Raw genomic sequence first — 67,500 nt, 5'->3', positions numbered from 1 at the left:
GAATTTATAGAAATAAAAGCCATTAATAGTAATAGTATAATAATTAATTAATCATATATTGATCATTAATAATATAATAAACCTGCACTAATCTAATTCTGAATACTGCCTAGTTTTTGACTAAATTTAGTCAAGGAGCAAAGATATATGATGTCTACTTTAATAGCGAAGTGATCGCGATTGCATACAGTGATTGCATACACGCGATGATAATGAGAGGACTTGCAGTTCGTTTAAAAAAGCTTATTTAACAGCTCGCATATCTGTTTTTGCGATTAACGTACATGATTGCGCTCTCATGTTAAAATAAAGCACTCATGACATTTGCAGAATTGAGTAAATGCGCAATACCTGAAAAAGCAGATTTTCCACAAAATTCCGCAGATTTTCCACAGAATTCCGCAGATTTTCCACAGAATTCCACAGATTTTCCACAGAATTCTGCAGATTTTCCACAGAATTCTGCAGATTTACAGAATTCCGCAGATTTTCCACAGAATTCCGCAGATTTTCCACAGAATTCCGCAGATTTTCCACAGAATTCCGAAGATTTTCCACAGAATTCCGCAGATTTTCCACAGAATTCTGCAGATTTTCCACAGAATTCCGCAGATTTTCCACAGAATTCTGCAGATTTTCCACAGAATTCCGCAGATTTTCCACAGAATTCTGCAGATTTACAGAATTCCGCAGATTTTCCACAGAATTCCGCAGATTTTCCACAGAATTCCGAAGATTTTCCACAGAATTCCGAAGATTTTCCACAGATTTTCCACAGAATTCCGAAGATTTTCCACAGAATTCCGAAGATTTTCCACAGAATTCCGCAGATTTTCCACAGAATTCCGCAGATTTTCCACAGAATTCTGCAGATTTTCCACAGAATTCCGCAGATTTTCCACAGAATTCTGCAGATTTTCGCAGATTTACAGAATTCCGCAGATTTTCCACAGAATTCCGCAGATTTACAGAATTCCGCAGATTTTCCACAGAATTCCGCAGATTTTCCACAGAATTCCGCAGATTTTCCACAGAATTCTGCAGATTTTCGCAGATTTACAGAATTCCGCAGATTTTCCACAGAATTCCGCAGATTTACAGAATTCCGCAGATTTTCCACAGAATTCCGCAGATTTACAGAATTCTGCAGATTTTCCACAGAATTCCGCAGATTTACAGAATTCCGCAGATTTTCCACAGATTTTCCACAGAATTCCGCAGATTTTCCACAGATTTCCGCAGATTTTCCACAGAATTCCGCAGATTTTCCACAGAATTCTGCAGATTTTCCACAGAATTCCACAGATTTTCCACAGAATTCTGCAGATTTTCCACAGAATTCCGCAGATTTTCCACAGAATTCTGCAGATTTTCCACAGAATTCCGCAGATTTTCCACAGAATTCTGCAGATTTTCCACAGAATTCCGCAGATTTTCCACAGAATTCCGCAGATTTTCCACAGAATTCCGCAGATTTTCCACAGAATTCCGCAGATTTTCCACAGAATTCCGCAGATTTTCCACAGATTTCCGCAGATTTTCCACAGAATTCTGCAGATTTTCGCAGATTTACAGAATTCCGCAGATTTTCCACAGAATTCCGCAGATTTACAGAATTCCGCAGATTTTCCAGAATTCCGCAGATTTTCCACAGAATTCCGCAGATTTTCCACAGAATTCCGCAGATTTTCCACAGAATTCCGCAGATTTTCCACAGAATTCCGCAGATTTACAGAATTCCGCAGATTTTCCACAGATTTTCCACAGAATTCCGCAGATTTTCCACAGAATTCTGCAGATTTTCCACAGAATTCCGCAGATTTTCCACAGAATTACGCTGATTTTCCACAGAACTCCGCAGATTTTCCACAGAATTCCGCAGATTTTCCACAGAATTCCGCAGATTTTCCACAGAGTTCCGCAGATTTTCCACAGAATTCCGCAGATTTTCCACAAAATTCCACAGATTTTCCACAGAATTCCGCAGATTTTCCACAGAATTCCACAGATTTTCCACAGAATTCTGCAGATTTTCCACAGAATTTTGCAGATTTTCCACAGAATTCTGCAGATTCTCCACAGAATTCCAGATTTTCCACAGAATTACGCAGATTTTCCACAGAATTCTGCAGATTTTCCACAGAATTCCACAGATTCTCCACAGAATTCTGCAGATTTTCCACAGAATTCCACAGATTTTCCACAGAATTCTGCAGATTCTCCACAGAATTCTGCAGATTCTCCACAGAATTCCAGATTTTCCACAGAATTCCACAGATTTTCCACAGAATTCCGCAGATTTTCCACAGAATTCCACAGATTTTCCACAGAATTCTGCAGATTTTCCACAGAATTCTGCAGATTTTCCACAGAATTACGCAGATTTTCCACAGAATTCCGCAGATTTTCCACAGAATTCTGCAGATTTTCCACAGAATTCTGCAGATTTTCCACAGAATTACGCAGATTTTCCACAGAATTCCGCAGATTTTCCACAGAATTACGCAGATTTTCCACAGAATTACGCAGATTTTCCACAGAATTACGCAGATTGTCCACAGAATTCCACAGATTTTCCACAGAATTCCGCAGATTTTCCACAGAATTCTGCAGATTCTCCACAGAATTCCAGATTTTCCACAGAATTACGCAGATTTTCCACAGAATTCCGCAGATTTTCCACAGAATTCCACAGATTTTCCACAGAATTCCGCAGATTGTCCACAGAATTCCACAGATTTTCCACAGAATTCCGCAGATTTTCCACAGAATTACGCAGATTTTCCACAGAATTCCACAGATTTTCCACAGAATTCTGCAGATTTTCCACAGAATTACGCAGATTTTCCACAGAATTACGCAGATTTTCCACAGAATTCCGCAGATTTTCCACAGAATTCTGCAGATTCTCCACAGAATTCCAGATTTTCCACAGAATTACGCAGATTTTCCACAGAATTCCACAGATTTTCCACAGAATTCCGCAGATTGTCCACAGAATTCCACAGATTTTCCACAGAATTCCGCAGATGTTTAGCCCATCATTAATTCAGTTTTTTTACTTGAGTAAATGTGTGTAAATCTATATTTATTCAGTTTTTAAATTAATTACAGTAATATTATTGACTAATATGAAAATGTTCATCAGATTTATGTACAATGCAGGTTGTACACTAATATTGTCTGTCTATTAGAAGAGATATTATTTGAGAGACTTGCTTTGTTTACCAAATAAAGTGGATTTAATTGGATTTGCATTTTAAACATTAAAGAAAAGTTTGAATGAGTTATTTTTTATTTCACATATTAAGGTTTTAGTTATGATACTCCCAAAATAATTCTTCAGAAATCCGCAGATTTTTACCAAAATTCTCCACAGAAATAGCAAAAAAAAAATTTATCCGATTACGAAAGATGCGCCTAAATTTTGAAAATACGCATAAAAAGCATTTGTGCATAACTGACTAGGATAAACTTTTTATCCGATAACGAAAGATGCGCCGAACATATTCCAGTATGCGCATTAATAAAAGGTCATGTGATTTTGTTATAAGAGATCATGTGATGATGAAAATGTGTGTGAATGGACAAACCAGCAGACTGAGCACACTGTAGAACATCTGCCATGTTGTTTTGGTCACTCTAAAACGCCGTAACCATTTCAGTATTAATGTTATTATATTATTAATGACCTCCAGAATAGTCAACATCTTCTGCGCTCCGTGTTCATTGTGTCTCATTTGTCTTCTGAGGTGCAAGCCATTTATTAAATAAGGAAAAGATTGACTCAGCAACTCCTACCGCAGTAAATTCAGTTTTTACTGTTGATATTTGGCACCAGTTAATCAGGAAGTGGCGATTTTGTTCTCTTTGACTTGTTGGATGGAAACGCTGCTTTATTTGCACGTCTTTTAAGCCATATTACAGATTTACGCATAAATTTAATTCGCATTTTTGGATGGAAACAGACACGGATGAAGTTTAAATACAGCTTGTTGCGGTGGGCCTCAAAATCACTGGGATTTGGATCCTATTTTAACATCAGCAAATTTAAAAAAAAGAGACTTGTTGGGTTTCCATCACCCCAGTATGACTCTGGACACACTATACCACACACAGTTCTGTCCAAACAGCTTACAACGGTTGATTTTCATCACCTTTAATGAGATCTAATTCTGTTTAAATCAAAGTTGGCACAGTCCCCTAGCTGTAACGTACGTCTATAGTCCTGCTTTTATGTGACAGTGGTTTGAAGGTGTATACCTGTCTGTCCAAGTTTTCTGTGCTGAAGCTTAGGTGTCTTTGTGAATTGAGCTGCAGGCGAGTCTGGTACCATAGCTGTGTTTGCTCCACGACCTCCAGTCCAGCCCACAGGACGTCCTTCTCTCTTTCCAGATCCCTGCGTCTCTTTAACTGACAGAAACATACGGATGGAAACGTGAGAATGCTGAATCCCACACTACAGTAGCGCAGCACATATCATCAATAAGAGGAGGATACGTATCGAGAGTTGTGTGTAACTGCAAGAGTGTGGCACATTAAGGGGATGTTCATCCAAAAATGAACATTTACTCGCCTTCAAGCGGATTTAAAACATCATGAGTTTCTTCAGTTAAACGCAAGAGATGATATTGTGAAGAAAGCTGAAAGCAGCGACGTCCATAGAATAAAAACAATGACTATGGGACAGTGGTTACAGGTTTCCAGCATTTTTCAAAACATCTTCTTTTGTGTTATAAACTCATAAAGGTTTGGTACAAGTAAAGGGTGAGTAACCTTCAGTTTTGGGTGAACTATGAGATGAGCGTTAAAGGGACAGTTCACCCAAAAATGAAAAATCTTATCATTTATAAACAGTACGCAAAACAGTCGATGGTTTTATATATATATATATACACAGTTAAAGTCAGAATTATTAGCCCCCCTTTGAATTTCTTTTTAAAATATTTCTCAAATGATGTTTAACAGATTCAGGACATTTTCACAGTATGTCTGATAATATTTTTTCTTCTGGAGAAAGTCTTATTTGTTTTATTTCGGCTAGAATAGAAGTAGTTTTTAATTTTTTTTAAATCTATTGTAAGGTCAATATTATTAGCCCCTTTAAGCTATATATTTTTCGATAGCATACATACAACATAGCTGGTTTTGGCTGGGCTCCCAGCCTGGTAAAGCTGGTCAAGCTGGTTTTAGCTGGTCATTTTCCAGCCTGACCAGCCTGGAAATGGCCAAAACCCCTCTAAAACCAGGCTGGTCAACCAGCTAAAACCAGCTAACCAGCCTTGGCTGGCTGGTTTAAGCTGTTTTTTTCAGCAGGGTATGGATGCTATGCAAACCGGGGTAGTTCCAAATGCAGTAGTAGGGATGGCTGACATGAAACAGACGTCTCGACACAGTGTCGAGATCCCGAAGCGCAAGTGTTTCGAAACACTGTACCGAAGCATGATCCGAAACACCCAGGTCACGTGACAAAAGTGTTTCGAAACACCTGGTCACGTGACTAAAGCGATTCAAAGCATCGATCAGTTCAGAAGCGGTTCGAGACCTGGAGAATCTGCATTTGACTGATAGGGTCAGTGAAAGATTTCTGTCTCGTATGGCCTAGTGGACCGTCCATGTGGGTGTTGTTACAAGCTTCCAATGACTTTTGGGTTCGATTCCCGACTTGTACAAATACTCCAAAATCATGATTTTATGCATTTTAATCATGTTACTGTTATGGTGTAGTCTAGATATGATACAGCTGCTGATACGCCATCAATTTAGAGCATCATTTGTAACTGTAAAACAATAATATTTTACAGTACTGTGATGGTTGGGTTTAGAGTTGGGGTAGACGTTAATAAAATACAATAAATGGGAAATTTAATGAATAATATAAATAATTCTTGTTAACTTCTGTCCACAACTGTGTCTGATATATCAACAGCCCTGTTTTATGACCAAAACAAGCCATATTTATTCACAAAGTGTTTATTCGGACGTCAGACCAATGTTGAAACAAAACGATGCACGAACAAAGCATCTCAAACTGATATTAAAGCATTTCAAAACAGCTATATCAGCCTGAATTCGAACCAACAATCCCCGTGTGGTACTCAGGAACCCTAACCACTCCACTATATCACATGAGGGGTCATTCTTACAAAGTGGGGTTTAATACCTCAATCTGCTGAAGCTGTTCCAGTGCAATACATAAAAATGACCACTAGGTGTCACCGTAGAGTGAGGTTTCGAAACGTTTCGAAGCTTCGACACATTTGCTTAAACTGTTTCAGTGTTTCATGAAGCCTCGCTTTGCCCACCACAATGTAGTAGAGAATCCAGAAACGTAATCCAAAAACAGGCGAAAGTTTCAGGGCAGGCAGCAAAGGGTCAAAAACACAAAAAACAAAGAGAACCGCTTATGTACAAACAGTCTAGTGATATAAATAGTCCAAATAATCAGTGTGTGAGCAGCTTCAGCTGTGAGTGTAATCAGTCTGGATCTGGAACCGGTTGTGTATGTGTGTGGCGTGACTGGGTGTTGTAGTCCATAACATGGCAGATTTGTAGTTCACGTGAGCGTGAATGTTTTCCAGCGATCTCTGGTGGTTAGATCGCTGGTAATCATGACAGAAATAAACCCTAAACCTTAACTTCATTTTAACCCTAACCTAGTAGGTAATTATAATTAATTAATCTTACCCAGTAGTTAAGTTAATACACAATGACATGTTAAAATAAATTGTTACCAAAACTTTTACATTTTAAAATAAAAGGATATAAAAAATAAGAATGTTTTGGAGGATTAGACTGAAAATAACTAGATTTTTGGCATAAAACCAGTCTTATGTTGCACAAGTACATTGTTTTGGTCAAATTTATAGACTTTTCTTCTATCCCATAATTATATTTTGTACATTTCACTTCATTTAGACAGCTTTAAAGGCAAATTTCTCAATATTTAGGTTTTTATTTTAACCCTCAGATTGCAAATGTTCAAATAGTATTATCTCTGCCAAATATTGTCCTAATAAATTACACATTAATTGAAAACTTATTAATTTAGATTTAATGTGATGCATCATTTCCAAAAAATGTCCACTGATGACCGGTTTTATGGTCCAGGGTCATATATTATTGACGGTCAACAAATCGAGAGGAGTCAGCAACGAATTTGACACTAAAATTGCCGAATTTGTAACGAATTTATTTCAAATTTCATGAATAACTGCAAACATTCAACACGCAGTCTCAGAACGGTTCAAACCTCAAAACATCTAAATTTCTGAGTGTGCCTCACACAGGTGAGTGGGCTTGACAAACCACCTGTCGATAGCAGAAACGCTTTGGACGAAAGTGTATTATTTTAGCAAAGTGAGCGTCAGACTCAGTAACATCATCCTCCGCATCATTGCGATCAACAGAGAACAGACAATAAATCATCCCACTTGTTTTTCCCCTAAAAGTGATGCACAACACGTGATCTCTTACCCAGTAGAAGCTGTGCAGAGCATCAGGGCTGTACAGGCTGTTCTGCAGCGGGAGGATGAGGATGGTGTAAGAGTCTTCACATGCCATGTGTACAAACGCAGGCTCCAAACTCAAGATATACAGGAATAATGAGGAAAAGAGAAAGCAAGAAACAGAAATATGAAACCTCGTGAGGGAGGGAGGGACGGATTGAGCAACGCGAATAGATGGAGAGAATTTCTATGACGACTGGTGATGATAAGCCATCAAAACCAACACAATGTGATCAAAAACACATACATCTGCATCTACAGATGATACAATAGAGCAGATTTGGGGGGGTTTCAGAAATTCTTGCCCTCGGCAATCTGTCAGTGTTCACTTCGGAGCTGTCAGATGAACTGGCGACGCGTTTCAACTTGTTAGGGAATGTGACTGAAACTGGACTGATATAATAACAGGCGTGTTATCTGAACCAATAATATGTGAGATGTGGAGAGCGGGGGTGTGAACCAAACCTGATCCTCTGAGAACATTCAGTGTAACAAAGACTAATTGCAACGTTGCCCACAAAGTTACGACTTACAATTAGGCCTGTCACGATATATAATCAATGTTCTGCAACATATATTGCACACTTTTCGGCAAAACACTATATTATTTTATGCCACTCATTAAGTATGACAATGTACACTACCTGATAAAGTCTATTCCGGTTGTAAGATCAACACATAATAACTTGACTTCTAGTTGATCATTTGGAAAACCAGCATGGACCAAGATTCTCATAGAAATCAGTCAAGTTTGGTGAAGGAGAAATCATGGTTTGGGGTTATATTCAGTATGGGGGCGTGAGAGAGATCTGCAGAGTGGATGATCAACATCAACAGCCTGAGGTATCAAGACATTTGTGCTGCCCGTTACATTACAAACCACAGGAGAGGGTGAATTCTCCAGCAGGATAGCGCTCCTCATACTTCAGCCTCCACATCAAAGCTCCTGAAAGCAGGTCAAGGTGCTCAAGGATTGGCCAGCCCAATCACCAGATATGAATATTATTAAGCACATCTGGGGTAAGATGAAGGAGGAGGCGTTAAAGATGAACACAAAGAGTCTTGATGAACTCTGGGAGTCCTGCAAGAACGCTTTCTTTGGCATTCCAGATGACTTTTGTCAGGTAGTGTAGTATTATCCAGTAAATACTGTAGTATATAATATGTAATATACATATACACGATAGTTATAGATTACTCGGTCATTTGTTTATATTATCATATTGTTTTACCACAGCAATAGAGAACTATAATAGATTTAAGTGCTTTAGTACGGCTCAAAAACACTAATATTTACTAAAAATTACTACAGTATTTTGTAGTAGGCTAGGGGCAGAGTTTGAGAATAGGGCATCAACATGTTTAACCTTCAGGGAAGGATCTGTGTGTGTGTGTAATACATGGTGTAGTCTATATGTTTACGATACTCATTTTTTTTTTGATAAAAATAATATGAAAATTAGTTTAATATAGAAAAAAACACTAAAACCTATCGAGCTCATTCCCATATAGGTTGATAGATAATATATATTGACATTCGCGACAATCTCACAATTTCACACAGTTTCAGATGACCTGAAATATATAAACATAAACCCAATTATTCTTACAATAGGGTATATGCTGAAGCATGCTAATGGGACTCTTACTTTGCCAGTAACCTGGGTTAAGCGCTTCCGGTAAACTGTTTGCAATCGCAAAATCGGGGCGTTTAAGGTCTGTTATCTTTAAAAGTCAGCGGTCTCCACTGGCTGAGTGATATCTGATATAAAGTGGGTCTCAGATTGTGCAAGAAGCACTGCATTAAATAACTTCTCTCCCCGCCATGTCTTTATAATATGAGCATTTATTTTACCTCAGTATATTCAGTGAAGCTTCTACGCTAGCCTGCAGATTTTTGACTCGTTTTACAATTAAGCAACTAAATAAATGCCAAAGTCTGTTTACCTGATAGTATTTGAATGACATTACAACATCGATGCTGTAAAAGGAACCGTATAATAGGGGAAAAACTCACAATAACCGGTCACCGGAAGTTTATCAGTATAGGAACAACACTAGCTCGGCATATACCTATTAGCCTACTTGTTTGTGTGATTCTGTGTTTGACCACTGGGTGGAGTGCTGTCCTCAATAACAACACAGGTAAACGGGAAGAGTGACAGGTGTGTAATTAAGAAGAGCACAGCTGTTTTTGACAGTGATCGTGATGGAAGTTCATTCCGCTGTGGAACCCCTGATGAATAAAGGGCCTAAGCTGAAGGGAAATGTATGAATGAATGATCGTGATGGAAACAGCATTGAAAGGTAGTTGATGTTACTGTTAGCGACCTCTAGATGGCAGAAGTGCCAAGATGAAGGTAGCAGACGCAATAGCAGAAGAGGTCAGAGCAACAAGCACAGAATAAATGTTACAAGCGGCAGATCATTAATATAATCTCCCGAGCGTTTATTTAATGAACACCACAGGAAAGGTTCATGAGTGCACGATACAGTGAAACTGTGAGCAGGATAATCCAACTGAATAAACTGTATGACAAATACATAATGCAGTAGCCTACTACCACCTCAAGTGAAAAAAAATCGGTGTGTATGTCACTATATAGACGATATACTGCTTCATTTTCAGGAATATATTCCCATTCATAAGAGTAATGTTTTTAAAATTGAGTTTTATACCTCACTGAATCAATTATTAAAGCTTTTCATCAAGTAAATTTGTTAGCCCTGCTGAAAAAAACTGCTTAAACCAGCCTAGGCTGGTTAGCTGGTTGACCAGCCTGGTTTTAGAGGGGTTTTGGCTATTTCCAGCCTGATCCTAGCTGGTCAGGGTGGAAGATGACCAGCTAAACCAGCTTGACCAGCTCAAACAGGCTGGGAGCCCAGCTAAATCCAGCTATGTCCAGCTTAAACCAGGCTGGTCAAGCTGGTTTTAGCTGGTCATTTTCCAGCCTGACCAGCTAAGACCAGACTGGAAATGGGCCAAAACCCCTCTAAAACCAGGCTGGTCAACCAGCAAAAACCAGCCAACCAGCCTAGGCTGGTTTAAGCTGGTTTTAAGACAATATTTGGACACAACTATTTGATGATCTGTAACTTGTAACAGTCCTTAAAAATACCATCTTCAGTCCAAACACATGCGCTATAGGGGAATCGAATAAGCTAAATTGGCCGTGGTGTATGAGTGTATGCAGGCCCGTAGTCAGCCTGGTGAAAGGCCTGGTTCTTTTTTTCTCAAAAAGTGGATCTTTTTGCAACTATACGCCTCATTTTCTATTTAATTAATTAATTAAATTTAAATACTGCATTTTATTGACATTTTAAGCACTATTCTAAGTGATTCTGAATGACCGGATGGTCATCATAACCACGGCCAAAACTAATTAGCCAAAATAGTTTTCAAATCAGTTTGAATATGGGTCACTTTTGGTGCTTCACACCTTTTTATTGGTCAAGAATAAGGTCCAAGATTTAGAATCAAAGTTACTTTCCTCAACAATACAGTACTGTAGTTTTCCTGCACTATGTTGGACTCATAAAAAATATTAGTTAGCATTGGCCAGAACTGATTAGCTGAAGTCACGACAGCCAACAGAGGATTCTGCTTGGTCTTAAAACCTTATTCGATGGGTCATTTTCAGCATAGCAGTCAAAACAGGACAAATGAGCTCATGTTTGGGACACATTTTGGACCTTTGTCAGTGATGGGTGGGGTCTTCCGAACCACCCGAACTCCATCTGGCTACGGGCCTGGTGCGTGTGAATGCGAGTGTGTATGGGTGTTTCCCAGTACTGGCTAGCGGCTGGAAGGATGTAAAACATATGCTGGAATAGTTGGCGGTTCATTCCACTGTGGCGACCGCTGGGACTAAGCTGAAAAAAAAATGAATGAACAAATGTACATACATCAAGTGTAGAATTCAACTCGTGTAGGCTAATATGCTCAAAACAAGTCCATATGTCATATGTTATTTCAATATCGCTTAAATGAAAACGGAATCAAAAACTATATCAATATTTCAGATTGTGCGACACTTTCAGCATATCAGTTATAATACTGGTGTAGTTCTGGTTAGGGGGAAACAAACATCAGTATTACAGATGCAGTATTTAGTTTTAATAGGTTTCCAACGTCGGCTCATTTTGAAAACGTAGCCCTATATACATTTCCGGAGAGCGTGAATTATGTAGCCACAACTGCGTATGGCTGCATTTCGTCTTTACAACGAACGCTATGGGGCGGCATGACGGCGTTCGTTTTCGTGCTTACCGGCTGACCGCTTACCTCAGTGTGGACGGCTTTACCGCTGTTACCAGTTTGCAGATGCAGAAAGGACTTGACTGCGATGTCGGGGGTTTGACTCCAGCAAAGTACGGTTCCAGAAAGCAGGTAAAACGAAAGCTAAAACATAAAATAAACAGGTAAACAACAGGGTGAGGATGTGATGAAATCTGAAAATGTGGTAAAAATTAGGCAGCTGCGAGGGCTGTTCTTTTTCTGGATTGCTTTTGAAAACACTGTCGGTTAGGGAAGGGGGTGGGCGGGTCAATCGGCGAGAAGGCTCGACCTCCTTTAGTAGACTTTGCTATTCTAGTTGCTGAAGCCCTGAGTTTTGAGAGGGTTGGATTGTAGCTTGACAGAAGGTTTGTTAGTGAAACAGGAGATTATTTAAAGCTTTATATGTAAGAAGAAATATTTTCAAATCAATATACGAAACTTAACAGGCAGCCAGTGTAAGGGGGATAAAATTGGGGTGATATGATCATATTTTTTAGACCTGGTAACAACTCTGGCAGCTGCATTTTGTACAAGCTGAAGTTTATTAATAGAGGATGCTGAGCAGCCAGCAAACAGAGCATTACAGTAATCCAGCCTAAAGGTCATAAATATTATAAGCACTGCTGCTTGTTTTGGAAAAGACGGTTGCTTTTAAAATGACCATAAATTATATTAAATTAAATATATATATATATATAAAATTTCTTATTTCAATGCAATTGTTAAATACTGTATTATACTATATACATATATACATTCTATTGCACACATAAACCAAACTTTGTATCGAATCAGCACTTAATATTATATAATACATATAATATACATACATAAATTCTGATTTAACATGTATGTTTGGTTGATGTGTCTCTGATAGACGTCCCACAAATGACTTATTTGACCTTTTCAGCTATACAGTGTTTAGTTTGAACTAAATATTTAACAGTGAATTGTTAATGTTCTTTGACTGTGTCGGCGCTAATAGCCTTGTGGTCAGTGCATCACATGGCTCCGAGGTGTTCACGGCATCCCGAGTTCAATTCCCGGCTCGAGGTCCTTTGACGATCTCTGCTCCCCAAACTTTCCTGTCTTTTAATCTCCGCTGTCTTATCAATAAAGGTGAAAACCCCTAAAAAATAATAATTCTTTGACTGTATAGAACGATTCTCTCAAGTCTTGACAATTTGCCCTTATTAAACAGTAAAAAATAACATATTTTTTGGATGAATAGCCTCACTCTAAAAAACGTTGAGTTATTTATTTAACCCAATAGTTGAGGTAAACATATTTGGGTTATTTTTAACCTTTATTAGATTATTAATAAATAACTCAACGAGTTGAGTTATATATTTGGTGCTTTGTTGGGTTATTTTTAACCTATATTTGGTTATTTATTTAATAAATCAACCAGTCGGGTTAAAAATTTGAATTTCAACAGTCAACTGATTTAACTGACACAGAACAGCTGTATTAACATGCGTGCGCCATGTTGTTTTTGCGTTATAAAGTTTATTTAAGCTATAACGCAATACGGTTGTCAAATTACCTCTCCGTGTCGTGTTTTTATATCCGTTTCACCGTCCAAGACCATCTTTTAGAAGCGTTTGGATGTGGTTAAAATGTTTTATACTCACTGTGGCCACTGAGTGGAGCCTGCTGCAGCTGCTGGACAGTCTCTACAGCACACAGAGCTTCATATTCTGCTCCATCAACACAGTTTATAACTGTCTGTACTTTGTTCTGTTTCTTCATTGTGATTCTTGATTTATTTTAACAAAAGTGTCTGGAACTAAAATGTAAAGGAGAAATATTTATTTCAATATTTTTGTATTTATTTACACAGTCATAATTATAAAATGAATAGTACTAATAGCAATAGGAATACCAGAATGAAAAAAATAACATTTAATCAAAATAACCCAATACATTGGGTTAAAATAACCCATAGTTCGGAAGGTGCTATAAAAACCGATAGTTGAATTATATGTTGGGGGTATTTTTAACCCAACTATTTTAACAGAGCTGCAAATCTTTTTGGCATCTAATATAAATGTGTGTAAACGCAGGACATAACATTCAAAACCGTTTCCCCCATTTTCTGTCCCCCTTCTCAAACCAAAGTTACACCCTTGGAAATGTCTACAACTTTTTTTTCCGTAAGTTCCTCACAAAATTGCTCAATTTCTCCTTTCGCTGTACCACAGCAGGGTTGCCAGGTTTTCGCATAACTACTCCAACGCCCAATCGAAATTAGGTCAAGTGAAGAAAAGTAGGTTACCCGGTGTTGGTTTTGCGGCTGCAACGGCATCCGCTGTGTAAAACATAGGCTGGTCAAGTTGGCGGTTCATTCTGCTGTGGTGACCCCATGTGGTGATGAATAATGGGACTAAGCCGAAAACAAAATGAATGAATGGAGAAAAGTAAAGTAGGTTATATTCATTACGTCTACGAGCTTTCTGCGGTTTTACCTTTGAAAATGACTGTATTAATAATAAAATAATTATAAACACTCTGTATATATTTTACAGTTGTTATTTAGCAACAATCATATTCCTGTCTGTTAGCATAGATAGGAATCAACCACACATACACCCTCCATATAAAAATACTATAGTAATTTATTAAAATTTCCCATGTCACTGGTAAATACTAGTGTTGTTTTCATTTAAACGATTCTAACACGACGACTAAAGGAATATAAACAAATTACCCAAAACAGTAGGCATTTACTGTAGTAAAAACTGATGTAGGCCTATATTATTATTATTATTACAGTTTATCTGTTCACTATAGTTAGCACATATGCTGTAGCATTAATTAACAAAGAGTTGTAAATACTATAATACACTTAATTGATCAAAAATACTATAGTAATAGCACCTCACAAAGTTCAATATTTCACGTGTATGTCATTTGTATAACCATTCAAATGTAACTAAGGGAGTGTCAACTTTAACCCACGGACTACAAAAACAATCTGTAGCAAGTAGCAAAAGGCACCTTGAAGTACTTTTGAAATGTTTGACGTAATCTCAACTGAAACATGAAGACAAGGCGGGACATATAGCAACTCCTCCCCTTTTTAAAGAACAGCCAATAGCATTTCATTTTAATCACCGCTCTGCCGGTGAGAGTGGTTGAGGTCGAGCGCATCAAATGAAAAGTAAATGTGAGGCATCTTGAGGAGGCGGGGCATGTTAAACTCTAGGGAGCATTTGATTGGGCAGATTCAACACAATCTCACGGCAATTCGTAACTTTTTGATTTAGTGGCTAATTCGTACGAATTCGTACGATCCAATTCGTACAATTTAGTACGATTTGCTCATCCCCCAATGACGGTTGGGTTTAGGGGCGGGGTTAGGTGCCACGCCTCCTTTTTAAAAATCGTACAATTTCGCACGACTGAACTCGTACGAATTCATACGAATTAGCCACTAAACTGACAAAACGTAAAATACTTACGTTTTCTCGTGACATCAGGCTGGCAGATTTGATGAGAAACTGAAGTATGGGGTGACGTGAAAAAGAAATGTTGATCCATTTAAGCGAAAGTGACGTTGATGTTTATATCTTCTACACATCGCCATTTTGGCAAGAAAACACAGTGTATAACTCCTGCCAAACACTCCTGTTTTTCCCAGGAGTCTCCCGTATTTCACACCCATCTCCTGCCACCCTCTCATATATGTTATTTCTTCCAGAAGACCGCTGGTCCTCAATTGTTTAGTACAATCTCTAACATCTGCCCCAGTTATTAACTTTGGTGTAGTACCAGAATAAAGTAACAGTACAGTTATACTAGCCAGTGTTGGGGAAAGTTACTTTTGAAAGTAATGCATTACAATATTGAGTTACTCCTCAAAAAAGTAACTAGTTACATTACTTAAGTTACTTTTTATGATAAGTAATGCGTTACGTTTACGTCTCCTTTTCCCCTTCTTTGATCCGTTCAGAATAATAAGAAAACTTCCATCGCAGAAATGTAAGGCTCTGCCGTCCTCCTTTCCGTCCGTTCCTGCATTCTCTCATTGCGTGTGGGATTCACTGTGACTTCATTTGAATTCAGCTATTTATTTATATGAGCAAATTAATTAAGCTAAAAAGTTACTCGCATTACATTTTTTTAAAAATAACTCTAAAGTAATGCATTATTTTTAAAAATAAGTAATAATATTTCTCGTTACTTAGACATGTAACATAACTCGCATTACTTGTATGGTATGGTAAAACTACAGGTTAACATTTATAATTTGGAATGTAAAGTACCGTGCATCTTTTTGTAAAGCTCCTTTGGGACAATAATTATCGTGAAAAGCACTATACAAATAAATTCTAGTTATAGATATCCTTAAGACAAACACACTGACACTCTAACATCTGAAAAACTTTGTTTCAATTTCACAGGACCTTAAAAAGTAGCCCAATTCGGTGGATATTGTTAGAAGGGATACAGCTGTGTCCAGAAATTAGAAGATAAATATTAATTTTATTTATTAAATTACCCATTAATTGTATTTTATTAAAGTCTACCCCTACCGCAACCCTAATTGTAATGTGAAAACAGTAATTATATTACATTTCATTAACATGTATCCCTACCCCAACCCTTAGTGTAAAAACAGTAATCATATCGAGTATTATTCATTTTATTTATTAAATTACATATTAAATTGTATTTTATTAAAGTCTACACCTACCACAACCCTACCGTGATGTAAAAACAGTAATTATATCGAGTATTATTCATATTATTTATTAAATTACATATTAAATTGTATTTTAATAAAGTCTACACCTACCACAACCCTTACCGTGATGTAAAAACAGTAATTATATCGAGTATTATTCATATTATTTATTAAATTACATATTAAATTGTATTTTATTAAAGTCTACACCTACCACAACCCTTACCGTGATGTAAAAACAGTAATCATATAGAGTATTATTCATTTTATTTATTAAATTACATATTAAATTGTATTTTACTAAAGTCTACACCTACCACAACCCTTACCGTAATGTAAAAACAGTAATTATATCGAGTATTATTCATATTATTTATTAAATTACATATTAAATTGTATTTTTTTAAAGTCTACACCTACCACAACCGTTACCGTAATGTAAAAACAGTAAATATATTGAGTATTATTCATTTTATTTATTAAATCACATATTAAATTGTATTTTACTAAAGTCTACACCTACCACAACCATTACCGTAATGTAAAAACAGTAAATATATTGAGTATTATTCATTTTATTTATTAAATCACATATTAAATTGTATTTTAATAAAGTCTACACCTACCACAACCCTTACCGTGATGTAAAAACGGTAATTATACTGAGTATTGATTAAATTAACCATTAAATTGTATTTCATTAACATGTATCCCTACCCCAACACTTACAGTAATGTAAAAACAGTAATTATATCGAGTATTATTCATATTATTTATTAAATTACATATTAAATTGTATTTTTTTAAAGTCTACACCTACCACAACCGTTACCGTAATGTAAAAACAGTAATTATATCGAGTATTATTCATATTATTTATTAAATTACATATTAAATTGTATTTTTTTAAAGTCTACACCTACCACAACCCTTACCGTGATGTAAAAACAGTAATTATATCGAGTATTATTCATTTTATTTATTAAATTACATATTAAATTGTATTTTAATAAAGTCTACACCTACCACAACCCTTACCGTGATGTAAAAACAGTAATTATACTGAGTATTGATTAAATTAACCATTAAATTGTATTTCATTAACATGTATTTCTACCCCAACACTTACAGTAATGTAAAAACAGTAATTATATAGAGTATTATTCATATTATTTATTAAATTACATATTAAATTGTATTTTATTAAAGTCTACACCTACCACAACCCTTACCGTGATGTAAAAACAGTAATTATATCGAGTATTATTCATATTATTTATTAAATTACATATTAAATTGTATTTTAATAAAGTCTACACCTACCACAACCCTTACAGTAGTGTAAAAACAGTAATTATATCGAGTATTATTCATATTATTTATTAAATTACATATTAAATTGTATTTTATTTACACCTACCCCTCACAGTAATGTAAAAACCCTAGTATAATTATTATTAATAAAATTACTCGTTAAATTGCACCAGTAAACCCAACCCCCCACAGTAATATTATTGTAATATTAATTATTGTTGTACAGTGTCACAAAAAATACGATATTGTCTTTAGTATCCGCAGCTGTATCCTCTCTAGACTTTATCCAAATATATTTTTCGGCGGGAAACCCGCGGACTTGGCAACCCTCTGTGAAGCGGGAGAAATCAGTGCAGCGTTTGGCTGACTGTTTTGTACAGTCTGTGCTTTGGCTCCTCCTCGTCACGTTGCAGCTCAACGTGACTGATGTTCCCAAACTGAACGTGAAACCAGCAAAACACCGAATGTGTGTCAAGCGCGGGGGCTGCGGGGGATTTGACCTACTTTACACGCGGAGACACCGTCCCCTCACTTCCACACATTACATTACGATTCTGAGGGCTCACCAGAGCAGTAAACAGACGACCTGACATGCTGCTGTGCTGTAAAGATGAGCATTAACGCTGATATTTGACTGTAGTAGTATCGTTTCGCGGGTCACGTGACTGTGGGCTGTCCTGCCATCATAACAAACATCTTCAGCGGATGAGTTTATTATTAGCTGGAGCTCTGCTGAATTTCACATCTATTACTGACCATTAGTCAGCGTGGACTTAATTTCTCTCATCTACAGCTCTGCTTGGACTCGAATGGTGAGTTAATAATTATTTTCACCTGTTATTGTTGACAGTTTCTGAATGACTGAGTGTCTATTAGGGCTGCACGGTACATCTGACAGTGCGATATTTAACGTTAATCGCAATATAATTACTTCAAACGATGACCAGAATAGCTCTATTATGACATAATACCCCATTTTAGATCGATTTTGCGACATTTTGTGCACGAATCGTTAATAAAATATAATAAACAAATCGCAAGTATAGATATAAATACAATAGTTAACTGAAATAATCGTTTTATGGGTTTCTGGGAAGTCTAATAATATTATTCAGCTACAGACATTGAATTAAAAATGTAAAATAACACTATAATTCAATCAAAAAATGTCATTATTAAAGTAGCAAAATTGATAATTTATTGTGTCCAGATGCTTTAAACTCTATTGAAATGCTTACAGCGACTGGGCTTACTATCTATCTATCTATCTGTCTATCTATCTATCTATCTTCAAACTGGTTTAATCTATCTATCTATCTACAAATGGGTTTAATCTATCTATCTATCTATCTATCTATCTATCTATCTATCTATCTATCTATCTATCGACTGGTTTAATCTATCTATCTATCTACAAACGGGTTTAATATATCTATCTATCTATAGACTGGTTTAATCTATCTATCTATCTATCCATCTATCTACAAACGGGTTTAATCTATCTATCTATCTATCTATCTATCTATCTATCTATCTATCTATCTATCTATCTATATCTATCTATCTATAAACGGGTTTAATCTATCTATCTATCTATCTATCTATCTATCTATCTATCTATCTATCTATCTATCTATCTATCTATCTATCTATCGAGAGGGTTTGGGGTGCATGTGTTTTGGTAATACCTGTGAAAAGATATCATGGAGCGAGAGAACGGTATGTTCAGTACATGTCAGTCACTCTCTCTCTCTCGCGCGCGCGCGCGCTGTGTGTCGTGCGCGCGCCGCTTTTACTTTTTCGACGTAAACAAGTCTCCGTTCACATATTTTCCCCCTCGATAATATAATAAATGAATCAATTTAAAAGTGAGCACTTTTATCCAAGGTGAACGTTTATAAAATACACAATTAAATAAACAAGAGTTCATATTTAGCAACTTTTGTCTTGGAAAAATAAATGTAAAAACGTTAAACGCTCTTGCACTCGAATCAAACGAAAATATTATTTTATAGAAGTCATTAAAACTGAACACAAAAATACATTTATTTTATAATCTTGGTGTTGTAAACACAACCTTTTTAAGTTGGATGATAATAGGCTTGGCGCAGTGGCGCAGTAGGTAGTGCTGTCGCCTCACAGCAAGAAGGTCGCTCGTTCGAGCCTCGGTTGGGTCAATTAGCATTTCTGTATGGAGTTAGCATGTTCTCCCTGCGTTCGCATGGGTTTCCTCCGGATGCTCTGGTTTCCCTCACAGTCCAAACACATGCGGTACAGGTGAATTGGGTAGGCTAAATTGTCTGTAGTGTATGAGTGTGAGTGAGTGTGTGTGGATGTTTCCCAGAGATGGGTTGCGGCTAGAAGGGCATTCGCTGCGTATGTGCTGGATAAGTTGGCGGTTCATTCCGCTGTGTCTACCCCGGATTAATAAAGGGACTAAGCCTAAAAGAAAATGAATGAATGAATGAATAATAGGCTTATATACACATAATGACCCCCATAATAATGGGACACTAGTCGAATGACGTATGAATGTGTTTGCATTGCAATGCTTCTGGACTATGTTGATTTGCATAGGTTAGAGTTCTCAGAAATAAAGCTACAAAAGCTGCCAATGGGGAGGAACTTTTCAAAAGGTTTTGTACAGATTTGTGCCTAAAACCTTCAACTTTTGTACTTTTTCGGGACCTTTTTAAGGAAATCAGTATGAATCATTTATGTATGAAAGTGTAGCTTTTAACAAGGCACCACTCCAGAGACAGACTGAGTGTGTGATGAAGTGGTGATGGGAGAAACTGAGCCTTTCAAAGACTCGAACCAATTGCGTTCGCAAAATGATTCACTGGTCAAAGCATTCAAAACACCTCAGGATAGCGACACCTAGTGCCCAAAACCATGGACACTCACCGGCCACTTTATTAGATACACCTGTCCAACTGCTCGTTAATGCAAATGACTAATCAGCCAATCACATGACAGCAACTCAGTGCATTTAGGCATGTAGACATGGTCGAGATGATCTGCTGCAGTTCAAACTGAGCATCAGAGTGGGGAAGAAAGGTGATTTAAGAGACTTTGAATGTGGCATGGTTGTTGGTACCAGACGAACTGAGTATTTCAGAAACTGCTGATCTACTGGGATTTTCACGCACAACCATTCCAGCTGATAGAAAGGCAACAGTACCTCAAATAAGCACTCGTTATAACCGAGGTCTGCAGAAGAGCATCTCTGAACGCACAACACGTCCAACCTTGAGGCGGATGGGCTACAGCAGCAGAAGACCACACCGAGTGCCGCTCCTGTCAGCTAAGAACAGGAAACTGAGGCTACAATTCACACAGGCTCACCAAAACTGGACAATAGAAGATTGGAGAAATGTTGCCTGGTCTGATGAGTCTCCATTTCTGCTGCCACATTCGGATGGTCGGGTCAGAATTTGGCCTCAACAACATGAAAGCATGGATCCATCCTGCCTTGTATCAACAGTTCAGGCTGCTGGTGGTGGTGTAATGGTGTGGGGGAGATTTTCTCGGCACACTTTGGGTCCATTAGTACTAATTGAGCATGGTGTCAACACCACAGCCTACCTGAGTATTGTTGCTGACCATGTCCATCCCTTTATGACCACAGTGTCTCCATCTTCTGATGGCTACTTCCAGCAGGATAACGCACCATGTCATAAAGCGTGAGCCATCCTACTCAAATGGCCTCCACAGTCACCAGAACACCTTTGGGATGTAGTGGAACAGGAGATTCGCATCATGGATATTTCCAGTAGCTTGTTGAATCTATGCCATGAAGGATTAAGGCAGTTCTGAAGGCAAAAGGGGGTCCAACCCGGTACTAGTAAGTGTACCTAATAAAGTGGCCGGTGAGTGTAAATTGAACAAAAACTCCCTTAAAATGAAATTATAACCTACAAAAGCACTTATGCTATCTAATACCATTGACAATTAATACCATATTCTGCTAATTAAGCAAAGTTGCGAGGGTTTAGTGCGTGTTCAACATTACACACTTCTGTTTAACGGTTGAATAAGTGCATTATAGGGGTATTTAAAGTGCACTTTCAGTGTGAGTGCACTACTTATACTGTTTACACTACGAAATGAAGCTTATACTGTGTATAATATTAGGGATGCACCTTATATCATCTATAGCAGTGCTTCTCAACCACGTTCCTGGAGGACCACCAGCTCTGCACATTTCCATGTCTCCAGCAGAGGCTGAAAGACCAGTAATGGGTCTGACAGACAAAGTAGACATCCAAAACATGCAGATCTGGTGGTCCTCCACCAGGAACATGGTTGAGAAACACTGATTTATAGAAATGGCAAATTAATTCAATCCAAAATTCGTTTCTCTTCGTTCCCACAGGAATATGTCTGTGGTGCGGGCTGCATGTGATCACGGGCTGTTGAAGAGGCAGGAGGAGGACATTAAGCCCCAGACGGCGGTGATTCGGCGTAACCTGTTTGGCCCCGTGGACCACCAGCAGCTGCAGCAGGACTTCCAGAGGCTCTTCTGCATGAACGTGGAGACCGCCAAACAGCGCTGGAACTTCGACTTTCAGAGGGACCAGCCTGTCCCGGGCCGCGTCGAGTGGGAAGAGCTGCGCTGCCAGGACGTCCCGGCCTTCTACCGCAGCAGTGTGGTCAGGCCCAGTGTGATGAAGCAGATGCTGGACAGAGGATCCTTTGCTCGCTCTTCTGCAGCCACGGAGAAATTTCTGGAGCTGCGGAGAAGCTGTAGCGGTTTTAGAGGAACCAAGCCTGAGAAGAGAATGGCTGCGGTTTTGGGGGTCAAACGCAGACAAGCAAACATCACAGGTGAGGCGGCAGTCAGGGTAGAACTTCATCATCATACTGTTCAATTATATTCATCAATTTGATTCATGAGTAGTTATTATGTTGTTTTAACGAAATAACATGTTGTTGTTGTTGTGAGATGTTGTTTTAACAAACATCGTTATTAAATCTCGTTATTATAAGAAAATTTGTCGTTTAAAAAAAAAAAATTTCGCTATTAAGAGAAAACGTTTTTTTTCGAAATATTTTGTTATGCGAAAAGTTATGATTGTAATGAAATAACATCTCGTTATTATGAGAAAAGATGTCATTTTAACTAAATAATATTTCGTTATTACAAGATGCCGTTATAAAGAAATATCTTGTTATTATGAGGAAAGATGTCAGTTTAACGAAATAACGTCTCATTATTGTAAGAAAAAGTGTCATTTTAATGAAGTTACATTTCATTATTACGAGAAAAGATGCCGTTAATGAAATAACATCGTTGGTATGATTAAATATATCGTTTTAACGAAATAAAGTCATAAGTATGAGTAAATATGTCATTTTAACGAAATAACATCGTTAGTACAAATGTCATTTTAACGAAATAACATTATTAGTACAAATATGTCATTTTAACGAAATAACATCGTTAGTACAAATATGTAATTTTAACGAAATAACATCGTTAGTACAAATGTCATTTTAACGAAATAACATTGTTAGTACAAATGTCATTTTAACGAAATAACATTGTTAGTACAAATGTCATTTAAAGAAATAACATTGTTAGTACAAATATGTCATTTTAACGAAATAACATGGTTAGTACAAATGTCATTTAAAGAAATAACATTGTTAGTACAAATATGTCATTTTAACGAAATAACATGGTTAGTACAAATATGTAATTTTAACAAAATAACATCGTTAGTACAAATGTCATTTAAAGAAATAACATTGTTAGTACAAATATGTCATTTTAACGAAATAACATGGTTAGTACAAATGTCATTTAAAGAAATAACATTGTTAGTACAAATATGTCATTTTAACGAAATAACATGGTTAGTACAAATATGTAATTTTAACAAAATAACATCGTTAGTACAAATGTCATTTAAAGAAATAACATTGTTAGTACAAATATCTCATTTTAACGAAATAACATTGTTAGTACAAATATGTCATTTTAACGAAATAACATCGTTAGTACGAGTAAATATTTTGTTTTAACGAAATAACATTGTTAGTTCGGGAAAATATGTCGTTTTAATACGATAACGGGTGTATCGTTTTAACAAAATAACTTCGTTAATAAGAGTAAATATATCGTTTTAAGGAAATAACATCGTTAGTACGAGTAAATATGTCATTTTAATACAATAACAAATGTATCGTTTTAACAAAATAACTTCATTAATAAGTAAATATATCGTTTTAACAAAATAACATCGTTAGTTCGAGTAAATATGTCACTTTAAGGAAATAATGTTAGTGCAAATAAATATGTTGTTTGAACTAAATAACATAATTCGTACAGGTAAATATTTCCTTTTAACGAAATAACACCCTTAGTACGAGTAAATATAGCGTTTTAGCGAAATAACATTGTTAGTATGAGTAAATATTTCGATTTAATGGAATAACAACGTTAGTACGAGTAAATGTCGTTTTACCGAAATAATGTTAGTGCAAGTAAATATGTCATTTGAACAAAATAACATCATTTGTACGAGTAAATATTTCCTTTTAACGAAATAACATCCTTAGTACGAGTAAATATATAGCGTTTTAGCGAAATAACATCTTTAATATGAGTAAATATATAATTTTATCGAAATAACATTGTTAGTATGAGTAAATATTTCGTTTAAACAAAATAACATCCTTAGTACGAGTAAATATATAGCGTTTTAGCGAAATAACATCTTTAATATGAGTAAATATATACTTTTATCGAAATAACATTGTTAGTATGAGTAAATATTTCGTTTAAACAAAATAACATCGTTAGTACGAGTAAATATGTAGTTTTAATACAATAACAAATGTATCGTTTTAACAAAATAACATCGTTAGTACGAGTAAATATGTTGTTTTAATGAAATAACGTAAGTGCAAATAAATGTCGTTTCAACTAAAAAACATTCGTACGAGTAAATATTTCCTTTTAACGAAATAACATCCTTAGTACGAGTAAATATAGCGTTTTAGCGAAATAACATCTTTAATATGAGTAAATATATAATTTTATCAAAATAACATTGTTAGTATGAGTAAATATTTCATTTCAACAAAATAACATCGTTAGTACGAATAAATATGTCGTTTTAATGAAATGACATCGTTAGTACAAGTAAATATGTTGTTTTAACGTAATAACATCGTTAGTACGGGTAAATATGTCGTTTTAACGAAATAACATCGTTAGTACGGGTAAATATGTCGTTTTAACGAAATAACATCGTTAGTACGGGTAAATATGTCGTTTTAACGAAATAAGATTTTTGTTTGAGAAAGGATGTCATTTTCACAAAATAACATCTCATTATTAGAAGAAAAGATGTTATTTTAAAAAGAAAATATATCATGATTATGACATAAAATTGTAAAGACAGTCAGTTCCCCTCAGAGATTCACTCATTTAAATTATTACCCCAGTTGTATCGCACTTTTTTAGATCGCGATCATCTCAGCAGATTTGAATCATTACATATCTGAATCATTACTGGTTAATTCTCAACCAGTTGATCGTTACATCAATACTACACATCGACAATGAATTATTACCTAATTAATTGTGGAATTTTTGTTGTGTAAAAATAATAAAACATGCTTTTCTCTCTTTCAGACTTTTTCAGAGTGACAAAAAGACGGTTTCTTCATCACAAAGCTTCAGGACAGTAAACATTCAGTACACTTTATGATGTATATATCTGTAAATACAATATCTGCACATGTAGCTCTTCATCTGACCAGCGAAAGTTAAATAGGATATATTATTACATATATATATATATATATATATATGTGTGTGTATTATACGCTTAAACATACACACATGCGTGCACATTAACATAATATAGTGCATAATTAGGAGTTTAACAAACAAAATTCACTGAAATTCCCTTTCTAAACCGAAAATCTGTTTCATTGTACAACATTGTTACACAACACATGCTGAAAGCATTAGGAATGCACTGTTTTCTGTTGCCGTGCACTGATTATATAGGATACCATGCGCTATAAAACAAATACTGTGAACATTTACACAAATGCACTATAAAAGAACGGTCTGCAGCTCATCTGTCCTGTTAAGTAGCATAAATGCACACGATATACATAAGCTAACCATATCCTCCAGTTATTCTGTCCAACTTTTGCTATTTATTTTTCTCCTACACATTTTTTTTATATAACGAAAACAAAAGACGCATGTAACCTGAGCCATAAATGTTGTTATGAAGCATTTAGCTATATAAGTGACCATATAAGTCACTGGCAAACATATAGTATGCTTTGATATATTGAAGTTTTATATATGTACAAAATAATGTTTGTAAATTGGTATTAACCTTGAAATATTATTTGAGGAGCGTTCCAATACGTTTTTTATGATTGTAAATGAAAGCGGTGTGTTTTTATAGTGTACATTTTTCTATCGGTCACTTGTATTTTCATCAATGCTGTATTTTTATTGTGTGCATATATGTAATATACTTAAATATTGGTTATTTTTGTGTATTTTTTTTTTTCTAATATTTCCCAAGTGATGTTTAACAGATTTTCTTCAGACTGGCTACAGTGTTGTCCAATATTTTGCCTAATTAAGCCTTTACATTGCACTTTATGCTCAATATTATAAAAGTACTAGACGCATATTATGGCATGAAGGCAAAAATAAATGTTATTAATACTAATATGTTTTAAAATGTGTTGAAAATCACTTGGGAAATATAAAAAAAAATAGTCTTTAAGTGTATATGCTGAATTAGATATATATATATTTGACATTATTTTCAATATTACAGAAGATGCTGACAAAATTAACCAAATTAATTGCTTTAAAGTTAATAAATAAGTAAAAGTCCACCGAATTATGGTTAGTGAGATGAAATCAGAGCCAGATGGTGATCAATTTAACCACAAATTTTGTAAAAGTCCGTTAAAAATAGCATTCTACCTCATGAAATGAGAAAGGACCTTTATTTTGTATTATTCGCATATATACGAATGTGTAAAATGTAGCATTTGTCTTGTATATGCTATTTTTTCCCCTTGGAAGTACAGTATATTGGCATGAAAGTAATTTGTGCTTCAGATCTACAGTGTTGTGTTTATATGTTCATTGTTTTGTTTAATTCTCGCCTTATTCTGTGTGTTTTTGGGGAATTAAATATTGTATTTTGCACTATGTGTCATCTTAAAAGATGTGATGGGCCAGCTAATCTCATTTATTAACAAATAAATAATAATATGCGCTGCATATTTGACCCTGGAGCTCAAAACCAGTCTTGCCAACACATGTCACGGCAATTCGTAACTTTTTTTTGATTTAGTGGCTAATTCGTACGATCTAATTCGTACAATTTAGTACGATTTGCTCATCCGCCAATGACGGTTGGATTTAGGGGTGGGGTTAGGTGCCACGCCTCCTTTTTAAAATCGTACAATTTCGTACGACTGAATTCGTACGAATTAGCCACTAAACTGTCAAAACGTAAAATACTTACGTTTTCTCGTGAGATCAGGCTGGTCTTGCATATTGCGCAGGTATAGTTTTGGTAGTAGACACAAAATACATTGTATTTGTGCCCAAAAATCCTTAGAATATTAAGCGAAGCTTATGTTTAGTGAAGATATTTAGTGCATTTCTTACTTTAAAGGGGAACTATTATTTTTTTACAAGATGTAAAATAAGTCTCTGATGTCTCTAGAGTGTGTGTGAAGTTTCAGCTCAAAATGGCACACAAGTAATGTTTTATAACTCTCTGAAATTGACCAAATTTGATCCAAATTGTACCATTTTGGTGACTGCCGCTATAAATGCAAATGAGATTGTGCTCTATTCAAAAGAGGGCGGAGCTTCAAACACCTGTGTGTCAGTATAGTGGCAGCTCCGCACTCTAATGCTGTGTTCACACCAGACGCGGAACGTGCGTCAAGCGCAAGTGATTTACATGTTAAGTCAATGCAAATGCGCGAATAGACATCCTGCGGCGCGAATGGCGTGATACGCACGAATTGAGCGTTTGACATGCGAAACGCTGGAGTTTAAAAATCTGAACTTCAGCGTACATTCGCACCGTGTTAACCAGTCAGGAGCTTGCTCTTGTGTGGGCGTGATTATGACGTAGCGCCTGTTGTTGGTGTCCCGGGGGAAATTCCTCCTGCCTACACCGACAACAGTTCATCAAACTGGGCTCGGCTCAGTCAGAAGCACCGCTGAAAGCCTCCATCATCCAGGGTAAGTTTCTGGAGGAGTTGATGAGCTCACAGAGCTGGGTGCACCTCTGAAAGGATCTAGGCACGGCTCCAAACGAATCGACGCTGTTTTTCAGCCTTCATAAAGCACATAAACACAGTTATTTTCTCAATAAAACCACGTTAGCCATTTAGCAACGAAGCTACAGTCACCGGACAGACAGAAGCCCTGCCCATGACGCGAATCCACGTCTGTTCTGAAGAGAATTTGACGCGCAAATGAAGCGAGTAAACTCAAATGTTCACGCGCGAATATCGCGATTTATCCGCACGTTCCGCGTCTGGTGTGAACACAGCATAATGGCAGTCAGCTGCTTCTCACTCAGGGCTGTCTATGCTAATGAGTGGGCGGGGCTTTCCCCCTCTGACGACGCATACAAATGTTTCATCAAATCTGATTATAAACAAGAGAATTAAACATTTTGACCATGAGAAGCTGACTATATTCACACACAACTGTGTTTGAACCCTTATAAAGGTGATTTTTGAAACTATTTTGCATAATAGGTGCCCTTTAAATGTATAAAAGTGCTTTATTTGTACACGTTTACAGCAACTGTTTAGATTATTGTTGTTGTATAAATCTCATTCTCAAAGAAATGTCCACTTATGACTGGTTTTGTGGACCAGGGTCTCATATATAAGTGAATTAAAAGCCATGTTTTCTCCTTGGGTGACACTTTAACATGGGAACCAGTTGTCACATTTAAATATTGGTTGTTCATTAGTACTTTAAAAGCACATATAAATGCCTTCAGTTTTGCATGACCTTATTTTACATCCCTCATAACTCCATAACACTTCTAAACATAACCAGGCTAACAATTAATAAGCAGTAAATGTGGAGTTTGAGGCGAAGGTGATGGTGAATAATGAGTTTGTGTTCCCTGAATAAAGTGTTTCCAGTCATTGAATGAGCAAAACCTCAAGTGTGTTAATACTTTGTCTGTTGCTGTATGAATGATGTTTGTATCACATTAAATGCATGTATAAAGCTATTTCTGAAGTTTGTCTCCTTTTTTCCTCACTCGTAGCGATTGCTACGCACCATAAATATTCGATAAAGCTTTCATTATGAGTATTCACATTGCCTTCTTCAATAAAATCACATTTAATTTGCTCGACATACACAAGAATACTTAAAATAGTGCTATACTAGCGACGATTCGCTCAGCTCGTGCTTCAATTTTCTCAGAATACATGTTACATGTCCATGTATTTAATTTTCATTTACTTGCGTTACTTTGTCGCCCTCTAGTGTTTTGTTGCTGTTTGTGTTTTGATTAAGTTGATTCCTCCGCACCTGCAGACCATTGACCGCCGGCGATTTAAGAGCTCGCGCAGCAGCACTTCAGAGACGGGGAGTTGTGCTCTTTTTGTGTTCAGCCTTCGCTTATTGTGTTTTCTCCCCACACTTTGGTTTATATTTGATTATTCAGTTAATAAAACCCCCTAGACCGATCCGTTTGTGTGTTTCCCTCATTTTAACGTTGTGACCGTGGTCGTAACAATACAGTTATAAGATGTACTTTACAGTAGCCTAGATAATACATGTAATACACTTTGCTGTACACTTATCAGGCTGTCTCTGTTCATAAAACCTGAACTACATTGAAGTTTTACAACAAATCCCAAATATTAAAAGTTGCAGAAATAAAATAAAGGTAACGCTTTATTTTGATGGTCCATTTGAGTATTAGACTGTCCGCTTAATATCTGCTGATGCTGCTCCTTCAACAGACGTTTAACTATTGCAAGTACATTTCAACTAACCCTAACCTAACAGTCTACTAATAATCTAATGAGTATTAGAGTTGACATGTGGGTGCAATGTAACAAACGGACCATCAAAATAAAGTGTGACCAAAATAAATGACTACATCCCTGCTGAAAAATCCAGCTTAAACCAGCTTAGGCTGGTTGGCTGGTTGTAGCTAGTTGACCAGCCTGGTTTTAGAGGGGTTTTGGCCATTTCCAGGCTGGTTTCCAGCCATTTCCAGCCTGGTCTGAGCTGGTCAGGCTGGAAAATGCCCATCTAAAACCAGCTTGACCTGCCTGGTTTAAGCTGGACATAGCTGGTTTTGGCTGAGCTCCCAGCCTAGCTAGGCTGGTCAAGCTGGTTTTAGCTGGTCATTTTCCAGCCTGACTAGCTAAGACCAGGCTGGAAATGGCTGGAGACCAGGCTGGAAATGGCTGGAAACCAGCCTGGAAATGGCCAAAACCCCTCTAAAACCAGGCTGGTCAACCAGCCAACCAGCCCAGGCTGGTTTAAGCTGGTTTTTTCAGTAGGGATATGACAAAGTAAGACTTAAGTTGCTCGTTCCATTTAAAATCAAAGGCACCACTGCATTTATTCATGATCCAAACTAAGATGTAGCAGGGTCACTCAGTGAAACGGGCGCCATTTCCACATTGCAATTTTCAAAACAAGAGAGAAAATATATTTTATTGCATGACCCTGCACAGATTAAGAGGTTTTTGCAGAAGTTTTTAGCTGTGTGGTTACAAGGCTACAAGATTCAGTTCTCTACAGTCTTGTGAACAAATATTTCTGTGTTTCATGGAGTTATTTCAGCGATTTTATGAATCAAAATAAGTTTTTCCTACCTGAAAGACCCACTGGAGATCGTCTGTGGCTCCTGTGAGTCTCGTCTCCTGAATCTGCTAACTCATATTCAACACTGTTAACAGATAGTTGCTCAGTCCAAACTAAAAACCTACAACTTGACAGACATCTTAACCCTCCAAAACAGCTATTTTCCCACCTCAGGCTCAAAATAGCCTTTTCTTTAGGCAAGAGAGCCTCTCTTATACCACCCAGTCACAGACGATATGATATTACCAGCCTGATCTCACGAGAAAACGTAAGTATTTTACGTTTTGTCAGTTTAGTGGCTAATTCGTACGAATTCGTACGAGTTCAGTCGTACGAAATGGTACGATTTTAAAAAGGAGGCGTGGCACCTAACCCCGCCCCTAAACCCAACCGTCATTGGAGGATGACCAAATCGTACTAAATTGTACGTATTAGATCGTACGAATTCGTACGAATCAGCCACTAAAAAAAAGTTACGAATTGCCGTGAGATTGTGTTGGAAATTACAGTAGTAAAATAACAAATTGATTTAAATGTTAAATGTTTTGCAAATAATAAAACGTCCTCTTTTAAGCAGATATCGACAGAAAGTCTAGTTTAATCCATTTTTTTTTTATTATTACATTTTTAACTTTGGAAAATAAACTTAACATCTGAATATCTTCATTGTTTTCCCTGAAAAAACGAATTCACTTAAACAAATACGAATCAACTTACATTTTTAATTAAGTCACACAGCAAGAACACCGTTCAGCATTCATTTATGTCACGTTTCATTTCCATAAACCTTTAAGCAGATGATAGTGTGACGGGGGGGTATCTGCGGTGACGGGGTTGTTCACTGTGACACGTTGGTATGGACAATGTCTAATTTAACCAGTGTAAACCCTTAAATAAGGTAGTTTGTGAAGTTAAAAATATAGCGTTTTTATTTTGGGGTGTGTAAATTTAGACCATCGGGTAAGATGGACCACCACAACCAAATGGGATATTGTTTCAGTCTGATCTCAACAACATTGTAAACATGAAAAAATTAAATTCAATTAAATATTAGCAAAAAAAAGACACTAGAAAATTAACAAAAATGTAATATACTTTCTGTTTCCTTTGATTTTTCCTCTTTATTAACATATACAATGCGGGAGTACTCTTTTTCTGGATTGCGACCTACTTTTATTGTTCGATTAGGTTCAGTTTTGGCTTTGGTATTTGCTACTGTGTGACTCTGGTGTTGAATATACTCAATTAAAAGAGAGATCTTTGGGGATTTTTTATTATTATTATATATGCTGAGCACTAGGGCGGTACTGTGGCCCTGACACAGCAAGAAGGTTGCTGGTTCGAGCCTCGGCTGGATCAGTTAGCGTTTCCGTGAGGAGTTTGCCTGTTCTCTCCGTGTTGGCATGGGTTTCCTCCGGGTGCTCCGGTTTCCCCCACTGCCCAAACGCATGGGGTATATGTGAATTGGGTGAGCTAAATTGTCCTTAGTGTATGAGTGTGAATAAGTGTGGGTGTTTCCCATGATGGAAGGGCATTTGCAGTGTAAAACATATGCTGGATAAGTTGGCGGTTCATTCTGCTGTGGTATCCCCAGATTAATAAAGGGACTAAGCCGAAAAGAAAATGAATGCTGAGCACTGTGTGTCCAATAGTGTTTAATCTGAAGTGTGTGCCACTCTTGATGGAAGCAGATCTGATTATGAATGAGTGAAGGACAGTGAGTGAATGACTGAAAATGAGTGTGTGAGAGACCAAACAGGGTTAAATTGAAAGGAAATTACTGAATTAATTGATTAGCCCTATATTAGAATCTTTGATTTCATACTTCTTCACATTCAAATGGAATGCTGAACCACCCCATCACATCCCTTACCCCCCCATCACAATTAAAAAATGAGACAGGGTGGTAAATTGCATCCCCAAAATGGCTGCGAATCTACCATGTGGTCAAGTTCCTCACCTAACATACATTCATTCAATCTGAAATGTACTCTTCTTTGCTTTATAAATGTAAAGAAAGTCAAATTAAAAAGTTTACCCTATCTATTTTGCGTGACGGGGGGGTTGGGTTAAGCTTGATGGACCCTGTCTAACAAGAACGAACAACAAAAAAGAAAAGTGAATGAATTTCCTGCTTTTAGTCTTGGGGGGTATATAGATATAAATATGAGGGGCCCATATGATGTCAATTATTTTTCGTGATGTCATTTAAAGCAAAAGTCCATCATTTATAAAGGGACGCACACAAATCATGAAATATTTACACAAAAATATAACATTTATAAAATAAATATATCTTCTGGAAATAGAAACCCACATAGAAACCTCAAAACTACAGGAAAAAAGTCATTATCTGGTGATATTTCAGGTGCAAATGCAGTGTTAGTCAGCACGGACATGTGAAATTTGTTATGTGATCCTGAAAAATCTTTAAAAAAAAGAATATTACTCTTTATTAATAATAATTTTTAATATATCATGCTAGCAAGAACCCTTCAACTAATTACTTTCAGCTTTGGAAACACATTTTAGGACATTTCTGTGCTTCATGCAGCTCATCAAATGTTACGGACACAAATGGCCCCCGTTTCATAGAATGACCCAGCAGATTATAAATTAAATTCAACTATCATTTAAAAGTATGACGCAGATGCAGAATGGTCTTCCTCATCAACGGTGTATTATCGCCACCTACTGTGTGAAAGAGTGAACCAGTTTGTCTATTCCCAATTGAACGCACTAGTCGGCCACTTTATTAGGTACACCTGACTAGTACCACGATGGACCCCCTTTTGCCTTCAGAACTGCCTTAATTCTTCGTGGCATAGATTCAACAAGGCACTGGAAATATTCCTCAGAGATTTGAGTACGGTGAACTCATTGTCATGTTCAAGAAACCAGTCTGAGATGATTCGCGCTTTATGACATGGTGCGTTATCATTGTGGTCATAAAGGAGTGCACATGGTCTGCAACTGCTGCCGTAGCCTATCTGCCTCAAGGTTGGACGTGTTGTGCGTTTAGAGATGTTCTTCTGCAGACCTCGGTTGTAACGAGTGCTTATTTGAGCCTTTCTATCAGCTGGAACCAGTCTGGCCATTCTCCTCTGACATAAACAAGGCATTTGCGCCCACAGAACTGCCGCTCACTGGATATTTCTTCTTTGTCGGACCATTCTCTGTAAAGCCTAGAGATGGTAGTGCATGACTATCCCTGTAAATCAGCAGTTTCTGAAATACTCAGACCAGCCTCAAAGTCAGTTGCTGCCATGTGCTTGGCTCATTAGAAATTTGCGTTAACGAGCAGTTGGACAGGTGTACCTAATAAAGTGGCCAGTGAGTGTATATGGTCTTTATTAGTTCTGTTCTTTAAAGATAACGAAAATAAATGATCTGTCCCATCGCTTATTATAATTTTAACACATTTGTCTGACTTTTGTTGACTTTTCAGCCTCCACTTCTTAATGTGACTATTTTTTCGTCAGGTTAATTTCACAGCATCGACAATGCAATTTAATTAAAGTATAGTCGGGTAAATTGACTTAAAGCAACACAAACTTTTTGAAAAGGCCTCATTTTACAAGTCTCCTAGAGTTAAACAGTTGACTTGAACCCTTTTTGAATCCATTCAGTCGATTTCTTGTTCTGGCGGATTCACTTTTAGCTTAGCTTAGCATAATGAATCTGGCTATTAGCATTTCATTCACAAAATTTAAAAAAGGGTTTTGAGAGTTTTCTTAACTAAAGATCAAGTCTTCTGTGGTAACATTATGTAACAAAAATTAAATAAATAAAATAAATAAAAACGACCGGGGCAATTATGCTGCCAACTTAGCGACTTTGTCGTTAGATTTAGCAACTTGCGATTAATTCGACTCAAAACAACAGATAATTCGACACGAATTCAGCATATAATGATTATAAAGCATAAAAACTGACGTTTAAATTACATTATATGTACTTACCATCACTTGTGTGGAGCAGCCCTGGCAAATAGCGTGGTTTTCCCCATCTGATTTGCTTTACCTGAAACGCAGATCCAACATCAAGCACAAATTAGGCTTAAAAAACTATTTACACCATCATCTTAACTCTAACAGTTATAAACCAGTCATATCACTACTAATAAATCTGAATATGCCATCAATTCTAGACTTTAAGTCAGCATAAAATGACAATATAGCATAAACACTGACGTTTAGATGGACTTCAGTCCAGTTAATACCACATGCTGACAAAGTAGCTACCTGAAAACGCAGGTAGAACATTTCAACAGTAAAACATTAGGCTAAAACTGAATCATTTACATAGTATTTACCATCGTGTGGACTCAAACAGTTAAAGTGTTATTATCATCATTGATAATAATCTGAATCAGCGATTAATTCGACTACAAACAGCATCAACGTTGTGTTTAGCTACACAAATAAACCTAAACACAGAATTCACTTCACATAGCACAACGTGTTATTTGTACACAACTTTACATGTCGTATTTCACTGTTTATCTGTAGGCATCATACCTGAAAACACTGAAACATCGACGTTTAGCACGCTTCATTTCGCGCCTCTCGCAGTAAACTCGCGTTGATGTTCTCACAGGATTTCACTTCACGGTCATCTCTAGCTGTTTACCCAACGCAGTCACCGAATGTCCTTCACTTTTCCACATGTACAATCACCTGCAGCCTACAGAAGTATTCAGCTACATACAAGCTCCAGCTTCAGGAGGTCAGCTTCAGCACTGCAGGGGGTGACGGTCCTAACATTAAAGGGATAGTTCACCCAAAAATGAACATTTACCCACTATATACTCTCCCTCTAGGGGTTTAAAACCTTTATCAGCTTCTTTCTCCTGTTGAACACCAAAGAAGATATTTTGAAGAATGCTGAAAACGTGTATTGTAATTAGAAAAACAAATACTAAGTCAACAAAGTGGCATGTCTTTACAATATGCATATTAATTTTACCTCAGTGTTTTCAATAGAGTTTCTGCGCTCGCCTGCTCCATCTTCGTCTTTCATCTTGTTTTATTGGCTACTTGATCAACTAAATGAATGCTCAAGGTTAACAGATTATGAGTGCTGTAAAAGAAACCTTATAAAATTGAAAGTAGGCACACATTTTTGGGGTTTTCGTATAACTCGGGTCGCAAAAAATGAGTAGCAAAGTTAATATTGAAATGTCAATATGCAAAATGCTGCTGCAATACATAAAATGAAATGTATTTCTGTGTTTACATTCGCATCCTCCATCATATATATGCTAAACTTCGTGCAAAATGAATATATTTACAGTCGCCATTTCCAAACATAGTTTAAATATGTAAACTAATTTAGTCAGATTAATAATAAATACTCATTTTAACACCTTATGAGTTGTCAAATTAAACTGAAAATGTATTACTCAAATTGAGTTGATGTGTGTAACGTACAAGCAGAGCGGCTAGCAAAATGATCATTCATTCATTTTCCTTTGGCTTAGTCCCTTTACTAACCAGGGGTCGCCACAGCGGAATGAACCGCCAACTTATCCAGCATATGTTTTACGCAGCGGATGCCTCTCCAGCTGCAACCCACATTTTTCCAGCTTCAGGTAAAAATTGTGTTCTCTGAATCTGAGAACCTGCGTCAAGCGGCGGTGTTGTTCAGCTATGGACAGGGTGTATATCAAGATGTAAATGATGACAAATCATTGGAGGAACTTTCTAGAACACCGAATTCATGAAGAATTAGAAGACAGCTAGGAAGATGGAGAGTCCATATGGCATGACCCGGTATTTGTAGTGTCCAGAGGGGACAATAAAACCTTATTTTATTCATCTCCTCTTCATATGCGAACAAAATGGTATGTGCTCTGCAGGTCCAGCTCGGTGAAAATACAAGCCCTGCTGAGTTCTTATAGAGCTCCTGGGACCAAAGGAAGTGGGTAAGGAAGTTGCACTATTTCTGAGTTCAGTGCTTGGTTGTCTATGCATGGCCAAAAACCCTCATCCTTCTTCACGAAGAAGAAGTTTGAAAACCATCAAATAAAAGCTGCGCTCACACTGGGACTTGTGTGTGCAAAATTCTGTCGTACGGCGCTGCGAAAAGGGACGGGATTAAACAAGGTGATTAGACATTAAAAAAAGCGAGCGATTGGCCCCTGTTTTAAATTTCTGTCCAGAGAGGTCGTGTTTTGATCCTCGATTGGTCTCACGCAGTCAAGTGATGTGATTTTCGCAGGTCAGAGTTCACCAAGCAGCGAACTGCGAAACTTGACGCATGACTCTGCTTTTCCGGTCTGACAGATTCGCGTGCGTATGAATGGAAGTCTATGGGGAGAAAAAGCCCAGTGTGACCGCAGCTTTACAGCTAGGTCTGGCTGCTCGCTGTCTCGTCACTTCAGCTGATTCTGGCTAATCAGTAGCTGAGCTCGACATATTCATCGTAATTTTCTTTTGGTTAATGTTTCTTTACACAGTCAGCTGCCTTTTGGGATTATTTGCTACAATTATCAGATGGTATGGGATGCTGTGTGCACTTAATTGTGCTCACAAACCGTTCAAGTCGCCTCCATTTCCCAGGTGAGTCAAGTTATATACTTGTATACCATCTCTATACATGTATTTGTTTTATTTAAGATCATTTATAATGTTCTTTAGAGCTGTAAAGCACTCCAGAATCTGACGGATTGATTAGCTGTAGGCTCTAGAACAGTCGTCTGAAGCGTTATCATACAGTGCCCTGCTGAAAAATCCAGCTTAAACCAGCCTAGGCTGGTTGGCTGGTCTTAGCTGGTCGACCAGCCTGGTTTTAGAGGGGTTTTGGCCATTTCCAGGCTGGTTTCCAGTCATTTCCAGCCTGGTCTTAGCTGGTCAGGCTGGAAAATGACCAGCTAAATCCAGCTAAAACTAGCTTGACCAGCCTGGTTTAAGCTGGACATAGCTGGTTTTGGCTGGTCAAGCTGGTTTTAGCTGGATTTAGCTGGTCATTTTCCAGCCTGACCAGCTAAGACCAGGCTGAAAATGACTGGAAACCAGCCTGGAAATGGCCAAAACCCCTCTAAAACCAGGCTGGTCGACCAGCTAAAACCAGCCAACCAGCCTAGGCTGGTTTAAGCTGGATTTTTCAGTAGGGTATGCTGGAGTTAATCAGTAGCCCAGCATTTACCAACACTGACTATATCTGAAGTGTTTGGAAGTAATTCGCATTTTCCTCCTGTTGAAAAACGTCTTAAGAACAATGTTTAGTGGCTCAATGTGTTACAACTGTGTTTTTAAAAGTCGAAACACTTTATTGATATAGTGTACAGCCAAGCACATGTGGTCAGAACACAAACGAGTCACAGGTAATGAGGTATTAAGCGTTCTTCCAAAGTAAAGTCTGTCTGCCAGGTCCAAGCAAAGTGCCAGCAGGTCTGTAGCTCCGCTCACTCTTGCCTCTTTGCCCTTGTTTAGAATCCCGCCGTGGGTGCGATGACGCGCGAACAAAATGGCGACGGTTGGCCGCGCCTACTTGTAGCTTCTTTTGCAGTGTTCAGAAACCTATTTGTGACGTCACGGATACTACGTCCTTATCTTTTACTGTCTATGGTTCCAGCACAAATTAAGCCCTGGGCTTTACCCAAGCAGCTTGGGGGAGTGGTTAGTGTTCTCAACTGAAACGCTGACTTTAAGAATTTATTCTTGTAATGTACTGTACTTATAATGATTGTGGTACATCTGAATAAACAGTAATAACAAACATTTTGGTCATGAAATATGAACAATAATAAAAGTTTTGTTTTACATATAAAGACTTTTATTTAAAAATATTAAATGTTCTGCTGTAGATGGACTAAGCCTGCTTCTTTTTTTTTTTTACAAATTATTTCTCCGGCCTTTGAAAAAAATCCCCTCACCGGGCACACTTGTTGCTGGCATACACCAGTACTTCATACTAGGGATGCAACGGTTCTCTGTAAAAAAGCGTATCGTCCTGTTGGTTTCCCACAATTCGGTGTATCCAGTGATCCGCGGTTCAGAATATTCATTATTAATATTGGTTTGTTAATAAAAACAACTGCAACAAAGCAGTTCCGCCTTTGTACGTTTTTAATAACCCTTCAAGCTCATTGCATGTGCGAAAACCTGTCCAATCATCTTAGTATGTAAATCTGTTGTTGACATCACGTGTCGGTGTGTGCGTGTGGAGTTTCTGTCGATTGAAGGAGATCTCTCTTTGTCTCATTCACGACAATCGCGCTAATAGAATTGGAGCTCCCTGGAATCATCATAAAATCATAAATAAAATTGCGTTGTTGCCTTGGTAATGCAAGCATAATGTAAACAGAAGTAATTAATACTTTAAAAGTGCTCAATTATTAAGATGTGTTGACATAATTATTATCTGCATAATTTTTTGAGACTGTTGAGATGTAAATTGGAAAAATGGGGAATTTAAGCTTATCTCTAAATTTATTTGAACATACAATGCCCCACTTCTATTTAATTAATGCGAGAACATGCAAATCTACAGTCCAATATCCTATCTCTAACTGTCCTGTCTGTCACTTTCTAACTCAGGAGTGCTCAACCCTGTTCCAGGAGATCTACTTTCCTGCAGATTTTAGCTTCAACCCTGATCAAACACACCTGAACTAATTAATTAGGACCTGAGCAGCACTTGATAATTACAGGCAGGTGTGTTTGATCAGGGTTGGAGCTGAAATCTGCAGGAACCGGGTTGGTCACCCCTGATCTAACTTGTATGGATATGTATGCCTTTATGGTTGTATGTGTATGCCTATATAGATGTATGTGTATGCGTTTATATGTATGACTATAGATTTATGCCTATGAATGTATCAGCAAATCCTAACTACCTGTCAGTGTCTATAGCATATCGATTAATATCAATAAAGTTTTAATGTAGCTTAAATATGCCCTATAAATGTCACTAAATCAAAAAATATCTCTCCTCTCATAAAAACCCACAAAGTTAACACCATTTGTATCTTTTTTTGAAATGATAAACATGATAAATACACTATGTCAGGGACTATTTTGTTAAAAATACAATGTTTTATAAGTTTGTTTACCATTCTAATCCCTACTGCGAGGAAAACTGTAGTTTGTTTATGTTATGATCATTTTAAGTGCAATTTCAGTCAAAACAATTATAATTTTATTGCAGTTTTCACCACAAATGCTAATGAGAAGAGTGAGAGTAAATGATCAACCTTACAACGACTGTCTTCATTGGCTATGGTTTAACTTGGTTTTAAGTCAGTTACAACACACTGCACCAGAACACTACAGAGTTTTTAACCTGCGTAAATAAAGAGAATTTTAAACAGACGAGCACCCCTGCTGAAAATTCCTGCTTAAACCAACCTAGGCTGGTTTAATCTGGTTATTGCAGTAGGGACAACTTCGTAGATTCATAGATTTGAATGTTTTTTTTAATTAAACATGTTATATAAATTGATTTATACATGGCACGTGATACAAAACATGGTAAAACAAAACAGAAATGTTTAAGAACAGAAATAAGCTTAATTTTCTTCCTCAAGTTCGTATGCATTTATTTTTAGTACAAATACAGTGGAGATATAAATAGTTTTCTCTTTTACAGAATATATTTTATATTATATTTTAAGGAGAATCTTCAGTGTCACATGAAACTTCAGAAATCATTCTGTATTGCGTACACAGTAGTGAAGTGAGCCTTGTAAAGTATGGTTTTACCAGCCTGATCTCACGAGAAAACGTAAGTGGCACCTATCCCCGCCCCTAAACCCAACCGTCATTGGAGGATGAGCAAATCGTACTAAATTGTACGAATTAGATCGTACGAATTCGTACGAATTAGCCACTAAAAAAAAAAGTTACGAATTGCCGTGAGATTGTGTTGGTTTTACCCAAACTCAAAACTGGTCGTCTGCTTTTTACACACACATTTTGATTGAGGAATAAAAACACGCAAACTCGCTCAGTGAGCATACACCCAGAGCAGTGGGCAGCTATAGCTGTGCAATTAGGGGTTTGGTGCCGTAAGCTGCGCTCACACTGGACTTTTCCTCCCATAGACTTCCATTCATGCGCACGTGAATGCGTCAGACCGGAAACGCAAGGTCATGCGTCAAGTTTCGCATGTTGTTGCGGTGCAAAGTTCAAGCTTGGTGAACTCTGACCTGCGAAATCGCATCACTTGACTGCGTGAGACCAATCGAGGATCAAAACATGACCTCTCTGAACAGAAATTTAAAATATTGATCTATTGCTGGCTTTTTTAATGTCTAATCATCTTGTTTAATCCCGCCCCTTTTCGAAGCGCCGTACGACAGAATTTCGCACACAAAGCCCAGTGTGACCGTAGCTTCACTCAGGGGCACATCAGCTGGGTATCGAAGATGGAGGGAGTGCGGGTCATTCACTTTCCCTACCTTTAATCCTTGCTGGGACCGGGAATCGACCCTGCAACCTTTCGATTACAAGTCCAACTCCCTAAGCCAGTGGTTCTCAATCTCCCCCAGCCCAACACATTTTGTCTTCCTTAATTAAAACCCCTATTTCAGATCATCAGCTCGTTAACAGAGATCAACTGATCCTTATGTGTCAAATAGGAGTCGCACACACGTGTGCAGGGTAGGGGGGCAGAGGACTGGAATTGAGAACTCCTGCTAACCATATGGTGTCTGAAGAGGTCAAATCGTTAGAACAAATAACCAGCAATCAAAATGAAATTGAACTTTGTCTAGTGTACAGCAAAATAGAAAGAGCTTTGGTGATAATTATATATTGACTTACTGCAATACTAATGTCTTGCTAGAAACGCCCTCAAAAGGGGAAAATGTTGGTTCTAAAAAATAAAGTTCAGTCCTTATTTCAACAAAACTAAGTCAAAAGCAGTCTTCCATCCATAGAACCATAAAAAGTAATTAAATAATTAAGTACTGTTCCCAGAAGGCAACAATAGATACTTTAAACAGAACAAGCTTCCCTTTCATTACATTTCTGTTACATGCACTCCTTCATTCATTTATATTCACTGATACTTTCATTGAACTTGATGTCTTTCCGACACACATCAATGGACAAGAACACTGAAGTAAATTAATAACATTTTATTCACACCCATTCACAATGGGTGAATGAGTCAGCATTCATTCACAAACAACTTCTGGTCTGTACTGCTTCAGGCTTTCGTGTTCAGATAAAAACACTGTTCACTTGCATTTGGGTTCAGTCGTGATTCATGACATTACCTTTGCCAAGGGTACTGACACAACCCCAAAACCACGGCGGACCCTGACTTTTGGACTTGTTGCTGGTAGCAATCTGGATGATCCTTTTCTTCTTTGGTCCGGAACACACGGCGTCCATTTCTTCCAAGAAATACATGAAATATGTCCATCCCAGATGCCTCCGAGCCCAGAGAAGTCAACGCGCTTCTGGACAATGTTAACATAGGGCTTCCTTTCGGCACAGTACAATTTTAACTGCCATTTGTGGATGTAACTCCATATTGTGGTACTTGACAAAGGTTTGCTAAAGTAGTTCTGAGCTCATGTGGTGATATCGCTTATAGATGAATGAGGATTCTTGAAGCTGTGAGTGATCGCTTTGTTGGGCTGTAGGTCAGCATTGGTCCAGCCAGGGACGTCGCAAGAGAGGGGGAAAAAGTTCATAGAGTGGAGGCACGTGAGGGGCCCTGAGCCAGAGCATGTTGTGCCCCCCACTCCATAACCCCAACCAGCCACACAACCCCAGCTCCTCACCTACTTCGTCCAAGACTTAAATGTTCTTGCATAGAGACCAGAATTGCTGTGCCTCAGCTGTTGTGTTTTGGACTCTTTGCGTTCCTTCTTGACTTGAATTGTTCTCATCACTTTAGTTTTTGTTCTGGCACTCTGATTTATACCCAGTCAGAGCGCTCTCTTCAGCCGATGGCTGGTGGATTCTACAAGCTGACTTTAGCTAACTTTATAGCTGTAGATATTCTTCATCAGGCTTCAGGTGGTAAACTGTTTAGTTTAGATTCTGAAGAAACAATTATACATGGATGAAAATAAGAATTTTCCTGGCATGGCAACATAATCAGACAGCTTCCTTCTTTTTTTGCTGGGTGTGTGGTGTAAAACTTTAGCAATTATTTCCATGAAGGTGATTTCATTGCCATAATTTATCACACATTAACCGAAAGTTTAGCATATTGGGCTGAGAAAACCGAGTACTGTGCCAACAAGAAGGATATTTGTTTTGATTGGCACCATTGAGGATTTGTTGGTTGATGTTTCTTCAACGCTTTAAAGGCTTATCTAATTCTTACTGCTATATCAGTAATGTTCATTTCCTCGCTGCGTTTTAGACTGTTTTATTCATTTTGCCACACAAATACTAATAAAATGGACGAATTATAGTCACGCTCCACATTCTTACCAACAGAAATAGAGTAATACCATGTTTAAATCTTCCATTTTAGCTTGTGTTTCTACCTAAGATTGTATTTAGTAACTAGAAAATTCCATTTAGGCGACGCAGTGCTGCAGTAGGTTCTGCTGTCGACTCACAGCAAGAAGGTTGCTGGTTCAAGCCTCGGCTGGGTCAGTTGGTGTTTCTGTGTTGAGTTTGCATGTTCTCACTGCGTTCGCGTGGGTTTCCTCCGGGTGCTCCGGTTTCCCCCACAGTCCAAAGACCTACAGGTGAATTGGATAGGCTAAATTGTCCGTAGTGTATGAGTGTGCATGGATGTTTCCCAGAGATGGGATGCAGCTGGAAGGGCATCCGCTGCGTAAAACAAATTCTGGATAAGTTGGTGGTTCATTCCGCTGTGGTGACCCCAGATTAATAAAGGGACTAAGCTGAAAAAATGAATGAATGAATGAAATTTCCATTTCTTTAAATGCATATATATGAAAATGCAAACATACATTTCAGTTCTTTCAGAATTGCATAAAATTGTGAATAACGTGTTTAAAACCTACAGCACGTGAATGTGTTTTTACTGAGGCAAAAATAGGGTTAAAGAAATACTCAGTGCTAGATAAAGATTAGTAAAACACATGTGGGCACGTATAAAGGTGCTTTCAGAGGTTGCTGTTTTGGCCATATTTCCACTACAATATTACCACTTTCTCTGAATGTGAAGACGACTCTGGACATGTGAGTGTTATTATATAATTGTGAAATAATTATATACATGTGTATTGTACATAATGTGTAAACACATTTAGATACATATTTAAAAATGCTAAATCTGCCACGGCCAGACTTATAGGTAAAGCCAGGGGCCACAACTTACAGAGGGGATCAAGTATAATATATAGTTCTTATTCAATATTCGATCTGTGCTGTCAGATTATCAGGAGGACTTCTATAATGACGCACTGTAAGTGTTAGAGAATGTTGTAGGTCTATTAATACAGGCCAGCGGGTGAGCAGAAACTAAACATTTAAACAGGTAACTTTCATCAGACACAGGATTACCTCTGGAATAACATGGTAAGACTGTTTATAACGTTTTAAAAATGACCAGGGTTTAAAACGTAACCTGGGTTTTGTTTAATGCTGTAATTTGTTAATACTTTTTGCTGTAATCATTTTCATAACCAAGAGTTGGTGTGTGACTTATACATAAGAACTTACAGGGTTTGGACAATGAAACTGAAGCACTGGCCAATTTAGTGTTGGAGGTTTCATGGCTAAATTTGAGCAGACTGCTGGCCAATCTTTATTGATAACACCATCCACCAGTAAGAGCAGGGTGCGAAGGTTTAATTAGCTGAGTAATAGCACAGTTTTGCTTAAATATATCACAAAGCACACAACATTATGGGTCACATATCAAAAGAGGACAATTTGTTGATGCCATCTCGCTGGCACATCTGTGACCAAGACGGCAAGTCTTTGCAATGTATCAAGAGGCACGGTATTCAGTGTAATGTCAGCATACCACCAAGAAGGACAAACCACATCCAACAGGAGTAAATGTGGATGCAAGTGGTCCACCTTCACTGTCTTTACCACATCTTATAGAGTTATTGTGTGGAGAAGCCCCGAAGAAGCACACCACCCAGACTGATGCATGTCCAGAAGCATTGGGGTGGATCAGTGATGGTTTGGGCTGCCAGATGGGCGAATCACTGTCAAGGACTACTTCAATGCAAGGATAATGCACCAGTACACACAGCAGGACTGGCGACAGAATGGTTTGATGAACATGAAAGAGAAGTTCCTCATCTCCCATGGCCTGCACTGTCACCAGATGTAAATATTATTGAGTCACTTTGGGGTGTTTTGAAAGACCCCTCTGATCATTGTGCAGGACTTGTATCTCTCATTCTCATAACAAATTGATGCTGTAATGGCTGCAGAAGGAAACCCTACACCATACTAATGAATTATTGTGGTCTAAAACCAGGTGTTTGAGTTTCACTGTCTAATCCATTTATGTTCTATATGAATGTTTAATGAATGGCTATTTATTTTTAACCTATGCGCACATGATATGACTATAAATTTTGGACAGATTAAAAACGTTTTCTCTGAAAGCGAACTGTGCCAAGCAACATTGCAGCCATTTTAATCCCTGTTTCAGAACAAAGCATTCAATCTAGAGCAGGGGTGTCAAATTCAGTTCCTGGAGGGCCGTTGCCCTGCTCAGTTTAGTTCCAACCCTGCTTCAAAACCAACCCAGGCTCATTCCGAAAACGTAGTCCCGAGGACGTTTCTGGAGTCTGCGAAATACGTCCCGGGGGTACGTATTTTTGCAGTTTTTGGTTTTCGCGAATCCGCGAGAGGCCGCTGTGTGCGCCTTTTTGGCTTCTCGGATGTCTCCCGCGAGTGCCGTTCGCGCCCGCGCTGTTCTCGCGTGAACCAACCAGAGGCCGCTGTCGAACAAACATCTGTCTGTCCGACTGGCTGAATGATTGACTGGGCGACCGGCCAATCGGTTGGCCGACCCACCCTCCTACTTCCCCGAACCCAACCAATTTTACCGATTGACCCGCCCGCCCTAAACCCAACCAACGATTTACAAAAGCTGTCTGGAAAAAGAAAAGCCAACCGTTTTTTTTTTAAACCACGTTTTCGGATTTTACCACATTCTCACCCTGTTATGAACCTCTTCGCTTTATTTCTTGGATTCTGTTTTAGTCTTACCTGATTTCTGAAACCGCTCTTCACCGGACTCGAACCTGCTCGTCATCGTCGTGGTCAGCTCCTCTTATGCGTCTCGAGTCCGCCGACGCACAGGATGAGCTAACCGGACAAACTGGTTGCGGCGGGAAAGCCCTCCACACGAAGGCAAGCGGTCAGCCGGCGAGCGCTAAAAGGAACAGCGTCATACCGCCCCGCAGCGTTCACTTAAAAATTTAAATGCAGCCTTACGTACCTCCGGCTACATAATTCGCGGTCTCCAGAAACGCCCTCGGGACTACGTTTTCAGAATGAGCCTGGGTTGTTTAAAACACTTACCTGTAGGTTTCAAACAAGCCTAACGGACTTAATTAGTTTGATCAGATGTGTTTAATTAGGGTTGGAACTAAACTGTGCAGAGCTGTGGCTCTCCAGGAACTGAATTTGACAACCGTGATCTAGAGGGATGAAAGCACTCGTCATACAGGAAAAATAGCTGGAGTAACAGGTATCATCCAGTGTTCAGCATGAATTGAAATGCAGCTTTATGTCCGAGCTTTCATATAAATCAGCAACGACTGAGAGGACAGAGCGTTACCGGAGCCGACCAAATTTCAACTGGATCTGCCAGTGAATCTGGCATTTGAGGTTTTCAGTTGAGTTGTCTTTTTCCATTGGTCTTTTCTCCTCTTTCCTGGCCAGTAGTTCATCATGGAGGTCAATCCAAATGGGATGGAATATTCAGACAGAAATGAGAAAACATCTCAAACCAAATGCTGCTCTCCAAACCTGAAGGTAAGACCAGTGAAGTCTGAATTACTATTAGCTAATCTTTTGATTTATTGATAATGGACGTAGCTTAATATTTATGGAAATGTATATATATATATATATTAAATTCTCTGTCCTTGTGTCTGAGTAGATCTTTATTGGTGCACTTGCCTTCTGTTACTTCTCTAAAACCTTGACGGTGTCTTACACCAAAAGCGCCATCACTCAGATTGAGAGGCGGTTTGAGATCCCGAGCTCCACCGTTGGTATCATCGACGGCAGCTTTGAAATGGGTGAGTTGAATATGAAGCTAAATCAGTTGCAAAACTTGAGAGGCTGAAAATCCGAATCTGAGAACTTGCCGTATTGATATCTGGATGTTCATGTTGAAATTTAAGCACAGCTCAGATGTGAAAAGCTGAAACTTCGATTTGCACACACAGACAATAATCCAACAGTTCCTTCATCCCTGCATCCCCTCTCCCCAACCCTGCAGTTCCCACACAGGTTCATTTACAAATTACATACAAATGAAGTTTTGCTACTGATATATAGCAAAAGGAGTAGCAAAAGTCACAAAGTGCTGCGATTTGAACTTGTACTGCTAGATCTGAGAGTGACAAGTGATATGACAAGCTCTCACAGTCAGATTTGCAAGCTTTCAAGTGTTGCTACTGGTTCATCTTCATAATTGAGATGCATTGAGGTGTAGTAAAATGAGGGCAGAGCTTCAGCCAGTAGATGAGTGCTCATACCAGTGAGTATACGATTGTTGCTGTGATGCGACTGAACTACAGTTCATACAAATGGGACAGTTGATTGATGGTATGCTGTGAAATAATGTACAATTTGTTGACAGTGTGATTTGCTTCCAGGTAATATGCTGGTCATTACCCTAGTGAGCTACATTGGTGCAAAGTTTCACAGGCCGAAGATCATTGGAGCAGGGGTTCTGCTGATGGGTATAGGAACACTGTTAATGGCTTCACCTCATTTCATTATGGACCGGTGAGTTTTAAATAAAATAATCAGGGCCACTTGGTCTTGATTAACCACTTGGTGCCCCTGCGAGGGCGGGATAAACGCTGATTTTGGAGTTTCTATTTAGGCTAAGTGCAAATAGCGCACCTCGTTGGAATAAGCTAGTTGAGTGATTCCCGCCCATCACAGTTTGATTGACAGAGACAACATAACTAAAACGAGCGACTAATAGCAGTGCGCGTGGTGTAGCTTGTAAAGCACATGGCAACAAGTTTTGACACGATCGATCGTGAACACTGTTTAAATCCAGCGTCTGATGAACACGTTCTTCTTTTTTTCCAACACTACATATCAGATGTCTACTCTTCATCACGAGGAAGACCAGTAGGAATCATTAATAAGTGTGTGTATTATGGAAGATATAATAATATCTTATATTATAATTCAACTATCGGAGTGCGGCCTGGTAGGGGCCACACAAGACATTGTGCCCAGGGGCATCTGAATTCTTAATCCGGGCCTGAAAGTAAAGCATACTCATACTTGGTATATTCACATTGAGGAGTTATTGAAGATTCACTCTTTAAAAGTGTGCTTTCTTAATGTCCTATATTTGAAATGCTGTATGTACTATTTATGTGTCTGCTTTTTTCTGGCAGGTACAAGTATGATACAGCTGCCACCCATACTAATGATGCTGATAATTTCACAGTGATCTCTACATGCTCATCCGACTCTCAGGAAACTCTTCAACAGCCTTTCTCTGGTAATTCATCATGTGTGGAAAAACGTATGAGATATTTTAATTGTTAAACGCAATACATAACAGTTCACTCTATATGGGTTGTCTAGGATGCCAAACAGAGGAAGCTGAAAGCTCACCCTTGTGGGTGATCGTGTTTTTGGGAAACAGTATGCGTGGGATTGGGGAAGCCAGCATTGTCCCTCTGGGAATGTCATTCATAGATGATTACGCACGGCCAGAAAACTCTGCTTTTTACATTGGTGAGAAGATGATTATTGTTATTAATAACATAACTACGTTCAATCTTTATCTCTTATGTGATTTGATCAATTTTTCTTTGTTTTCTGTAGGTTGTCTGAACACAGTCAAAGGGATTGGGCCATTTTTTGGTTTCATGCTTGGATCTCTATGTGCTAATCTTTATGTGGACATTGGCCTCGTGAATAAAGGTTAGATAAAAATGTTGATATATTTACCTTAGATGTCAATAACATAAAGAGTTTAAAAGGTCAATATTAGTTTGAAATCTATCAAGGTAGTACGTTGTAACAGACAAGATTTTAGAGATGACAGATTATGCTTCTTTTCAACCAAGTGAGTTCCAGGGCTAGTTTGGAACCTAAACCTAGATCCAAATAGCTTCTTTCAACAACCAGAGAACCAGTTTAGAATCAGAAAAAATGGTTCTGAAATAGCAGCAAAAAATCACTGGGCTAGAAAAAGCACTTGCATCAGGGACTGAGGGATACCGTGACCAGCCAGACAAACAGAAACGGACTGCCTAAAGGGGCAAGTGACCTTGAATAGGAAAACCCTTGGGAATGCCAGCTAAGCAGGAAACCGTGGAAGAACCAAGGAATCATGAGAAGGCCAACTTATGAGACCATGATGAAGCTGGAGAATATAGCTTGGTAAAAAAAAGCCACTGTGCTGAGTCCAGGTACCAACAGGGATTGATTGCTGGTCACCCAGGCAGGCTCAGAATGTGCACTGTCATTTCAGTCGGCTGCTGTACGCCAGTTGTTTTACATCGGCTTGGTGTGGCTTTGCCTTTAGGGTCAGGAAAAGAATCCCACTGAAGGCATCAGGGAAGGAGAAAGAAAGGATGAGAGGATGTTCTCCAAAAGCAGTGATAGCCAGCACAAAGACAAGGTCATTAACGGTGGTTGTCTTGGAAGAAGTGTCTTCAGGAAACTTTATACATCACTACATACATGATAAAGGTTTGGTCTTCTGTTAGGTAGGGTACATTTGATGGTAAACCTTCCAGGTTATGGTTAGTGAGGCAAGTCTGATAACAGAAGAAAAAAGTTAAAGAGCAGATAGGAGATTAAGACACTACTTACAATGAGAAGAGAGGTCCATGTGTTCTCCGAAATCAGAACTGTACCTGACTGTTTTAAATATAAAGGGATCTCAGACTCTGCTCCCAGATAGCTACCAATCTGCAGAGATTAGTTATCTAGTTATTATATAGTTCAAGTGTATTTGAACAAGGTTTAAGCTTGACTTTTCAGGCCTGTAGCTCTCTAGCAGAGAGGTGGACACCTCTGTATAAATGCTGCCCTTGGTTCCAGCTGTGATTGGATACAGACGCAAGTGTCTATCTGCCTGCTCTTGTGACTACGATTCTAGATTGCCTTCATACACCTGTTTGCCCGTGTTGACCATTGCTTGCCTGACCTCCTTAATAAACCTGCATTTGGATCCTAACTCTGTTGCCAGTGTTACAATCCCCTGATTACAGAAGACTCAGACCACACAATGAATCCAGCAGGACATTAAGGCAAGGTATGAATTCCTTCAAGGACCATTAAAATTTTTTTCTGGACATTGCCAATGACATCACTCTCCTGGACTGTATACTTATTGACTTTTTTATCAAGGATTAAATTAACCACTGAAATCTGCCCTCTTATGTTATGGTCCTCGGGGGTCTTTCCAGCAAGTCCTGGATGTGGCTTTATAGGCCATTGGTTTAATAGAGGGGGATAGACAGCAAGACCCGCCGGCAATGGGGCTTGCTGTTCCCTCTAGTAACACCATTATGCTGGCATCACCTGTACTCCTGTCTTCTGTTCACCAGCCTAGACCACAGCCAGTTGACAAAATGGCCACCAACAGTCCATTCAAGCACAAGATGGCTACCGCCAGTATACCCAAACACAATGCAAAACACGCAAAATGGCTGCCTCCAGTCCTCCAGCTCACAAGATGGCCACTTCCAGTTATCCAGCCCACAAGAGGGCCGACTCCAGTCCTCCAGCTCACAATGTGGTCACAACCAGCCCTTCAGCTCATGCATGGGTAAGCACCAATCTGCCACACGCTCACAAGATAGCTTCCTGTTCCGAGTCTGTTCCTACTATAGTTCCAGTCCAAGTTCCTGTTCCGGAAATGCCATCACCTGAGCCACCAGAATGTCCACCACAACCCGAGTTGCCAAAGCCACCGCCACCAACAGAGCTGCCACATCTTCCGTCACTGCCAGAGCTGCCAGATCCTCAGTCGCTGCCGCCTGAGTTCCCGAATGGCAGGCGCCAGATCCTCTTGAATCCCTTGAAAGGCGGGCGCCAGATCCTCTTGAATTCCTCAAAGGACGGATGCCAGATCCTCTTGAATCCCCCAAATGGCGGGCGCCAGATACCTCCGAGTCCCTCGAATGGCCGGCGCCAGACTCCTTGGAAATCCTCAAATGGCCAGGGGTACGAGACCCACCCGAGTCCCACGAAAGGCCAAAGCCGCCATTTAAGTTCCACGAAAGGCCAGGGCAGTTACCTGAGTCCCACGAAAGGCCAGAGCCGCCACTTGAGTCCCACAAAAGGCCAGAGCCGCAACCTGAGTCCCACGAAAGGCCAAAGCCGCCATTTAAGTCCCACGAAAGGCCAGAGCCGTCACCTGAGTCCCACGAAAGGCCAGAGATGTCACCCGAGTCCCCCGAAAGGCCAGAGCAGTAACCAGAGTTCCACAAAGGACCAGAATTACCACCCGAGTTCCACGAGTGGCTGCCAGAGCCATGTGATTTGTCAGAGCCGTGTGACCTCTCAGAGCCGTTTGACGTCCCAAAGCCGCCTAAACCATATGAACCTTCAGTGCTTTCTGAACCAAAGCCCCCTGATCCACTGAGGTTATATACACACTTCCAGTGACTTCTGAACCAAGGCCTCCTGACCGACTGGAGTTAAACGAACTGCCAGTGTCTCTTGAACCCAAGCCTCCTGACCCACTGGAGTTAAATGAACTGCCAGTGTCTCCTGAACCCAAGCTTCTTGACCCACTGGGGTTGAATATACTGCCAGTGCCTCCTGAACCTAAGCCTCCTGACCCACGGGGGTTTAATTAACTGCCAGTACTTCCTGAACCAAGGCCTCCTGACCCACTGTGGGTGTATGACACGTCTATGTCTGCTGAACCAAAGCCTCCACACATACCTTAGCTCTACGCTCCAGTCCCTCTGCAGCTCCTCAATCTAGACCTTCTTCAGCTACAGGCCTTTTTGTTTGTTCCTTGTTTAACAGTTAAACTGCTGATTTCTCAAGGAAAAAAACCCTATGCCCTGCATATTTAGTTTTCCCTTTGTTTGAATATCTGAACCTTTTTCAGTGGTCACCGCTTGATAGTGAGATCCATCTTTTCACACTGAGGACAAATCAAACAACTATTAAAAAAAGGTACAAATGCTCCAGGAGGAAATGTGGTGAATTAAGATCTTTTGGAATGTGAAAGGCAATGCGAAAAATGAAGGTACAAAAAATATATATATTTCATCCAAATAAGATAACATTAGACACTTTCATCCTGTCTCTTTCTGGAGCATCAGTGAGTGGTTCACCAATTCTGCAAGGGGTTCACAAAATTTCAATTGCCACTGACCATTCATCTAACACAGGGGTTTTTAACCACATTCCTGGAGAATCAACAGCACTGCATCTTTTACATGTATCCTTTATCTGCTATACCAACTTCAAGTCTTGCAGTTTCTGCTAATGTGCTGATGATCTAAATCGGGTGTGGTTTGTTAAGGAGACATGGAAAATGTACAGCGTTGCTGGTCCTCCAGAACCATGATTGAGAACCACTGAGCTAACAGATATATTTATTTGCATATTCTCTTCTCAGAAAGCGTAACCATCACACCACAGGACTCTCGCTGGGTTGGGGCTTGGTGGTTGGGTTATGTGGTGTCTGGCCTGTTGACTCTCCTTGCTGCTTTTCCTTTCTGGTTTTTGCCAAAAGTTCTACCTGAAAACTCCCAAATCTCACTGCTAAACAACACCCCACAACAACACAAAACCCCACCCAGCCTTACAGAGATAGTCAAAGGTATGGCAACATTACAGTCTCCTTTGACAATGTAAAAAAAACACTTTCATATTGTTTAAATAATGTGCTATTTTCTTGTTTTCTAGATTTTGCCCCAACTTTTAAGCGTCTGCTTACCAATAAGATCTACATCCTGTACCTGATGTACAGTATAGTGGCATACAATGACTTTGTCATAGTTGTAACATACACGCCAAAATATCTGGAACAGCAGTTTGGACAAAGTGCATCCAAAACCAACTTTCTGATAGGTGACAACTGTTATGGTTACTAGAATGTTCCTATATTTCAGTCTGTTTTAACTGGTTGCATATTTGTACACTGTACATAGGAGTGACATGTGTTCCAGCAATGGCTCTGGGTATTTTCCTGAGTGGGTTGATGATGAAAAGGTTTAAATGGGGTCTGCTGGCATCTGCGAGAATGAATTTGTTCACCAATGTCGCCATAATGCTTTTAAGTATACCTTTCTTCACTCTCAGCTGTGAAAATCTAGATATTGCTGGGGTGACAGTGCCTTATCAAGGGTACTTTTTTCTCTGTCCACCTATTCAATCTATTAATTTTTAAATCACTTGTACAATGTAGAACAACTTGACATAATGAATTGTTCATGTGGCAGATCTACAGAAGTTCAGGATATTATAAGTGATGTACCCCCTTCTTGCAATGCTGACTGTGGATGTCCAGACCTCCTCTGGGATCCAGTGTGTGGAGAGAATGGAGTGACCTACATCTCACCTTGCCATGCAGGCTGCAATTCCACCCAGGGTGCAGGACGGAATATGGTGAATGCAGTGGATAATGATCTTTAACAATCTCATTCAATTCTTATTAAATGTTTATTAAGTGTATTTTCCTCTTTCTTGTCTTGTTTTTTTGTCAGACATTCCATGACTGCAGCTGTATTCAGAGCTGGGGACTGAGCATTGGCAACTCCTCTGCAGTTCTTGGACAGTGTTCACAAGATCCAAACTGCAACAGAATGATCTACATTTATCTGGGATTGCTATCTTTGTCCTTCTTTGTGTACAGTCTTGGCACTGTTCCTTTTCTCACCATGTCTCTGAGGTAAAAATTAATATAAAGAAAAACTGAAGAGGGCATGTTGTTAGGTAAACAACATAAGATTATTTTGTTTGTTTAAAGAACAAAGTATAGACCTGATCTATATGGTAGGAACCCTAAATAATTTCTTTTGTGAATTGATACTGCATAAAATATCAAATGAATCTCTACTCATTATGCAAATGGAAAAAAAGAGCAAACTAATATAAAGCCACATTGGTGTTTAAATCAAAACTGCATATTGAGAACATGTTCTTGCAGGATTGTGGATCCTGAGCTGAAGTCTCTCTCTGTGGGAATGTTACTGTTATCTGTAAGAGTTTTGGGTGAGTTTGCGGTGTTCTGGAATGTATAATGTTGATATATATTCTTGTCTTAAACCCCCATTCAGGCCTAGTATAGCATTGTTTATAATGCAATTTAACTTTTTTAAAGGTGGTATTCCTGCTCCCTTTTACTTTGGTGCTCTTATTGACTATACCTGTCTGAAATGGGGCCAGAATAAATCTTGTGGAAGAGGTGCCTGCAGAGTTTATGACATTGAGACATTCAGGTGAGCTGAGCTATTATATTTACCCTATTCTGTTCTACATAATCTTAATCTCTAACTAATTTATACTAAACTATTATTGGCCCAATAAGGTTCCTCTTTCAGGGACTGACCAACTGTCTTCGAGTATTAGCCTGTTCCCTGCTCTGGATAGCCACAATAGGGATAAAGAGGAAAATGCAGAATGATAAACACAAAGACACGGAACTGCAAAGGGGTCCATCTGATGATCCAGAACATGAGGACACTGTAATATAATGTTCTGTTGTGCTTTAATTTAGTTTGTTTTACATTATTATTGAAGTACATGTTAAATGCACAAGTATAAACAAAGGAACTGTTCAATTGTGCATGTTGATTTCCTGCAATGTAATGTTATTACCGTTACATTTTTATATATGATCACAAGATGACATCTTAACAAAGGGCTTGTCATTAACATTGGGAATTGGTCTTTTTAATCCTTCCCCCATGCAAGACAAATTGGGCCAGAGTGCAGTTCGGTTGGACTTGAAAACTAAAGATGCAACATCATTTTAAGGGACTGTTTATTATGGTTTTATTAATCATTCTTATTTTTCAATAAACAAAAACTATTATAGCTTATCAAAGGTGCAAATCCCATGCTGCACTTCAGCTGCCACCTTCAGCAAACCTTCTAATACATGCAGCAAGAAAAAATAAGTCTAAAGGAGTGGATCTGTACAGCTAAAGATTTGACTAGGTCACTGCCTCCCAAATGACTCAAAATAATCCAAAACTGCTTTATAACTAAAGCAGTCTCCCTTGTGCTGAGCAAGAGTGCTTCTTAACCTTAACAGTCGCATCATCGATGAGACAAGCGGGTGGGAATGTAAAAATGCAGTGTAAGTGCGAGCCGTCAGGGGGAATGTAACTAACCCTAGTGAGAGTACACCCCAAGATAGAATGAGAACAGCCTCAAACTTACCAATTTCCTCTAGTAGAGTCTGGTTAAGTTAAGCTGCGCAGAGAAACCACAGTCAACATGGCTATTCTTTTGCCACCTCAAGCTCATCTACTGGACGACTGAACAGACCATCGGCAAACCCAGCATGACAAAGAAAGATCCTACATCACAGCAGAGCAGGAAGGCAGGCACACCTCAGATTCATTACGTAACTGGTTCAAAGATAGCCCTGTCAAATAATGGGGTACTGCATCACATGTCTGGGGGTCCAGCATGTTGATGTGGCACTTGTGGACAGCTCATGCGCTCACTGCAAGGGCATGTCTGTTGTGCCGCTGAGATAGCATGCCAGCCCTGTTCTTCCCACTGAGCGGGGAGCACTCAGGTAGATCTGAGGATTAGAGTTGTGTCTTATCCATCACCTCCAGGCCCGCGGACCCCCACTCCTTCACAGCACGCCCTATCCAAGCTTTGAGCGTATGTGGTTTATTCCCAGAATTGCTGCGCTTTTGCTCAGTGACACCATGGTGGCATGATGGCTGTGCTTTGTTGTGCGATTTTCTCCACCTGATCCTTGTACGCTTCCGCCCTCACCTCCCTCGATGGCAAGGCAGCCAGTGAGTTACGTGGCTTTTCCCCAGGTGGTGCTGCTTTTGGCCGACTATACTCTCTTGACCATCAAGTTGTCAGCCGTGCCATGGGAAAGACGATGGCCACACTAGTGTTTCTCGAACGCCACCCCTGGCAGATATGCATCACACTAACAAAGTTCGCCTATATCTCAGGCAGGACTGTTTGGCAACACTGTCAGGGACTCCTCACTGGGAGCGTCCTCCTGTGATCCCATTATCCACTCCGCAGCACATTCCACAAGCTACTGGCTGCATTGAACCCACCACAGGAAGTTGACGCCCCACCCCAGGGCCCTGCTTAGTCCAGTAAATGAAATGACTCTGAGACAGGTTGCCCAGAGAGAAGGAGGACTGCCCTTTCCCCAGTGAAGGATCGGGAATTCTGCATAGGATGCACTGCCTTCCAGCTTGCAACTTCAGGGCACTTAGTGACATTCTCCAAGGGCATCAGTGGATGGGCTTCACGGGATCCTGTCAGGAAGGTAAGAGTCAAATCTTTCACTTTCAGCTCATTCTCTGGACAAGCCGCTTCCTGGGGATGAGTACCTCCATCCAGACCTTCCCCACTGTGGGTGCATCAGCAATAGCTCAGGTGGTGCCACTTGTTCGGGCTCTGTCAAAGTGGTTAGTGCTGCCCAGCCCTTCATAGTGGCTCATCTGGACAGTCAGATGAGATGGCTGTGCGATTCAGTTTGCTGCATGGCCTTACAAGTTTACAGGTGTGTATTTCACGGTAGTCATGCCATAGCTCCCTCTGTCTTCCATGAGGAGATTACTAGTCCTTGGATGGACCTTGCTGTCCTACAGGCCAGCGTGCCTCTAGAACAAGTGTCCAGGCATGGAGTTGGCTCGACAGAGCATGGGCTGGGGAGCCATGTGTTGCGAGCATGTAGCTGTGGGTCCTTGGAGAGGAACCCGGCTGCATTGGCATATCAATTGCCTAGAGCTGTTGGCAGTGTATCTCCCTCTCCGCCATTTTTTACTGGTGAAAGAGAGGAAACACGTGCTGGTTAGCATATATCAACTGCATGGGGGGTATATACTCTCGCTGCATGTCTCAGCTCGCTCGCCGTCTGCTTCTCTGGAGTCATAGGCGGCTGAATGCTGCTTGGCATTCACATCCCTGGCGAGCTCAACCATGCAGCCATTGTGCTTTACTCACATGCCCACATAACGCTGATATAGGAGTGCGTCGGAGAAGCCCGGGTCGACCTGTTTGCTTCTCCCAAGACCAATAGAGGCAGCATTTCAGTGTTGATAATGGCCTTTTTGGTAAACATATCATTAACATTTTCCTTTGAATACTGTACTATATGCTATGCTATACTGTAGAATATTGCAAAAGTATCTGGATGCAGCCCTTATGATGCAAGCTGAGATTGCATTACTCAGCGATGCAATATCAGACACAATGCACTCAAATGGAGCGAGAGACGTCACTGTGAGGGGTGGGGTTAGGTGAGCCCTTTAAAAAGCATTGGATGCAGCTCAGATTGCACTGCACCAGGTCTGCTTCCAGACCCCTCTCAAATATTGTAACAAATAACACCTTAAATAATTTGATAAAGAAGTCTGTGCATGCAAACATGTAATTTACCACAGTTATAAAGTGCTGGAACAGTTTGAAATTGCCCCTGAAAAGTGCTTGAAAAGTCTTTAAGTTTGACTTGGGAAAAGGTGTGAGAATCCTGTGTCTGTTGAAATAAGAAGTTCGAGTATAGGTCAGAATCAGCTCATTATCCCTCAAACACACCCAAAACTTTAAGTTTGATTAACCAATGAGATGTAATTTAATTAAATATATGATTCTGGTTGACTGAAGCGTTTAATAATTATTATTAATTTTACAAACTACTGAAAAAATGTTTTGAACTTTAGAAAATTGAATTTGCCGTTCTGAATTTCTTCATCTTGAACACTTGAAGTTTGAAAATACATCTATAAAATCTGCCTTAAAAATCAGTTGTTTTAAACTTCATATATTCAATATTCAAGTTAAATATTCAAGTTATTTAATTTTATCAGCACAAAATATTCAGTTTTATTAAATTACAGTTGTCAAAAATTCTGATTAACACAAGTCAAATTCAGATTGTTTTGGCATATTTTAAGCTTCATAGATTATCAGGTGGGTTTCTGTAATGACAGACTGGATGTCAGGCAGCCGCCAGAGCCACCCTGTTCTCCCGTACTCACGCACATCCACTCACAATCACCTGATTACTGATTACCATCACCTGCGCGCGCACACACGCGTCATGTATAAAGCATCTCCACTCACTCCGTCGTCCTGAAACTCACCCAGTCTTCTCCCGGTTCCATTTCCAGCGAACTCTGGTTCTCTGTCTGCTCTCGCCAGTCCTTTGTTTACATTGACTGCTACTTCCTGGATTCCCTCGTGTGTGTCTGCAACAGACCTCATGAACTCTCTTCTCTCCAGCTAAGACTTTATACATAAATATCACCATGGTTTTGATTTATGCAGCAATTTGGTAATACTTGTTGCTGTAATAACTCTTATGATTAATAATAACTTGTGCTATATGAATGCTTAATGAATGACTTCATGAACTGTCAGCTAAATTGTTATAGGGCACACACACACACACACACACACACACACACACACACACAGAAATGATTATAGTGTTAAAGAGACCGCTCAAAATTGAAAATTGTCATCTATTCACCCTTGTTCCAAACTTGTTTGACTTTATTTATTCTTTTGAACATAAAAGTATTTATGTGTGCTTCTAATACCATAGTATTCATCTTCCTACTATGGAGGTCAATGGTTACAGGTTTTCAGCTTTCCTCAAAATATCATCTCTTGTGTTCAACATGATAAAGAAACTCAAAGGTTTGGACCCAATAGAAGTTAATCGTGAGTTTGGGTGAACTGTACCTTTAAGTAAAAAAAAATAGTTTAACTTTGTCCTTTAGTTAAGTTTTGACTGGTAATTTGGAGTTAGCATAAGTTGACATGTACTTGCAAAGTTTCTTATAGTCAGTTAAATGTCTGTATCAACTACTAATACTCAATTAGACCATCAAAATAAAGTGTTACTGAATTTTAGCTCATGTCTTTACATTGTTATATTTAGCAACTAGAAACTTCATAAGAATATGAAAATACATGCAAACATTAATGTTCTGGAGGTTTTGGGGAAATTAACAACTATATTACCACTTCCTCTCAATGTGAAGGCGACTCTGGACATGTGAGTGTTATTATAAAATTGGGAAATGATGATGTAGTTTTTACAATCAGTGGTATGTTGTATTTGTGTATTTATATGAATGTATTTGGACATTTATATGGGGGTGCTAAGTAAAATACTCAGTTTTTTCATTATTCAATTGTTGCTGGCACTGATGGATTATCAGGTGTACTTCTGTAATGACACGTGGGAAGAGTTAGAGAATGTTGTAAGTTTAATACACCGGTAACTATCATAAGACACAGGATTAGCATAAGAATGTCTATAAAGGTCTAAATATTACCAGGGTTTTAAGAATTGGCACAATGCTACTTTAGCTCTCAAAAAACTAATGTAATTGGACCAGATCTTCATAAATATTGGGTAAAATGTATATTATCAGTGTGATTGGATAGTCAGCTTCTATTAATATCACCACTTTGAAGAACCTTGTAAGGTATCGTTTATTTCTTCTATGTTTTTTAAGTAATCATTGGATCGCCTTTCAATTTAGTATAAACAGACGGGAGTTGAAGTTGACATTTCTTGATCATAATTTTAGGTAACACTTTTTATTTTGATGGTCCATTTGAGTATTAGTAGACTGTCTGCTTAATATCTGCTGATACCGCTCCTTCAACAGACGTTTAACTGACTATAAGAAACTTTGCATGTACATGTCAACATGCAGTAACCCCAACCGAACAGTCTACTTATAATCTAATGAGAATTAGTTGGCATGTAGATGCAATGTAACTTAAATTCAACAAATGGACCATCGATATAAAGTGTGACCAAATTTTAAACACCTTTATCAGCCACAGATTTTTTATATCATGCAAAGTCTTCCTTTGAGCATTGGAGATTGTTAAAGAGCATATTACCGTTTTTTGTTAAGAACTTTTAAGTTTTACAAAAAAACAACAACTCCAGGATCAATTAATATGCTGTTTTGACAATAATCAGGAGGTAAATTAGCATTATGCTGTTTGAGGACACTATTTTGGCCTGCTCTCATTACTCTATGTGACTCATAACATTTCTAAAATATGAAAATCTATAAAGACATTAAACTCCTTGCAGTATAAAGTGTGCACAAAAGACAAACCTTTCTCAAGAGCATCTAAACAACGCCTTTATAACTAATACCTGTATCCTGCACTAGCTGCTATTGCACTGCTGGTTAGACCTCAACTGCATTTCGTTACCTTGTACATGTGTAATGACAATAAAGTTGAATCTTTTGCTGTAATTTCCATAAGAATTGTTGTGTAAATGATTTAAAAAATGTATGTTTTGTATGTACGATTTATGCATCTTAAACATAGATATATCAGAGCCATACCTGTCAACATTGGGATGTGAAAATAAGGGATATGGCCACCATAATTCCCCCCCCCCCATCTATATATTTGAAATACTGTACAGTATATATATATATATATATATATATATATATATATATATATATATATATATATATATATATATATATATATATATATATATATATATATACATACATACATACATACATGATCAGATGGCTGTATGCAAATACCCCAGCTCAGACAGTAGCCGATCGCTGACTAATTTCATTGGCTGACGATGCTATGATGATCGCGTCATCCCCTACCTCAGACACACCCTCTGTCAAGTGTTGACGCTGAAGCCCTGTGTGAATCGGGTCTGATTGTGTTCAATTAACTGTGGTTGACTTGGAGGGAGTGTTGGTAGCTTGTTCTTTGGAATATTTCTATATATCCCAAGGTAAATACTGATTTCTTTAGGTAGAGTACACTTAATGGTAAACATCACGCACCAACTTTTCCTCCAGCTTATTCCCTGCTTTATCAGGGGTCGCCACACTCTACTCACAATGAGAAGAGGTCAACGTGCTCTTATCAGAGATCATACATCAACTGTACCTGACTGTTTTGAGTATAAAATAATAGGTCCTAACTCAGCTCCCAGAAAGCTACCAAAAGCCCAAGCTTAGTTCAAACCTGCTTGAACGCAGTTTTGACGAATTCCTGAACACTTTGATTAGCTAGCTCAAGTGGGTTTGAGCTTGACTTTTCAGGCCGGTCGCTCTCCAGCAGTGGGGTTTTCCAGATTCTGCCACATCAACGATCTGTTGATGATAAAGTTCCACAATGCACTGTGAAAATCAGGGTGTTTACTGTTTAAATATTAGCTTATTTCTTTTCTAGATTTACCACCATCTTTTAAGCGACTGTTTACCAATAAGGTCTACATTCTATACATTGCTTACAGTATAGTGGCATTCAACAGCTTTGCCATAACCATAACATACACACCGAAGTATCTGGAACAGCAGTTTGGACAAAGTGCATCCAAAACCAACTTTCTCATAGGTGACAACTGTGTGTAGTATCTATGTATTCATTTTCTTGTTTTAATCTCTCGATTAACTAACATTAGCTGTCAGCTATCAGTACTGTACAGCTGAAAAGGGCAACGCGAGGCCAGTGTATTTTGGAAAATATACATTGATGTACCATTAAAGTTAGGCTTTTTGTCTGTAGATGAAGTCTGTTAGTAACGCCGTTTATTTATAGCGCCGTTATTTCCTTTTCTGCATACTATACATTAGGGAAGTATGTGATTTCAGACACAGACTCAGTGTTAGGTGTAACAACATTACACTGAAATAGTAAAGTAAGAGACCACTGTTCATTTTAGGTAATGTAGCTAGTTACTTTAAGTTACTTATTGAGTAACTGAGTTTCTTTTCAGATAATGTAATTAATTACGAACTCGCCGACACTGTAAAACATGCTGGGCTCCACATAAATATTTCTTATTGTCGCAATACAAATAAACGTAATTGTTTTTACAAATTTAAGTGAGTTAAGTTGTCCCAAAAAACACTATTTTTCGGAGTATTTTTTACTCCTTACATTTTTACACAAATATCTGAACTTTCTACTTTTTACATTCACAAATCGGGCTCGTTACTTTCGTTTTCATGCGTTTTGTGACGCGATCTATAATATTTCTTGCCTTTACACTATTTGAACACCTTTTTGATTGTCAATTTGTCTTTGCGCACTGCAGTGCGCGGCTTTTTCAACCTCCAATCGATTCATTTAAGCTTACCATGGGAACAGCTAACAAGGATGAGACAGAGGAAGTCCGCGATGTAAACATGACTGATGTCTCACGAGGAAACGTATTTTACGTTTTGTTAGTTAATGGCTAATTAATTGTACGATTTTAAAAAGGAGGTGTGGCACCCAACCCCACCCCTAACTGTCATTGGGTGACGAGCAAATCGTACGAGTTAGATCGTACAAATTCATACGAATTAGCCACTAAATCAAATAGTTACGAATTGCCGTCAGATTGCGTTGGTAATAAGATGCGTTTTGGTCGCATTTTGTGGCGCAATCTATAATATTTCTTGTCATTATGCTGTTTGAACGCCTTTTTGATCCTGTCAATTTGTCATTGCGCACTGCAGTTCGCAGCTTTTTCAACCTCCAATCCATTTATTTAAGCTTACCATGGGAACGGCTAACATGGATGAGACAGAAGTCCGCGATGTAAACATGACTGATGTCATGTTTAAACCAGCCCAATCTCACGAGGAAACGTATTTTACGTTTTGTCAGTTTAGTGGCTAATTCGTACAAGTTCAGTCGTACGAAAATGTACGATTTTTAAAAAGGAGGTGTGGCACCTAACCCCACCCCTAACAGTCATTGGGTGACAAGCAAATCGTACTAAATTGAATGAGTTAGATCTTACGAATTCATACGAATTAGCCACTAAATTAAATAGTTACGAATAGCTGTCAGATTGCGTTGGTAATAAGATGCGTCTTGGTCGATCGGATCACAGGTAAAACAAGAGACGCATTACTGTTCAAATCTGACATTAGTCTTTTGTCCACTTCCGACTATTGGTGTACTACTGTACTGCAAAAAAAAAATCTAACAATCATGTACTTTTTTTGTCGACGTTTATACAGTCGTACTAAAGCAATTAAATACATAAGAACACGTTACGCAATGAGGTTTCTTTCCTTTGTTTCCAACGAGTTCATATTACCTGGAACATAATTTATTCTGTATTATAGTCTCAACATGTATATTATGTCTACTGTCTTCATTTAAATTAGTTAGATATATCGTTAGATAAATATTTTAGAACAACGTATTTATAAATAAAATATAATGCAAACGATCATGTGAAAAAAGATGTATTAACAGCATTAATAATTTTCTCCGATAAATAAAATATACACAATACTCTAAAAGACGGCACTCACGACAGTATAGAGTCCCCTTCACTATACTGGGGCATTAGGACACAAACAGATCACAGGTTGAGCGCCCCCTGCTGGCCTCACTAACACCACTGCCAACAGCAACCTAGTAGTCCCATGTGGTCCTCCATCCAGGTAATCAGCCCTGCTTATCTTCAGTGAGTAACTGCTCTGCATTCGAGTAGCATGAACAAATCAATTGGTGCTACTTTCGATCCCAGCTGAACAAAGCTATTAATTTCTATTAAAAGAAGAGGGAATAAAGAGTCTGCAGATCAAATATGTTGACACTGACAGAAACGTCTGATCAGGCATGATTGTTTGCCTGTATTTATCATCATGACTATTATTCATATACAGGTACACAACGCCACATATTCGGAAGAACTGTACAGGTTGAAACTAAACCGTAGTGTTACATTTAAACATCCTATTATACACTTAAAACCTGACGCTAAGTGCGAGTGTTCATTTAGTGTCAATTAAAAACTGTACACCTCTAGCCTCCTATAATCAGCCCCGCTCAAGACGACGGCGCTGTAAATCTACTTCAATTCAAGCGATCATTCGATACAACATTTAATCCGGCTGCCATTAAACTCAAGAGGGTCCGGCCCTCCATCAACAATTATAAAACTGGAATTTAGAAATAAACCGACAACGACAAGTGTGCAAACAAGGCAATGCAGAGATTTCCTTTTTAAAAAGGGAACATTCAGAGGCGCTGTTCACAAATCAGACAATTTAAATAATAATAATAATAATAAAATTAAGAAATAAATCAAACCAAACAGCCTTTTGTCCAGACAATATTACAAAAACCCCTGCATTGCCAAAAGACTTTCCAAAGCAGAGGAATAAAGAGATGATTTGTCATCTTAGATGAGATTACCCACACTGAATTTGAGGCTTCCATCGCTGTAAACATTGATAAATACGAAGTGTTCAAGATTCAGGCAAGAGAAGTCACTGGAGCATTTCAGAGCTGGTGTGTTCGAGCCTGTCTGTCTCTGCACAAAGACTGGATCTCTCGGAAAAGGAGTGGAATGATGAAGAGCACACTGCATCCCGTCTGCGGACGAGAGAAAGACGAATGTTAAGCTCAGCGTTCAGAATATTAACACGTTCACCGAACAACGTCTGTGAGATTTAATCTGAAGTGTTCAGATTTTATCAACCGTACTTAAAATCAAAATTTACAATGTTTATTTTGGTTAGCTCACATTAGCCGCGTTTCCACTATCGCGCCTAAAGCGAGCGAGCCAGGGCGAGCCAAGGCCAGTCGCGTTTCCACTATCACTTCCGGGGCGTAATCGGGCCAAAGCGGGGCTTCCTTGGGGCCAGCGTCCGGCCTTTTTTGGCCCGCCGAATACCTTGGGCCAAGGAGGGCCAACTGGGGCTTCGGGGCGGGGTTACGTACAAAGGCGGAGTTTTCCTGTCAGGTAAAGAGGAGACAAGATGCTTTCTTCCCTTACATTTGTTTTGCTATCGCGCTTGATCAACTCACTAAGAAGAAGAAAAAATGGATAGCAGGCAGTACTGGTCAGTTGAGGACACCAGGGCTCTTCTGAACATTTGGTCCGAGGAAAATGCCGCCGAACTCGAATGCCCTTATCCAGGGATCGCTGTCTGGCCTTACACCAACAGACCACAAACAGTAAAAAAGCAATCGCTTCGGTGTTCTCCATCTTCCAGCTCTCGTAGTGATGCCAGGTTGTGTTTGTGGTTATAATTTGAGTTTTTTGTTCCCGCTGAAGTGGGCGGGTTGTGTGACGGGTTGTGTGACGTTTGATTCGGGGGACGTTCTGGGGGCGGTGTTTGCGTGACGCGCTGCGAGCAACTAGCCCGACAGTGGAAACGCGACATGATTTCGGCCTCATTTCTCAACCTCCCGGGCTATTGGCCCGGCCTGGCCCGATAGTGGAAATGCGGCTATTGTTATTGAGGTGAATAATTAATCCGAGCGTAATAAAGTAAACACTTCGTTTTTGTAATCTTCAATTAAATTCGAATCATTTGCTTTTCCAGTTGTTTGGAGTGGCGGTCATGTTGACGTCAACCTGAGGGCTTTCATAGCAACTACATATTAACATCCTCCTATTATTCCTCGTTCACACTGGCGGCGACTTCGTAGTTGCCTGTCGCTCTGGGTGGTGATCTGCTTCAACCGCAGGTCTGTGTATGTCTACAGCACGGAGAACACAACCGGCCTCTGCAGGAGCCGAGAGAGGATCACGTGAGCTCGACTGGTGCTCCAATTGGCTGTCGCTCAAGAAAGTCGCTCTTCATTTGCATAAAGATGAACGATTCTCAACTTTATCATGTCGCTGGACACGCCCCACATGGTCACCAACGGTCGCTGTCGCTCGCGTAGACGGAGGTCGCCAGGAAGTGGTTTACTCCCGTTGAAATGAATCTTCGCTTGTTGCTTTGCCGTTGCAATTCGCTCAGTGTGAATGAGGCTTTGCTGATTGTTATGAGGTAATGATGAGCCGAAGAAAGCCCCGCCCACTTCTCAATATTCCGTTTCAGCTGTACATCAACATAATGAAATAAAAGCCTCGGCAACTTCCAGTTCAGACTTTATTGGCTATTTAAACTAGCAGTTTTCTTTCTTTCTGTTGACGTATTTCCTAGATGCACGTCAAGAGATTGTGTCTTTCATTTGTCATTTTGTTGCTTGAATGTCACTAGCTGGGTTTCCATCCTAACATGAGGTGAATCTTTTCGAAGTTCGCAAAAATAAAAAGGAAAAAACTCTTTTTCCATTAAGTTGCTAGAGCAGCTGACTGTAGTATTGGTTACCTAGTAACCAACTGTAAACAAGGCAAGTGTAATGGAGATACATCTGTAATGTTCACTACATCAGAGTCGCGATGCTATGATTGTAGACTTCGTTGTTAAGATTATAGTCTGAGGAATGATCATGGTTTCACGGTAATACACTATATCGAAAAGACTTTGCGTAATTTTCCTGCGATATATATTGCGATTATGAATATAATATCTCTATTTATAAAAAGATTTGAGTAGTTAAGATTGAATGGAGTGATCAATCTTTCTCTTTAAAAAGTGCGTCTGCATAAAATACAAGACGCACCAGACGCGCAAACAAATCGCGCATAAATAGATGCGTGAACATTTTGAGTTCGCTTGCTTCATTCACGCATGAAATTCACTTCACAACAGACGTGGATTCACGGCATGGCCGAGGCTTCCGTTTGCCCAGTGACTCTAGTATCGGCTAACATGGATTTTATTGAGAGAGTAGCTGTGTTTATGTGCTTTAGGAAGGCTGATAAACAGCTTCGATTCGTTTGGCGCCGTGTCCTAGATACTTTCAGAGGTGCACCAGCTCTGTGAGTTCATCAACTCCTCCAGAAACTATACCTGGATGATGGAGGCTTTCAGAGGTGCTTCAAACTGAGCCGAGCCCAGTTTGATGAGCTGTTGTCCGGTGTCAACAAGAGGATTTTCCCTCGGGACACCAACAACAGGCGCTACATCATAATCACGCCCCCTATAGTGCGAAACGCTCAACTCGCACCACTTCAATCGCGCCGCCGGATGTCTACTTGCATTGACTTAACTTGTAAATCACTCACGCCTAACGCTTCATTCGTGTCTGGTGTGAATGCAGCATTAGAGTATTCAAACACACTAATGTAACAATCAAATGTAAAGTAACATGGTCGTCTTAGTATAATTTTATACGATATTATAAAATAATGTTTATATTTTAATCTTTAATAAATGATCCAATCCTGTGATGTGACTATAGCAGCTACATCCATTGCGATATCGATGCTCAAATGATACGCTGTTCAGCCCTAACGATTATTAGACGTTTATTCATTTCACACAAAAACTACTTCGATTTATATAAGTGTTCTTTATTGCTGCTCATTAGCCAAATTACACAGCACAAAATAAGTTAAACCAAAGAAAAGTCCAAATTTCTCTTTGGATTTAAAGAAAAGAGGTTTTCGACACTTAAAATAAATAACAATTTTAAAAAGTGTCTACTTGTGATTAATTAGGCTAGATAAAGACAACAAATGTAGTCAAAGACTGCTGAACCTCTGTCTAAAAGGACTGTTTGGTCAACTATAATCACAGCACTGTTCTGTAGTTTCATTGTGCTTTTTTTTTTCAATGTTTCAGACCAAAGTAGTGGAAAAACAAAAACAAAATAATAGCTTTTGCTAATTTTAATCTGTTGAACTGCTGGCATAACATGCC

General features: G+C 38.9%; 4 protein-coding genes across 4 annotated transcripts in view; 2 read left to right on the top strand and 2 right to left on the bottom strand.

The window, feature by feature from the left end:
- The window catches only part of sapcd1 (suppressor APC domain containing 1), a 9,679-nt gene extending 1,060 nt beyond the window's left edge, over window positions 1–8,619 (bottom strand). Inside the window, exons 1-2 of the mRNA XM_056455007.1 lie at window positions 7,477–8,619; window positions 4,264–4,413 (exon numbers count right to left, since the gene is read on the bottom strand). Coding sequence (XP_056310982.1) covers window positions 4,264–4,413; window positions 7,477–7,563 — 237 coding nt within the window. The 5' untranslated portion in view covers window positions 7,564–8,619. The remainder of the gene's footprint in view (window positions 1–4,263; window positions 4,414–7,476) is intronic.
- A 9,621-nt stretch (window positions 8,620–18,240) lies between these two features.
- Window positions 18,241–29,070, top strand: cdkn1d (cyclin-dependent kinase inhibitor 1D). The gene is made up of 3 exons (XM_056455258.1): window positions 18,241–18,603; window positions 22,170–22,621; window positions 25,440–29,070. The coding sequence occupies exons 2-3, from the start codon at window positions 22,174–22,176 to the stop codon at window positions 25,493–25,495; spliced, it is 504 nt and encodes a 167-aa protein (XP_056311233.1). The 5' UTR covers window positions 18,241–18,603; window positions 22,170–22,173; the 3' UTR covers window positions 25,496–29,070.
- Window positions 29,071–46,477: 17,407 nt separating this feature from the next.
- Window positions 46,478–56,778, top strand: LOC130222649 (solute carrier organic anion transporter family member 1C1-like). The gene is made up of 17 exons (XM_056455180.1): window positions 46,478–46,561; window positions 46,689–46,830; window positions 47,413–47,545; window positions 48,178–48,284; window positions 48,371–48,523; window positions 48,614–48,712; window positions 52,383–52,586; window positions 52,673–52,837; window positions 52,918–53,113; window positions 53,209–53,374; window positions 53,473–53,657; window positions 53,916–53,980; window positions 54,090–54,207; window positions 54,297–54,453; window positions 55,236–55,340; window positions 56,273–56,388; window positions 56,502–56,778. The coding sequence occupies exons 1-17, from the start codon at window positions 46,478–46,480 to the stop codon at window positions 56,776–56,778; spliced, it is 2,472 nt and encodes an 823-aa protein (XP_056311155.1).
- A 7,459-nt stretch (window positions 56,779–64,237) lies between these two features.
- Window positions 64,238–67,500, bottom strand: part of slc37a3 (solute carrier family 37 member 3) — a 10,670-nt gene continuing 7,407 nt past the window's right edge. The window contains exon 5 of the mRNA XM_056455179.1: window positions 64,238–64,330. Within this exon, the coding sequence (XP_056311154.1) occupies window positions 64,238–64,330 (93 nt within the window). The remainder of the gene's footprint in view (window positions 64,331–67,500) is intronic.

This window comes from Danio aesculapii, chromosome 4 (assembly GCF_903798145.1).
Source record: "Danio aesculapii chromosome 4, fDanAes4.1, whole genome shotgun sequence".
Taxonomy (NCBI): domain Eukaryota; kingdom Metazoa; phylum Chordata; class Actinopteri; order Cypriniformes; family Danionidae; genus Danio; species Danio aesculapii.
This window is presented reverse-complemented; position numbering and strand designations above follow the sequence as displayed.

Excerpts from the sequence above, each read along its gene's own strand:
- LOC130222649 (XM_056455180.1), top strand. The coding sequence starts at position 46,478 with ATGGAGGTCAATCCAAATGGGATGGAATATTCAGACAGAAATGAGAAA. Across the intron at positions 52,587-52,672 it reads CCTTACAGAGATAGTCAAAG|ATTTTGCCCCAACTTTTAAG; the intron begins GTATGGCAACAT and ends CTTGTTTTCTAG. Across the intron at positions 53,375-53,472 it reads AGGGTGCAGGACGGAATATG|ACATTCCATGACTGCAGCTG; the intron begins GTGAATGCAGTG and ends TTTTTTTGTCAG.
- cdkn1d (XM_056455258.1), top strand. The coding sequence starts at position 22,174 with ATGTCTGTGGTGCGGGCTGCATGTGATCACGGGCTGTTGAAGAGGCAG. Across the intron at positions 22,622-25,439 it reads CAGACAAGCAAACATCACAG|ACTTTTTCAGAGTGACAAAA; the intron begins GTGAGGCGGCAG and ends TCTCTCTTTCAG.